This window comes from Nothobranchius furzeri, chromosome 1 (assembly GCF_043380555.1).
Source record: "Nothobranchius furzeri strain GRZ-AD chromosome 1, NfurGRZ-RIMD1, whole genome shotgun sequence".
Taxonomy (NCBI): domain Eukaryota; kingdom Metazoa; phylum Chordata; class Actinopteri; order Cyprinodontiformes; family Nothobranchiidae; genus Nothobranchius; species Nothobranchius furzeri.
This window is the reverse complement of record NC_091741.1, coordinates 62,287,941-62,360,029: the sequence shown is the minus strand read 5'-3', so window position 1 is coordinate 62,360,029 and position 72,089 is coordinate 62,287,941. Positions and strand designations below refer to the sequence as shown.

Genomic DNA, 72,089 nt, shown 5'->3' with positions numbered 1-72,089 from the left:
GTATGATTGATACAGCCTGGAACACATGTGCTGCATTCACGATGGTAATTACAACACTTTTTCAAAAGATCTGGAATTTGCTTTTGAAGTGTGTCGGCCTGCAAGCGGGTTTAAAGAAGTTTGTGAAAGACCATCTGGGACTGAAATTTGCTGGTGGGAAAAAAAGAAAAAGGAGTAAAGTGCTGGTGTCAAACTAATGTCTGCAAAAGGAACAAAACACTTTCCAAGGCAGCATGTGTTCACAGTCTGTTTTAATCTGTGAATGCAAATCTGGTACCAAAGGCTGTGATTAGTGCATAAATGGACAGCGATACTTTTTACCTTGGATCTTACAATCAACACAACAATAATATAGTTGCCTCTTTAACGCACTGTTTATAAATAATTGCTGAAAAAATATGACTTTTGTTATTCTTTGCCCAAAGTATATCTCCATTATGCTTGCATTTCAGTTTTAAGCTGAATGGTAGTTTTGTCATCATCTACTAATATTTCCATAACTTCAATTATCAGGCATTGATTTCATTCAGACACCATTTAAATACCCAGAGCCTCATTTGTGCCAAATTTTACAAAAAATAAAAACAAAACATGCACACATCTGCAGTCTCAGGCAATCAGGAGTGAACCTTTAAACCTAGACTCCGTTTTAACCTTGCGTTGATGCAGGTTGCAGGCTGTGTCTTCGTTCACATAATTGCTCCTCAACTGCACTTAGTACTGGAATGTTCCACTAGGGGGCACAAGAGAGAACCAGGCCAGATAGAGTCCTGGGTATGTGGGTTAAACCAAAACAAACATGGCATCAGTAGAAGAGATGAGATCATGACAAGGTATCGTAGATAGATAGTGTGAAATTCCTCTAAACCAGAGACTGAGTGACCATGGTGAGTGTCTCACTCGTCTACTGGTTATTTGTATATTGGAGCATGCAAACGCATTGCGTTACTTTTGGTGGACGGGCACTAGTGATACTTCAAATCAACGCAAGTTACACCAGGCAGCCATTTTAAACAAACTTTGTTAAAAAGCAAGTATATTCTAGGCCTTAGATTGTTTGTTGCTAGTGACTTTCTTTATGAACAAATGGCATTTTAGCAAAATCTTGCAGTAATCTTCAGCTTTTACTGGCGCGGTTCGCAGCCAATAGGCGAATTGGTGCTGCATCTGCAGTGACGTGGGAGTTGTACTGGTCTGTCGTGGTGAAGAGAGAGCAGAGTCAGAAGGCAAAGCTCTCCAGGCAAAGCTCTCCATTTAACAGTTGATCTACATTCCTACCCTCGTCTATGGTCACAAGCTTTGGGTAGTGACCGAAAGAACAAGATCACGGATACAAGTGGCTGAAATTTGTTTTCTCCGCAGGGTGGCTGGGCTCTCCCTTAGAGATAGGGTGAGAAGCTCAGTCACCCGAGAGGGGCTGGGAGTAGACCCGCTGCTACTCCACATCAAGAGAAGCCAGTTGAGGTGGCTCAAGCATCTGGTCAGGAGGCCTCCTGGATGCTTCCCTGGTAAGGTTTTCTGGGCAAGTCCAACTGGGAGACCAAAGGGAAGACCCAGGCTATGCTGGAGGGACTATGCCTCTTGGCTGGCCAGGGATTGCCTTTGGGATTACCCCGGAGGAGCTGGCCCAATTTAGTCTGGTGAACTAGACCAAATTCTTGCTTTGCTGGGAAGAGGAATATCTGAGTCTCTCTGCTGGTCATCTTAAGTCAGGTTTACTCCGAGGGTTAGATGTCTATCCAATGAAAACTTCTGAGAGGTTCAATAAAATACATCCAGTAGTTCATGAGTTGTGCTAACAAAAACCCTGGGAAGGTCTGAAGCAATTACGTTGTGCCATGTGTAGCAGTCAGAGAACAACTGTCAAAATTATGGGACTGCATACTTTGAAGACCACATTTAAAGGCCTATTATGGAACAGTAATGCAACAAATGGTGTTCAAATTCAAAGGCTTCACCAAATGCAGCCCGCAAATGCATCCTACTTTTCCCTGAATTCAAGGATACATTGTAAAAAACTGCAAATTTACAAGATCCATTTCCACAAGCTTCTGCTAGTGAAGCTAACATAGTTGCTAGAATGCAGGACACTGAGGTAAGGGCGGGAATAAATCTGCAGATTAAACTATCCAATTCCACTGTCGCTCACTAAATGGTAGACAAAGGTCCAGGCCTATCTGGTAGATGTAGCCCGGGTCTTTCGAAGTGTGACAGTGTGAGCGTCCTGTCACTGTATCCCAATTGATCATACGCCCTGGCTACTTGGCCAAGGGGATCTCCCTTTGGCTGACTGGTTAGCGTGCGTGCCTTTCACTCGGGAGTCCGGGGATCAAATCCCGCCCGGGCCGTCGTTTCTCCACCTTGCCACAGAAGGATGCATCCCCTGACTTCAGACACAGAGTTTATATGTATTGTGGATGACTCACTACAGTGTTATCACTTTATTAAAGTTTCATGTTACATAAGTTCATGAGTTGTATAGAGCTGCATGTCCTCCAACAAGAATAAAATTTTCACTGTTTTGCCTCAAATTTTCCAGAGCAGCACATCTAGATGGGCCCCTTAGTTGGGTGGACTGACTTGTGTGACAAGATCAATAAGCAGAAAAGGCTGATTTCACTAATTAGATAAGTTCTGTCACATGGTAAATTAACACATTCTCACACCCGAAGCGGCTAAAACTGACGATGGTTGACCAAGCGTTTGTTGGAGGCGCTGCGCGGTGCCAGAGCGTCAGTTTCCGAAGCCCGTGGAAAAACACACATTTCACCGATATTTAACCTCTAACCTCTTGCTATTTAACCTTCCCCTCACTGCCATCCTCACCTTAACCCAGTTTCTCATTCTAAACTTCCCGTTAACTGTGCTGGAGAGGGACGATACAACTAGAAACAAAGTTTTGCATGCGCAAGTGGATTAAGGTTAGGATAGGGGTGAGGGGAAGGTTAAATAGCAAGAGGGTGAAGGCCATAATTCAGAGAATTTTCTGTTTTACCATGGGCATCGGAAAACGACGCTCTGGCTCAGCATGTCGCCTCCCACGTCAACGCATCGGAAACAAACGCTTGGTCACCCATCTTCACTTTTAGCTGCTTTGGATGTCAGAATGTGTTGGGTAAATATTAATTGGCCTGCATTTGTAAAGTGTTTTTCTGAACAGAGGACTCCAAATCACTTTACACTAGTGTCAATCCTTCGGCCATTCACACTAATATGTTAATGATGATAAGCTATATCGTAGCACAGCTGTCTTATGGTATACTGTGTAACGTTCAGAAAGGGTCAGTTTTCACCTACATATTGGCCTACATAGTGACCGGTCATTTACAGATATAATTCCATTTTCTAAGCAAATTTTATATTCTATCTTCTACAACCGAGGAGACACTGCAGTGCTTGTTGACAGTCTATGAAGACTAGATTGTCAAACTTATCTCAGACTGCAGGATCCCACACTCTGAATGAAAAGTGAACTTTTACAATTCAAAAGTTAGATAATCATAAATAATCATATGGTTGAATAAACCAGATGTTGTATGAATAACAGTAATAGTGTTTGAATAATCTGTGCCTAATTCAGTGAAGTTGAAATGAATATTGTGGTGCTTACGATGATCCATTGTATGTTATCATCAGTACTGTTTGATTTAACAAATGAATCATTATCTACACTCATGTTCATTGGATGCAAATTCAGGTTAAGGTTACATCACATAAGTTTAAAGATTCTTTATCCACAGAACAAGAACAGCTTGTATCTGGAAGGTGTGGTTTTCTGAGGGGTGTTTGGTAAAAGCCTACAACATGTCAATTTCTGATTCACAGAAACAATAAACACTAAATTATTTAAACTAGAGTGACTGCCCGAGTTACTCAGTTTCCAGCTGACACTCCGAAGTGGCCAATTTGGAAACAGTCTCTTTTGATACGTTTCTTTGAAATCCAGTCAAAACCTGTTTGCACGCTGCAAGCTGACACAGTCACACAACTCCATCCATCTTAGACGCAACCAACCTTCATGCCTGTTGTGACCTGGAGACAACTCAAGACTGGTCTGGTCGTACTATGGTTTTTCTACGGACTTCGGTGCCTTGGGATCCACACGACTTCCTGACATTCCGGATCTGAACGGGGGTCTCCGATCAGGGTTTGTAGACACAACAGATTGCATCTGATGTTGTTTTATTAACAATCAACTCTCTAGTGTATAGGAGACCAAATTCTTTTACACCCAGAACTCACAATTTCTTCCAGATACAAAGGTTCTGATAAAAATCTACTTCACATTCCATCACAACACATCAAATTCCATCACATATCATTATTCATAGCTTGCCACATATTATAATTAGTCTAGAAAATAAAGTTTATTTGTAATTATATACTTGACTCTGTCTGAATTAATACGAAGTGTGTTTATGGTCCCTGAATAAGCAAAGAATCCTAAATTCTTCTGGTTAAACATTGAAAGATCAATCAGCTTGATATTCTATATTTACATAGAATCATCACATCTTATTGGTCATAATCAAATCCCCCAATCTCTCTACAACTGATAGAAACAAGGCTACCACATAGTCTGCACCACCGGTCCCTTTGACCAGCAGACAGGAAGGGTGAAGTCAACAAATATCTTACTTTAGAAAAACACTCATTGTCTCCGGGAATCCTGGAGTTGACACAATATCTGGCTGATTTTAAGAGTCATGGGCAGTTTGGTGCATGTGTTGGTGGGTGGAGTTTCACATGGGTCATATGGACCAAAGAGGTTTGAAAAGGTCAGCAGTAGCAGAAGCGCTCACTCAACTAGATATCTCATTGTTTTGCTCTCATTTCTTTCTCTGGCTTTAAAGTAATGTAACATGGTGATTTCTGTTTGAAGTCTGTATTACAGGAATAATTAAGTTCACTATCATGGAAAGTAAAGCTCGGCAGCAATTTGTCCACCTGCACGTCTGAACAGCAGACTTGGGAACAATTACTGGTGGAGGAAAGAAAACATTACAGAGTCATTACAATAATGATAGTAATTCAGAGCAGGATAGATGTTAGCCTCTGCAGGTCTTCTCTTTTTTTCCTTAAGGTCCTTTTTTGGCTGAAATCTTGACTGTCAAGCTCTTTGTTTGGCATTTCTGCCCTTTTCTAGTCTTTTGCTACGTTTTACCTCCGTTAGGAGTATCTCGGATACTCTGTAATTATAGCATCTCAGATTTTCACTTTTCATTTCATTTAACCTTTATTTAACCAGAGGTGCAGAATCTTATTCACAAGAGAGTTCTGACCAAAACATTAGGTAACCGTTGATACAATAAAAACCACAAGTCATCCTTATGATCAACACGCTGCAGTTAATGGACTTTAAATTGTCTTTGTAAACTGATACAAGTATGCAAATTGTTAAAAGACACTTTCACAAAATAAATAAATAAAAAGAAATTACAACCTGGCTGTAGATTACACTGGTAAGTACCCTTAAAAATCAAGACTTAACATAAGGCAAACCACATGTACCCTAATTAAAGGGGGCACATTATGACTGTTTTTTTCTTAAATTATAATATTTCTTTGATCAACACCAAGCATGTTCATGAAATTTCTTACACAAAATCCCTCTCACATAAAATTATTTCAACAGTTTTATTTTTGACAATTTCAATACCTCCCAGAATGAGCTGTTCCAAGGACTTGTCACCCTCAAATCTTTGTTTTTTTTCCCTTTTGTGGCCAGTCACTGCCACAATTCCTCCTAATAGGCACATTTTTCACACATGACATGTGGGTGAAGTAAGGCTTTGGTAGGGGAGTGATTGCTCTTTGAGAAAATAAGCTGAAGATGGCCACACCCACCCATCTGCTGCTCAAGCTGCTAGTAGCTGAGAAGCTCAGATTCCTCGGAGAGACCTGGAGTAGAGCCGCTGCGTCTCCAGCTGCAGCTCTCTCTTGCTTGCTGTTCTATGCTAATTTCCCCAGCACTTTGTGTCAGTTAGTTTTGTAAACAATGAATGAACGGGACAAAGTATGGAACCCTGGGGGATGCCTTTATGGATAATCTGAGCACTGAAGACCACACCATCAGTTAGAACCTTTTGGGTTCTGTTATTCAAATGGGTTCCAAACCTTTTTGACAGCCTTTGAAGACTTTCCCATAAGGTTTAAAAAAAAACACTACGTTTTAAAGTGTAACAAAATTACATGATAAAAAAACATTAATGTCACTGATCCACTAGTAGAAAAAAAGCTGCTTTCCACCACAACCTTTTGTGTATGTTAGATGAGCCCAAAACACATCAGCCTTTGCTTAGACGTCGACGGAGCCATCACACAGCGCCTGTTGCTATCCAGTCTGGAAAACATTTAAAAATTTTTGGTTGTGAAAAAGTGTACAGATATGCCCATCCTTGCGCTGTGGCTCCTTTTCCCATCTGGAGCTTGCTCAGTCGGTGTGGGAGGTTTTGTGTACATGTTCAGCACAACACAGCCGATGATAAAGAAGCTTATGAAAAAGGAAGGAAAAAAATGACTGCAGTCACTATTCTGGGTGGGCTCACAGGCGCATGACACATTTAAGACTGTGATGGATTATTTTTCTATTTCTCAGCCGTTTAATGTAAAGTTACACTGACATATGAGCCGTAAAATATCCATCTGTCTTATTGTCTTCTGGAGTAACTTTAATCAGAAATGGAAATCCCTTGATTCAACAGGTGAAAGTTACTATTTTTGGTTTTGGAATAATAGAATACAATAGAATACAATAGAATAGAATAGAATAGACTTTATTGATTCCACAGTGGGGAAATTCACTTGTTAAAGCAGCACATATACTTAGAGAAAAGGAAACAAAAATACAGGTAAATGCACAAAGGCAGTAGGCTATTATTGTAGCCTTTACATTATAAATAAATAAAAATAGAATTTTGAGTATCCAGCAAAAAGGAATCAAACATACAAATGTGCATCTGGGTATTGCACACGTGCTGCATGCAGCACTGATGTTAGCTTGCAACAATATAATGCCAGTACCAGTTAAACTGAGGAGTTACTTATTGCAGAGGGGATGAATGACCTGCGGTAGCATTCTGTTTTACATCTTGGATGTCTCATCCTGCAACTGAAAGAGCTTTCCATGGCTTCGACAGTGGGATACAGTGGGTGGGAGGGGTTTTCCAAGATGGAGGTCAGCTTCAACGACATCCTCATCAGGATTTAGTTGGCAGCCCAGAATCTAGCTAGCTTTCTTAACTAGCTCAGCTTTTACTGCTTCACGTGAATTTAATCAATAGCAGGGCTGCATGGGTGTCCTGTAATGCAATAGATGCACATAAAATCAAAACAACAGATAAAGTTAGATGGAAATCTCTCATGGATTTGGGTGTTTCACATTATTGTGGCAGACAAATAAAAACATGACTGGAACCTTCTGTTATTTAACATTAACACAAACCACTGTGACATTTTTGAGAATTGTATTTTAAAGGGGTCCGCTAACTTTCTGAGTGTTGAATGACAAAATAAATTGATTTTGAGCTAAACTAGGGCAAAACACTTCCACTCCCTCTGCATATTCTGGACAGATGTGTGCATCTCAGTTCAGTTTAGGTCTAAAGGAAAATGTGGGAAATCCCCCCACCCACCCACCTCCTACTCTCCATGCTGAGTCGCTCTTATGACTGATGTCATAATTTCTCACTAAAATCCTAACCAAACAATAAATACTCAACAGTTCAGTTCTTTTAAAAGCAGAACTGTTTGCACAACACTGCCTGCCAGAACACGCTCACAAGGCTCGATGGTTGTGATGATCTCGTCCCTTTAGGCTGTTAAACACAGAATTGGACAGAAGCATGAAGAATACAGACATACTTTCATGGAAAAAAGTAATCAGACTTGTGTGGAGAATTTTTGTATTCTGAATCAAAATGTCATGAAAACAATAAGACGGTATTTGCTGACAGTTACAAATTCCAGCTTATTTATGTAAGTACTTTAGGCAGGAATGTTCCCTTCCCCTGAAAATATATGATCAGAAATCTATAGACGCAAGTTCATGGTCGCTCTTGTTCTGGGGTGTTTCGAGACTCAATGTGGGAATGCAGGTTGCACAAACCTCATCTGGTCACACCAGGTCTCAGTGAAAAGTAGCAAGTCCAACTTAAGACAACAATCACACCTTGTCGTTAGCTCTCCGCAAAAAGTCTTCCGAAACAAGGCTTGGCACATAAAGAGTGGAAATATTTCTTCTTTTTAAAGAATGGGGCTCAATCAGTGCCGTGTCATGCCTGCCCCCATTCCTCCCTTTGCTTTTCATTTGTTTGAGCTGTCGACAGCAGGGCTTGGCCTGACATTAAAACCCCTTTAGTGTTTGTTTACTCACTGTCAGAGTTCAGCCTTTCCCATCATTTCCCAGGATGGCATCACTCGTTCCTTTTGAGTGTAGGTCTCCTGGTCACAGGGATGGCATCCAAAAGGCACAACGGTTAAAAAACAATTTAAAATCGGTTATATTTTACAAACAAAAATATTTAAAAGCAATTATTTCTTAGTGAGATTACAAAGTAAAGTAATGTTAAAATACTGAGATTCAAGGGGTCAAGCACAAATCCAGTGCTGGTTTGTTTGACCCAGGAGTGTCTGAAGTGTTGACTCTACAGGAGGTCAAAAGTCAGGTGTAGAGTAATGACAGGGGCTTTAGCTGCTAAAATTCAGGCTGATTCTTTTTTCTTTTCATGCAAAAGACTGAATACATTTAATCAATTCAAAATTATTTTTTATCATTTCTACTTGTGTCATTTAATTTGTGTTGCACATGTTTGCTTAAAGAAAGTCAGTGACGTTTTATGCAACCATTTGCTTTAACAGCCATGTGTATAAAGTGCAAAAAAAGAAGATAAGGATCAATCCATGAGCAACACAGTTTAAGCAAGAGCCCACATGTAAGATTTAGCAAGTCTTGTGTCAGAGTCACAGTGCAGAGTTGGACATGTTGCAACATTATGCTGCGTGGGAGAATAAACAGATATGTTTGCCTGTTAATTTTTCCTCCCATGATCCCCATCCCAAAGTTGTTACCAAGGCAGAAGTGTTTAGCTGAATCCTTCTGAACTCAAAACTCACCTTTAAGTGGGAATCTTAAAAATTAACAAAAAAGATGGATTTTGTTTGAGGGTTCAAAGAAAACTTTTGAGTTATTGAAGACAACCTTCAGACCAAACCATGTCCAAATCTGTTATGATTGATGACAACAAAAAAATAAATAAAATAAAAACTACTTTAAACTTTCTTAGTTTTACAGTTTTTCCATTTGACTCACAGTCTCAAACCAGAACAATCAACAAACAGTTTAGCTAGCAGCAAGCTGGTAACATGAGAGGTAAACTGGACAGATTTACAGATATGTTCCTTTTTACGTGCTGTACCCTTTTAAAATGTTGCCACAGTGTTGTTCTCCAGTGGAACCAAAATATCTATCTATCTATCTATCTATATCTATCTATCTATCTATCTATCTATCTATCTATCTATCTATCTATCTATCTATCTATCTATCTATCTGTCTGTCTATCTATCTGTCTGTCTGTCTGTCTGTCTGTCTGTCTGTCTGTCTGTCTGTCTGTCTATCATCTGTCCATCTATCTATCTATCAATCATCTTTCCATCTATCTGTCCATCTATCTGTGTGTGTGTGTGTGTGTGTGTGTGTGTGTGTGTTTTAAGCATCAAATTACAAATAGTTGTAAAAGAATAGCATAGAGTGACTAAGTTACAGGGATGCACATTTTTGATATTGACAGATGTTAGTCATTTTTAACTCATTGGTATCAGTCCAGTAAGTAAAACTGGGCTGATAGTAACAACCAATACTCAGAGAAGCGTAAATGTATGTGGTGTGTGTATAATAATTAAATATTATATTTGCACATTTAATTTTTAAAGTTTGGGGGGGATATGGGGGGTGGGGGGTGGGGGTGGGGGTTGGAAAGAATCTGGCAATATACCACGGAACAGGGGAGATTATATGTTGAGTTGTAATGCTAAAAGCCAGACAATAATTGAATTGCACCACACAAGAGAAATAAGGTAAATGTTTGAATGTAAATCCTCATTATAAAATGTATACATTGCTTGTAAACGTCTCTTCAGTATTAGAACATGAAATATCACGACATTCCATTGTACTGATCTTGTCTTATTATAACGTAATATCGGCTATCGGATATAACAGCAATATTAATATTGGATATCCAGTGGTGGATTCAGCAATTTGGGGACCCAAGGCGAACACAGACATGGGGCCCCCTTACACAAAATTTTCGACAATCTTATCTTTAACTGGATTTGCGAAACTCTTCCCTCTTCTGGCATGAGTTATTTTTACTTTTTATTAGTACTCCTCTTTTTTCCTATCTTTCCCATGCTTTGAGCGCCTTCAATATTTGCTCTGCGTTTTTCTTGTCAGTGCTCCTGTGCTTTTGCCTTTCTTTCTTTTTTCTTCTGTTTTCCATTTTGGTCTATGTTTTCCTCCCTTTAAACATTTTCCATTGTCTTTCCTTTTCTGCTTCTTTTTGATGTTTACATTGAAAAACGATGTCACTTTTGGAAGTGAAGATTAAAGCTTTTTTTAAAGCAAGCTGCTTCATTCTCTTATTGGAGCCACTAGGACAACTCCATTTCATGCTTAATGTTTTGACTACTGCTTCGAGTTTGTTACGAACGCTCCCGCCTCTCATCTTCTTTTCCTGTTTACTCTTCTTCTTCTTATTTGTGGTCTCATGGCACTTGGCAAACAACAATTTGGTACATTACTGCCACCAACTGGATTGAAGTGGAATGACTACCAATCACTTCCTGTTAGTGCATCGGCATCTTAAAGGGATAGTTAATTGTGGTATTAACAGAGGGGTGCCAGCAGTCAGGGCTAGGGTGCCCCCCAACATAAGGGGCCCCAGACGGCCGCTGACCCATGCCTAATGGTAAAACTGCCACTGTGGATATCGACATCGACCCAAATGTTCATATTGATGAATGCCTTCTAAATTATTATTGTACTTTATTTTATTGTCAGAACATTGCTTCATTTGTTTAAATGGAGGAGGCGGGGCTTGATGGGTGACGGTTTAAGCGGCATACAGATCCAGCCTTCCTCCAGAGCCCCAGAGACCATGATTCAGTGCAGTCTTAGCCATTATGGGTGCGTTTTGACAAGCATGGGGGTGTCGATTGCGCCGTCCACAGACACGCAGGCAGACTGACTGATTTAGTTCCTCAGATTTGTGTGGATTTAGTCACACTGGAGTGCTGGTTGGGGCAGCGGGGAGTTTAAAACACAGACGAAAGAGAAAGCCTGGATAGGGTGGGCTGCTTTTCTTTTTGTTTTTACGACCCCCTCAGGTTTCCACCTGTGCTGACATGGCTGAGCTTTTACAATAGCACTGAAAGAGTTACAAGCAGCCGGGTGAAAATTCCAGAGCCCCCCTCCCTTTTCTCTTTTACACCAATTTCTTTTTTCTCCTACTTTATGAGAAGGGAGGGGGCTGCAGTTATAGTGGAACATTTGTCAAGCAGCCAGTTGCAAAGGCAGGGCCAACTCTTGATTTATGGTAACATCTGCAAGATGCAAAGCGCTTGTATATGCTTTTAATCAAACAAAGAGCCTAGGCTGTATTGGTGACTGAAAAGAGCTGGTCCGATGGGGTTTTATGGAATCCATGCTGGGATTAACACTCGAGGCTGCTCATGTGAACGTGTTATACGACCGTGGGATTTCTCCAGCTCGGTGTGATGAATTCAACCTCAGCATATAAGACCAGATTTATTAAAAATAGCTCAAAGAATTTGCATTATATTTGAACTCACTTCATTAGGTATACCTGGCTAGATCTGTGTTGGACTTTCTTACAGCCTTCAGAACGACCTTAATTCTTAGTGTCAAAGATTCAACAGCCCTTGATGAATCCTGTGTTTGTAACATTCCTCAGAAGTTCTGGTCCATTTTTAAATGGTCACATAGTTGCATCCATGATGAGAATCTCATGTTCGAACCACATCCCAAAAGGTTCTGGACTGGATTGAGATCTGGTGAACTCATTATTTTAAGTGGAGCACTTGTTTAATCAAAACATTTGCAGTGATCTCTAGTAGGAATGAATGCCCTGTCAGTTGTTCTCGGGAGGTGAAAGAATATACTGGTGCACCATTTCTAGGACCTAAATGTGACCCACATCACAGCTGAGCTTCAGACAGCAGGTTTTGAAGTCTTATATCTTGATATTTGGACTTCTTGTCCCAGATTGGAAAACAGCAATGTAACTCTGCCACTGACTTGCAATGTTAATGTTTTATCTTCACAAGTAACTCAAGCTTGGAGGACCTTCTGCTGTTTGGTGGAATTGCCAATGCTAACAGTTGGCTTTGGGGCAGCAGTAGCTCAACAGGTTGTCCAGTAATCGGAAGGTTGCAGGTTCGATCCCGGCTCCGGACAGAGAATTCTGCTGGGCAAGACACTTAACCCACCTTGCCTGCTGGTGGTGGTCGGAGGGACCGGTGGCGCCTGTGCTCAGCAGCCTCGCCTTTGTCACTATGCCCCATGGCAGCTGTGGCTACATCGTAGCTCATCACCATCAGTGTGTGAATGTGTGTGTGAATGGATGAATGATACACTGTAGTGTAAAGCGCTTTGGAGTCCTTACTCTGAGAGGCGCTATACAAGTGCGGGTCATTTATCATTTATCACTTCTACCAGCCGAGATGTCCTCTGATGTTTCCCAGATGACAACAACAGCCTTTACTGTCGCAAGTCAAGATGGGTGAGTCCAAGGAGGGAAGGACTGGCCATATGACATAACTGGCATCGTCCCGGTGGGTCACTTACACAATGTGGGCGGTCAACCCCTGGTCTGACGGCCTGTGAGATGGACAAATTGTTGCAAGGCAAGCCAACATCACCTGCCCTCCCGATGGCCAGTGGGATGGAGTAGTTTCTGTGAAAGAAAAAAAAACCTTTCCCCTGCATTTTATTGCTGTCAATAAAGGACCTGCTGAAATCAATTCAGTGATTGTCTTGTTAACTCAGGAGAGAATGTTGATGAGCACAAGGCTGGAGAACATTATGTCAGGCTGATAGGGTTAGATTGGCAGACTTGGCATGTTAAAAGGAGGGTGATGCTTTAAATCATTGTTCTTCCAATGTTAACCATGGTGGCCTGCAAAGAAACACGTGCAGCCATCATTGTGTTGCATAAAATTGACTTCACAGACAAGGATATTGTGGCTACTAAGATTGCACCTAAATCAACAGTTTATAGGATCATCAAGAACTTCGAAGAAAGAGGTTCGATTCTTGTTAAGAAGGCTTCAGGGTGTCCAAAAAAGTCCAGCAAGCACCAGGATCATCTCCTGGCGAGGATTCAGCTGCAGGATCAGAGTGCCAACAGTGAAGAGCTTTGCTCAGGAATGGCAGCCGGCAGGTGTGAGCACATTTGCACGCACAGTGAGGTGGACTTCTGGAAGATGGCCTGGTGTCAAGAACATCAGCAAAGAAGCCACTTATCTCCAAAAAAAACCATCAGGGACAGATTGATTTTCTGCCAAATGTATGGCAAATGGACTGCTGAGGACTGGGGCAAAGTCATATTCTCCGATGAAGCCCCTTTCTGATTGTTTGGGGCATCTGGAAAAAGGCTTGTCCGGAGAAGAAAAGGTGAGCGCTACCATCAGTCCTGTGTCACGCCAACAGTAAAGCATCCTGAGACCATTCATGTGTGGGGTTGCTTCTCATCCAAGGAGTGGGTTCACTCACAACTTTGCCCAAAAACACAGCCATGAATAAAGAATGGTACCAAAACACCCTCCAACAGCAACTTCTTCCAACAATCCAAGAACAGTTTGATGAAGAACAATGCTTTTTCCAGCATGATGGAGCACCGTGCCACAAGGCAAAAGTGATAACTCAGTGGCCCGGGAACCAAAATGTTGAAATTTTGGGTTCATGGCCTGGAAACTCCCCAGATCTTAATCCCATTGAGAACTTGTCAATCCTCAAGAGGCGGGTGAACAAACAAAAACCCACTAATTCTGACACACTCCAAGAAGAGATTATGAAAGAATAGGCGGCTATCAGTCAGGATTTGGCCCAAAAGTTGATTGAGAGCATGCCCAGTCGAATTGCAGAGGTCCTATCCAGAAACAGAAGGGCCAACACTGCAAATACTGACACTTGGCATAAATGGCATGCAATTGTTGATAAAAGCCTTTGAAACGTATGAAGTGCTTGTAATCAAATTTCAATACATCACAGAAACAACTGAAACAAAGATGTAAAAGCTGTTTAGCAGCAAACTTGGTGAAAACTAATATTTGTGTCATTCTCAAAACTTTTGGCCACAACTGTAAAACTCAGAGTGACCTATTGTAATCAGAAATAATCATTGACCACAAAGCAGTTTGAGATAATCTGAGGTCCATGACATGATGCATTTTCCCGCTAGATCAGAAGACAGGCCCACTGTGGTCATATATGGATGGAAGTGTCAGGCCAGCCAAGAAGCATGCTGGGGCCCGGGACAAGATGCTGGTCATTATCACCATGTTGTGGTTCAGAGATGTAATTCAGTTGTGTTTTGGTTGGAACCAGTCATTACTTGAGCTGCTGTTGTCTTTCTTTCATCTCCACCCAATTCTCTTTTGGCACCAACCAGACATTTTCATCCACATAACTGCCGTTCACTGGATATTTTCTCTTGTTCTCATTGCTCTCTGTAAATTCTAGAGATCATTTTGGGTTAACTCCCAGTAGATCAGACCAGCATGTCTTGAAACAACAACCATGCCATATTTAAAGTCCTGAAATGATCCCTTCTTCTCTGTTTTGGTTCTCAGTTTGAACCTGCTGTTCATAACAATTATGGACAGGATTTCTAGGCACAGCCGTGGTGTTGAGTGTGGAGTTTGGTGGCAGGAGAATCTCATCTGTGCTTTATGCGGATGATGTGGTCCTCCTAGCTTCATCAGGCTCTGATCTACAGCTCTTGATGTGGAGGGTCACAGCCAAGTGTGAAGCGACTGGGATGAGGATCAGCATCTCAAGTCTGAGACCATGGTTCTCGACCGGAAAATGGTGGCTTGCCAACTCCAGGTTGGGAGAGAGGTCCTGCCTCAAGTGGAGGAGTTCAAGTATCTCGAGGTCTTGTTAACGAGTGAGGGACGAAGGGAGCGGGAGATCGACAGGCGGATTGGGGCAGTGTCTGCAGTGATGCGAAGCTGAACTGGAAAGCAAGGCTCTCAATTTACCAGTCAATCTACTGCGCAGTCCTCACCTATGGCCATGAGCTTAGGGTAATGACTAAAAGAACGAGACCGTGGATACGAGCAGCCAAACTGATTTTTCTCTGCGGGCTCAGCCTTAGGGATAGGGTGAGGAGCTCGGACATTCGGGAGCGACTCTGAGTAGAGCCGCTGCTCCTCCATATCGAGGGGAGTCAGTTGAGGTGGTTTGGTCATCTTGTTAGGATGCCTCCTGGACACCTCCTCAAGGAGGTGTTTCAGACACGTCCTGCCGGCAGGAGGTCCCCTGGTCGACCCAGGACATGTTGGAGAAAGTATATCTCCGATCTGGCCCAGAAACGCCTTGGGGTCCTACTGGAGGAGCTGGTGGAAGTGGCCAGGGAGAGGACAGTCTGGAACTCCCTAGTTGGGATGCTGACCACGCGACCTGGACCCGGATAGGCGGAAAAAGATGAAACGAGTTTGAACCTGTCCTCATCATGTCAAAATGCCTAAATGCATTAAGCCACTTTAGTATGATTGGCTGGCTAATGAGATATTTGTGTGATTTGATATTTGAAAGAGTGTTGGGTGTACATACAGCATGCAAACAATAGAATAGAATAGAATAGAATAGAATAGAATAGAATAGACTTTATTACAGGTAAATACACTACATCTATTATATGGATGTGAAATCTAAATCAAGGCCAAAAATAATTAAAAGCTCACTTTTAATTATTTTGCCTACATTTAGGATTTAATCAAACTCATTCATCATAAAGTCCAGACCCCAGTACCCCAGCAGATTTCCTCAGCTTCTTAACAGAAGAATAATCATTTCTATGAGCTGCCCATGGCTGTTTAATATAATAAACATCTGTCTTGCATGTCACCACATCTGGTAATAATGAAAACAAATTAGCTACAAAATTCAGAGTGTCTGGCAGTGAGATAAGGCTGGGGCATGTTAAAATCATTTCACTCACGACGACCTGAGGAGCTGACCTCAGATCTGTGTCTGAGTGCAAAACTGAACACAGCAGGTTCAGTAAATGGAGCTCAGGCTGATCCAAGATCAGGTTGAGTCATGTGTCTGCCTGTCGCTGGTGGTCTGCAGGAACAGTTAACTTCCTGTCTCATTTTGCTGGATTCAAAGGGGAAATTATTCCACAATCTGGTCCCTTTTTAGTGCCCCCGGGGCAGAAATGCAGAGTTTTTCGCTGAGTGCAGACTCAACTCAGCAAGAGACTCTTGGATCAGACTATCTTATAGAAGTGGAAACCCTGAGCACCACAATCGCTTGTTCAAGCCACAAATTGTTTTTTAGTTGCAGCAATTTCAGAGACTTTCCTAAAGGAGTAAATAAACCATTGTAAGGGGAATTACACACATTCGCTTAATTATAACACACATAGTTCAGTGAAGTGTAAAACCTCGCCTTTCAGGACGGGATGACACGTAGATTACAACAAGGTTTGAATCAACCAGAACAGAGCAAAAGGGACATTTTTCCCCACACTTACTACTAAATGACCTAAAGCAGTTAGCAGCTCCCACAACATTCTCCTTCTCTCTCAACAGTCTACTTTAGCTTTTTAAGTTTTGGCTTGCTTTAAGCACCCTCTAGTGTGTGTTTAGTAGAACCAAAAGTGAAACGTATCTCCTCGCTGTGGGTTTGTGTTGTGACACCTTAATCTAACTTCTGAAATGCTTCCCCAGCTTTCATTAGTTTCTACAGCAGCAGTTGAATTTAAAGTTCAGGTCCCATTAGTCATCATCACACACTGGTAAAATTACATCTCTGCATTTGACCCATCCCAGTGGGGAGCAGTGAGCTGCAGACACAGCTATGCTTGGAAACTATTTGGTGGTTTAACCCCCCAATTCATCCATCCCCTTAAAGCTGAGGGTCAAGCAGGGAGGAATTGGGCACCTTTTTGAAGTTCTTTGGTACCACCCAACCAGGATTTGAACCCTGATCTCCAGAGGTGTGGACTCGAGTCACATGACTTGGACATGAGTCAGACTTGAGTCATTATTTTAATGACTTCTGACTTGACTTGTCCATGAAGACTTACAACTTGACTCGGACTTGAACGCCAATGACTTGTGACTTGAATCAACTTGCATCTGTTGACTTGATGATGACTTGAGCATATTTGATGTTGTAGCACAAAAGTGGCACGACATGGACAAAAATCATGAATCATTCTTCGTTCTGGGTGGGTGTGATCTTGTTCTGTTAACTGCAGCAGCACTTTGTTCACAATCACTTTCAGTTGCACTTTCTGGTTGTTTGAGCAAATAAATTAAGCTTTAAGAAGCTTTATTTCTGGAATTTATTTTTTATCATCGTCATTAAATTGAAGTTGGACAGATTACTTGATAATGACTTGAAAATTCAAAGTTAAGGACTTCCACGCCATTGACTTTGGACTCGACTTGGACTTGGTTGTCTTTGACTTGGACTTGACTCGAGACTTGAATGGAACGACTTGTGATTTACTTGTGACTTGCAAAGCAGTGCCTTGGTCACACCTCTGCTGATCTCCCAGTCCCTGGGCAGACACTCTACCACTACGCCACTGAGAAGGTTCACCACTAAATTAAACACATCAGCTGTTTTCATGATGTAAAACATGCAGGAAATGTGCTGGAAGCAGACTGCAGCGCCAGGTATGTCAGTCCACAGGTGGCAGGGTGCCAGTCTGAAGTTGCAAGTGCGATATTCTGGCCACAGTGGGCGATAGGGGCTGGGTGGCTTTTCATTACCCTGTAAAGGGTCATTTAAGCACATACTGACTGAAGAAAATGATTTTAAAATATGAATAATTTGCATAATATCCCTTTAACACAATCTTTACTTTTTAATCAGCCACAGAGCTTTTGTTGAACAAAAAAAAACTTTATTTAAAAGTTTACATTCATTATATTATGCTGAAGTCATTCAAATAGCAGTATTTATTTGTTTTCATTAGAAAATGATCAGCAAACAGATGTTTGTAGGCAAGTACATCATGCAATGCACATTTCCAACAGTAAACAGCAAAAAAATCAGGTTATACGGGTGTAAAATTTGGCAGAAACGCAGCCACAGTAATTAATTCAAAACAAACCTAATAAACTCCCACTCAACGTTTCTTCTATGGTGTATTCCCAAATCGATCATGTTTTCCAACAAGACCACAGAGTCATTGGCTGAATTTGCTCTGTCTTGTGCTGGTGGTCCTTCTGAGAGTAATTCACATTTGTCCAAACATAGCTATGTCTGGCTCCAAAACACAAAGAAGCTGATGAATGTACGTCAACGCTAATCAACATTAGCTAACACATAAACGTATACAACCTGGTCAATTTTACAAATGGTGGGTTAAAATGTTGGGTGTTGGCAGCTGAGCACCATTTCACACACCATTTAACACAAACTTTAATTAGCACATGATTGCATTAAATCTCTGTTGGAATAGAATAGAATAGAATAGAATAGAATAGAATAGAATAGAATAGAATAGAATAGAATAGCGGTCTGCGCCGCCCTCTAGCGGGGTGTGTGTGAAGCAGCAAAGAAGAGTCGACATTTGGCAGACATAGAACACTTTAATAGCCGGATGGCTCCCCTTTTCATCCCCCCACACATACAGTTCGTACTTTGAACTGAAACAAACAACATTAACATAACTCCAAACAAATTGACCCTAAGAACACCACAAACTGAATAAACAACCCCAATTTACTGTCCCCCCAGAATGCAATGTGGCCATGCCGGCCTATCAGTGGCAGGGCCGCCACATAGCCCCCCCCCCCCCCCCCCCCCCCCCCCCCCCAAGAGGGTTAAGTGTCCCACAACCCTCAGTCTCACATTTCAAATTCCTGGAACCGTACCGGCCGGCGCCGAGCGCGCACCGGCCTCCCTGGTCTCACCGTTCTCCTCCCAAATCCATCCACAGCCCCATCAGCAGCCGGTTGACCCCCGTTCCGTGGCCGGTATGGCGCCAAACGGTCCTTGTGGAGGACCACCCGCCTACCTCTTCCTGGCAGGCGAACCCGGAAGACCACCGCAGAGATCTGGTGCACAATTTCTGCGGGTCCTTGCCAGTGGCTCATCAGTTTGGGGGACAGGCCCTTCTTCCGGGTTGGGCAGTAGACCCAAACCTTGTCTCCCAAAGCCAATGAGGGTCCATGAGCTCTGGAGTCATACGCCCTCTTCTGGCGAACTCCAGCCACTAGCATGGTGGTCTGAGCCAGCTGGTGGACTTCTTCCATCCGCTCCTTTAGGCATTGCACATAATCCAGTTTAGGCACCCCCACAATCTCTGGTTCCGGAACCGGCCCAAACACCAGATTCACTGGCGTCCGGAGCTCCCTCCCGAACATCAGTTCTGCAGGAGTGCTCTGGCTGGACTCTCGCACTGCAGTGCGGTACGCCCACAACACCATCGGCAAATGTAAATCCCAGTCTCTCTGATGTTTGCTGGTGAGGATCGCCAGCTGAGTCGCCAGAGTGCGGTTAAACCGTTCCACCAGCCACTCCACTCTGGGGATGCAACGGAGTGGTTCTAGTCTTTGTCCATCCCAACTGCTGGCACACCTCACCGAACAGCTGGCTCTCAAAGTTTCTCCCCTGATCGCTGTGCAGCTCCTCAGGTACTCCAAAACGAGAGAACTTCTCATCCACCAACCGCTGAGCTGTAGATGCAGCACTTTGATCCGGCATCGCGTACGCTTCTGGCCACTTGGTGAAGTATTCCACGGCCATCAGAACATAGTGATTTCCAGCCTCTGTGGTGGGAAAGGGCCCGAGGATGTCCACCCCGACCCGTTCCATCGGTGCTCCAACCAGGTACTGTTGTAGCGGCCCCCGGGAGCGCTGAGTAGGCCCTTTTTGGCTGGTGCAGATATCGCAGCAGTGAACGTGGTGTTCCACGGCCTGATGGCAGCCCGGCCAGTAGAACCTCCGCCAGAGCCGTCACACCGTTTTGCTGTTACCAAAGTGTCCCGTCCCCGCTGCCCCATGAACCCAGTAGAGGACCTTGCTCGAAGGTTTCGTGGCACCAGAAGCTGCAAGCGGTCCATCCCTCCTCCCGGTGCTTGCCAGCGCCGATACAGCACATCTCCATGCAGCTCCAAGCTGCTGAACTGTGAGTGCAGGTTCTTTTATTCAGCCCCATGCGAGGATACGGCGGGCCATTCTGGTCTCTGGGCATTCCGAACCCAGGTCCTCACCTCTGCCAGAGTCGGATCAGCCTCCTGCTGATCCTTTAGTTCTTCCATGGAGAACAACTCCCTCTCTAGTTCCTCTGTAGCTTCCGCCGCTGCAGCCGATGGTTCCTGGTGCTGCTCTCTCGCTGCTGCTGGAACAGTTTCTGGTTCTCGCTCTTCCTGGTGGAGACAGTAATGTCACTCAGTCACTAAACATGGGCGTCGGGACAGCGCATCAGCGTTAGCATGCTGGCGACTGGGGCGGTGCTGGATCTCAAAGTCATACTCCTGCAGAATCTCCAGCCACCTAGCCACCTGTCCCTCAATCAATGAATCAATCAATCAGTACTTTATTATTCCCAGAGGGAAATTAGAGTTTCAGTACACACAATTCAGAGATCAGACATACATGGGCAAGACACATGACAAGAATTGGTGACTGTGGTCATTCGCAACCCGAGTCGCGCTACCTTAATAGAGATAAGAAGGTAACATGAGGAAATGATTCGGGAGGAGGGGAAAAAAAGGTACTTCACAGCTGCCCTCCCACCAGGAGGGCAGCTTTGCTCTGCAAAAATACACCTCAACAGATATGCAACAGACTTCAGACAACACAGGCTGGGATCCTGTTTCCTCCAGGGAGAGCAGCCATCTATGGCGCTCAGCCACTGTAGCCACAGGTGGGAGGGAGATCTTGGGAGAAGCGCAGAGCACATTGACTCCTGCAGGTTGATGACCTCGCCAGGCTGAAGACCACCAATCCGAAGGTGGGGGTGGGGGTGGGGGGGTGGGGGGGTCAGGTTTTCACAGCATCTGTCTGCATTCCTTCGTGGGGGTTTGTAGCCACTCAAGGCTGCCATGGCGTCAGATTCAGATAACAAGACTTTGTTTGGGTCAGGCTGAGATAATTTTCCTCTCTGCCTTCAGTCTTTAAACTGATCATTCCAGTCCTTCAGTGAAGCCAATTTTGGGTTTTTAAACTTGTCCATACTGTCCGGTGACCCTCTCTGAGATGACATCCATTTTGCGCACTAATACCGGTATCGCAGCAAGAACATTGTCCAGCTTACGATTCACCTCGAGTAACGTCCCAGTCTGTGAAGTCTCCAGATGGACGGTGCTTTCCGTGGGTCCGGTTCGCCCTCCAATCGCTCCCGTCTTCCCAAATTTCCAGAAAACCAGATATCCTCCCACTCCAATCAGGAGAAATCCAGTGATCATCAGGTTGAATATCCACACGTCTTCGACATCCTCAATGGACAGCTGGGAGAGGCATATGATCTTCCATTTCCTTCCAGGAATCCAGCATATATCCCACCGGGTGTGTCCCCTGTGGACATGTGGGAGCCCCCTGCTCCGTTCTCATTGTTGAAAAAATCTTATCAATCGCATTGAATGACCAATTTATCAAATCCATGGTTAAAAATAGGGTTTTTCAGAAGAAATGCAGAGAAGAAGAAGAAGAAGAAGAAGAAGAAGAAGAAGAAGAAGAAAATATCATTTCTATAGCGCCTCTCAAGATAAAAATCACAAGGTGCTTCACAAAAACAAAAAAAAAAGTAAAAATATAAAAAAGCATTTAGAAAATGTTTAAAAATATATTTAAAATGAGCAAAAATAGGCAATTGGGATTTAAATAAAAAATGTTAAGAAAGAGAGAGAGTGAATAGGAAAGAGGGAAATCAGTGGATCACTGCGCTCTGTGGGCAGACAGGACAAAGAGCCTGGGAAAAAAAAAGATCAATAGCCAGGTGAGGCTAGCATGATCAGTCCAAAGCTTGAACTTGGTACCCAACAGGTACGGCCGGAAGTGTCTCACAGCCAAAACCACTGCTAGCAGCTCTCGCCTGGTGACGCAGTAGTTCCTCTCGCTCTGATTGAGACTGCAGCTGTAATAAGACACAACTCTTTCTCCATCTTCTCCTGTTTGGGAGAGCACGGCTCCCACTCCCACGTTGCTAGCATCCATATCAACAACAAATGGTTGGCCGGGGTCCGGATACGCCAGAACCGGTGCGTCATCCAACGCCGTCTGGAGCTGGTGGAAAGCTGCAGTGCACTCCTCACTCCATTTGAACCGCCTGCCCTTCTCGAATAACCGATGCAGGGGGCTAGCCACAGTAGCAAATCCTTTCACAAAGTGGCAGTAGTAGGAGGCCAAACCCAGGAAGCTCCGCAGGTGCGAGACGCTTCTTGGCACAGGCCATTCCTGTACAGCAACAACCTTAGCAGGGTCTGTTGTTACCCCCTTCCCGCTGACGACATGGCCGAGGAAATGGGTCTGGTGAGTGAGCAGCATGCACTTAGCAGGATTTAATCGCAGCCCAGCCTGGTGAATGGCAACAAAAACCTCCCTCAGGTTGCGAACAGCGTGCTCAAAGTCTTTAGCATGCACGAGCAAATCATCCAGATAAACCACACAGCAGCTGCTACAGATAAACCACACAGCGGCTGCGAGGAATCTTCTGCAGAACTTGCTCCATTAGTCTTTCAAAAGTAGCCGGGGCGTTGCATAACCCAAATGGCATCACCCAAAACTGCCACAGTCCCTGTCCAATCGAGAACGCCGTTTTGGGTTTAGCCTTCGGCGCCAGCTCCACCTGCCAATATCCACTGCGTAGATCCAAGGAGCTGAACCAGCACAATCCAGCTAGATGATCTAATGCATCGTCAATGCGGGGCAGAGGGTATGAGTCTTTGCGTGTCAAAGCATTAAGCCTCCGGTCGCCATCCACCCCCTTCTTCTTCACCATGACAACGGGCGCAGCCCAGGGGCTCTCTGATGGCCCAGTGACCCTGTTAGCTGCCATGTCTCTCTGATTAGTTCTTCTGCTGCTTGGCGTTTGGCTAATGGCAGGCGATTAGGGCGGAGCTGTACAGGAGCGGCGTCTCCTGTGTAGATGCGGTGTTGGACCAGGCTAGTCCGGGTGCAATCCTCTTCTCGAGCAGCAAAGATGTCCCCAAACTCTCGCAATAATTGGCCCAACTGCTCTCGTTGCTCTGAGCTGAGGTGTTCCCCGCTGCGTTGTTCCAACGCCTCCATAGCAAGCATGGCCTCAGGTGACGGGGCCACAGTAGCAGGAACCGGCTTCTGTCCAACCTCCAGGCTTTCGCAGTTGTCTTCGAGCGACTGGGCGGCTCTGGCTCCTCGTCGCTTCTCATGAGGGTCCCTCCCCTCCTGGAGAGGAATCCTCTCGGCATCTAGGCACAAAGCAGTTCCTCGGACATCAACACATGCGCCCCAGCGCGTTAATAAATCCAGCCCGATGATGCAATCATCTCGAATGGCAGCAATCCAGAACTCCTGCTCAGCTCGATGAGTTCCAACCACCACCGATAACAGTCCCTTTCCTGTCATTGGGCTCGCAGCGGCTGACGGATGGCAGAATAACTCCAAGGGGTGACATTGCGCGAGGTGGGAGTCCCCTTACTGTCCCACCCTGCTGGCGTTTCCCGTAGCTTGCGGCCTCCGTGGCCCGGACCTGGACCGAGGACTTAGGGCTGGGCAATCTCTGGCTAGATGTCCCGGTTCCCCAAAGCAGTAGCAGAGGCCGGTGGCTGGACACTGTCTCGGGGTTTGCTCAGGCCCGGCCTGGTTGACTTCTCTCCTCTCGTCCAGCGCCTCCTCTTGTTCAGCCGGTCTTGCCAGCGGCGATTGCCCACACTGTCCAACAGATATCACCTCCTCCGCTTGTTCAGCTCTCCTAAGTGCTTCAGTCAAGGTGATGGGGAAGGACAATCTGACGGGTTGACATAATGGTTCTGGTGTTAGCCCTTGTAGGAATGCGTGCAGGCTTAACTCCTCTTTGGCAGCAGCTGGGAAATCAGGACAGCCCCACCGAGCATATAGTTGTAGATCAGCTGCATAAGCTCCCAAGCTTTCTCCGTGGCCACGTCGTCTGCCGCTCAGTTGTTCTCTGCTTTGCTCTCCTGGGGCTTGCATCCCAAAGCGTCTGTTCAGTGCAGCCGTGATAGCTTGCCAATCGCGTCGCTCTTCCGATGCTAGGTCCACCAGGACCTGAAGTGCTCCTCCTTCCAAGGCCAGTGCCACCTGAACCGCTGTCTCCTGTTGGCTCCATCCTTCATGTAAAGCCGCCAGCTCTACTTGAGCGAGTAAGGGTGCAAGGGATGTGGCGCTGCTGAATCTTGGGAGATTTACTGGCGTTCGATTGGCGCTGTCTCTCAGCGCCGTTGGTGCCGGGATTGTGGGCGCTTCCGCTGAGCGCATCTCTCGTGGGTGCCGGGCTAACCGCAGATCGCTGGTTCCATCCGGCTGGCGCGGTGTCCTTGCTCTAGTGCCAAGCCGTAGTTGTTCTTCCAGCTTGCGGTTCTCTCTGTCAAGTCACTCAATCTCCTCGACGAGTTGCTGCATCTTTTCTGTCTCTCTTGACAGCTCTAATCCCACTTCTGACACAAATTTAGCGGTCTGCGCCGCCCTCTAGCGGGGTGTGTGTGAAGCAGCAAAGAAGAGTTGACATGTGGCAGACATAGAACACTTTAATAGCTGGATGGCTCCCCTTTTCATCCCCCCACACATACAGTTAACTCACGGTGCCAACAGGCACCGGATAAGAACAACACAACATGAACTTTGAACTGAAACAAACAACACTAACATAACCCCAAACAAATTAACCCTAAGAACACCACAAACTGAATAAACAACTGCAATTTACAGTCCCCGCAGAATGCAATGCGGCCTTGCCGGCCTATCAGTGGCAGGGCCGCCACAATAGAATAGAATAGAATAGAATTGAATTGAATTGAGTAGAATAGAGTAGAATAGAATAGAATTCATTAATCCCACAGTGGGAAAATTCACTTGCTACAACAGTACAAACACTTAGAGAAAAGGGAAGAAGAAAATAACAATAATAGCAAGGTTACAGGTGAACAAACATAGGCAATAAGTTATTACTGTAAGCTTCAACCGCTGAAAACCGCAAACAAAAAGGAAACTTGTGTTTCCAGAACTATGTAGCATAAGGGACACACACAGTAATGTACATCTGGCATTACACAAGTATTGAACGTATATTGAGTATTGCATTGATGTTATTATGTAGCAGGATAATGCCAGTACCAGTTAAAATGAGAAGTTATACACTCTAACTGCAGAAGGGATCACTGATCTACGGTCATTACAAACTTTGCCGTTATAGGAATCATTTGCCAATCATGTCAACGTTAAATATCTCGATAAACATAGGATGGATTTTATTGACAGTTATCATTGAGTGAACACCAATTCACTTTTTAGGATCAATCAAATGCATGTACAGCAAATTCTGCATAATACAAAAAATATGCAGGGATGTTTCTCATTTTGTTTAATGAAGTAAAATTTCCTAACCCTAACCCTCGCACTGAGGTCTAAGAAGGCACCTATTTATCGACTCTGGCTCATAAAAACACAAAAGAGTTCCGTTTTTTTATAAATGGCTCAGAGATGGTGAACAGGCGATAGACCATGTTTTTCAACTCACTCATTCACAGAGCAGCAAACCTTGTCTCTGTATTTAAAATTGGTAGTCCCGCCCCCCAGAAAATCTGACCAATCAGCAAACACAAAATTTTCACCTAACTTATTGTGAAACATTGGGTTTTATTTATTATTCTGTGTGAAAAAAAATCAAACCACACAAAAACTGTAAGCTAACAATACTATGAACTATCCGAGGAAATTAACTACCGATGTGAACAAGCCCGAAAACGTACCCAAGCACAGACTGTGTTCAAATACAGGAGCTGCTTCCTTCAAAGCCAGAATATGGCAAAGCAATGTGAGGAAGGCTCCTATAAATGGAGCCCACAGACACATCCTTTTATCCAAAAGGAAGAGTTTGGATCTTGTAATATAGGTGGACGAAGCGGGATAGGATGACAGTTTTAAAAGTATGTTCAAATTTGGTGTTAGAAAAGTTAAAAGCTGCAAGTGAGTGTGTTGCTTTACTGGAATGTTGCTGTTAATTTATTTGGTTTTCAAACTGGAATTCCTAAATCCTAAAATACATTCTCAGTTAGTCATCTCTTAAAAGAAAAAAATATTTAAAATGTGTTTTGCTGCACTTATTTTATTTCTCCAAACCTCTCAGTCCCTAGCTCGTGTTCCTCTGGTCTGACATCTGCTTTAATTTACAACAATCTAATGTGTCAGAAGTGTAACTATCAGCATCCTGCATGCAACAAGAAGTGTAATCAAAATCTTTTTGGTTTATCATTCATCATCCTGAAACCCCTACTTCACTGTTTGGGTTTTGGTGTGTTGCAACTGCCTTCTGCTCTGAGATAAGTCAAATATGGACCGGACCTTGAATGTTGCTTCAGCAGCAGCAGAGCAGCTGTTTCCCAGGTGTTTGTACGTGTGTGGCTCAACCATCTTGTCTTAATCGCAGCCTCCTCGAAGAACTGGCAAGACTTCCAAAGAAAACCCCTCATTCCATGTATAAAACAGGGCAAAGACACACAAACCACGTAGCCAACAGCACACCGAGAAGGTGTTCTTAAACATTAGTCAGCCAAAAGGACCAGGGGAAAAAAAGACATCATGTGAAAGCAAAAACTCAGGAACATTTCCATACACAAACTGAATGAGAATTTCAGCCCAAAGGTCCACTGAGAGGATCAGTTTGTTTCTCTTAAAGGCAAACTGAAGCAACTAGTCCTGAATAGAGGATCTGATTAAATCCCCTTTGAACTGCTGGCACCACCATCGTGAATCTGCCGTTTCATAAACACAGCCCCACTGTGGCAGCCACAGTGCCGCAAGACAAGTTCCAAGTGCAAGTTTCAACAGCTAGCACGACACACAAGCACACCTTTTTCCCCTCCTGCTGGAGAGGAGAGGCCTGAAACAACAAACCACCAGGCGAGAGGGGCTGGGGGAGAGGGGGGAGGGGATCAGGGAGAGGAGTGAGTCATTTTGCAAACAGAGAGAGCCAAGTTTGGGCTGAAGGTACATTGTAGCATTTCAGCTCCCAACGGCAATTTGTGGGCTTAAAGTAAATGGCATGTAATCACCTTAAGTTGTATTTAATTACAGGCATCAATATTAATATAATTATTAATGATAGTGGTCTAAAGTCTAATGTTTTTAATTGTTGGTTGGCATCTTCCTGCTTTTTATTTGCCATTGGATAGTTTTCACATTAGGCTGTGGAGAGAGAGCAAAAAAGCTCAGAAATGTGCTCTAATAATAAGTAGTTCTGCATCACAGTTACAGGATTGGCTGTGTCACCATTACGAACAGGGTCAATGGTGCTATACGTCATTGGGCAACCAGCTGAACCAGTCCATCACAGGACCACACAGAGACAACCACCTGCACTCACACTATCATGGTGTTTTTTTGGCATCCAATAATTAATTACAGCTGGAAAAATAATCATTCAAGTATGTAGCAGCAAATTAGGAGTGACAACAGAAGTTTGTACCTGGAAAAGTGAACGTGTCCCAGGATCTGAGGCAGAGGAGGGAAAACCTTTACTGCAGACAGCCATTAGGAGGATATTTTCTTTGATTTCTGGTTTTACTTATGTTTACTTTGTGCTGAGAACACACATCTCTGAAGGTCCAGGTAACCAAACGTGTGCATTTTGGTCTGTTGTGGAAAACCATATCATCTTGAGAAACCCCATTTATGGAAGGGGAAACTGAGACTCCACACAGAAAGATCCCAGTCGGGTGTTGAAGTTTTCAAATATAAGGTGCAAGCTTTTGATTGTGATGAGACAGTGCTACCAGTCGCACCAACGCGGAGTCCAATTTCAGAATATTTTATGATTGTAAATAATTCACCTAAATCTAAAAGGGGCAGCAGTAGCTCAGGAGGTAGAGCGGGGGGGGGGGGGGGGGGGGGGGGGGGGGGGTCTGGTAATTGAAGGTTGTAGGTCAGAAGATGCTGCTGTTGTGTCCTTGGGCAAGACACTTATCCCACCTTGCCTGTTGGTGGTGGTCGTCAGGACCGGTGCTGCCAGTTCTCGCCTCTGTCAATGTGCCTCAGGGCAGCTGTGGCTACACTGTAGCTCGTCATCACCAGCATGTGAATGTGTGAATGGGTGGATGACTGATTGCGTTGTGAAGCACCTTGGGGGGTTGCAGATCCCTAAGAAGGTGTTATAGGAAGCCTAAGTCACGCCCACTCCATACCATGGGTCCCCGGAAGAACGAACAAATGAACGCAAGTCAGTGGGGCTAATTCCATTGGTTACGTGCCATGGATTTCCCATATGATGTCTGTAAATTTTAAAGACACATTTTGATACCAAGAAAGCGCTTATTTTCGAACAGGGGGACACACTATTTTAGGTTTTGTGTAAAAAGAAGTCCAGGACTACAGCTGCACTTCAAGAAATGAACCATTGAACCAGACACGGAGAAAAACAGGGGGAATGGCTGTAAGTTCAGTGAATTTGAAATCCTTCCTTCAGGAGGAAAGAAACACCATAAACCTGGTCATGTGGTAAGTAGCAGCTATGGTAGGGGAGAAGGGATTCTGTGGTGACATCATATATGTGACGTGTCTATGTAGTCATGGTAACTACGAACTTTTACAAGCTGATAAATCTCAAAGTACATGACTGGTGTGGTCGAACACCCATCATTAGTTTTCATTTAAATCGCAGTACAACATGTGCGATACGGGGCATAAGGCAAAGCGGATTAGAAAATAACTCTTTTAGCTCCATTGAGTTGCATTCATTTTTCGTTCTTCCGGGGACCCATGAGCCAACTAGAAAGGGAGGAGTTAGGATCCCCATACAAATACAAAGGGCCATTTACTATTTAAAAATAGATACTACAGGGGTCTGCAGCTCCAGTCCTCCAGGGTTACCATTCTGCATGTTTTACACTTTCTGCTCCACCTCAACAAAAAATTCACCTCCTTACTAATTTGAGCTCTGCAAAAACCTGTTAAACACTCATGTATTCTAAATCAGATCTGCTGGAGCAGGAAACTGCTACAGTTTGAAGAACTATACCCTGAGTGACTAGAGTTGGTGACCCCTGCCCTACCCCCTATGTGCTGCACAAATGAAACATCATTTTGTTTGCTTGCCCAAAAGAGTAAAAGGTCTCAGCCAGGCCAACACTAAAACCACTTTCATGCTCTGCCACTGCTGGGAGATGGCATCTAGCACCTTTCAACTATCAAAGCATTTTTCTTCTAATTTGTCTTTTTCATTGTTTTTAGGATCTTGGAAAAAATCTCGTTTGCAGTACCTTCAATCTGCTCGAAATTTTCAAGATAAATGCAGGAAATGCATAACGGATAATGTTGGTTTTCTGTTTTTTAGTTATAAAAATAAATTTTTCTTGCATATCCAACCAAAAGGTAGGTGATAAAAAGTCAGACAAGTTGGTGTTGTAAGAGTTAGCACAAGTACATTTTATATGAGGTGCTTAAAACTTCAGTATGAACCTTTAATGTCAAATCTATGTGCTAGCAAAATATCTCTTAATGGATTTATTTAAATAAACTCCGAGAAACGATGCTCAGCTACACCTTTTGAAGTAAATCCAATTCAACGTGACCACCATGGATATCTTAGGAAACCTTTGGGAAAATAGCTATAAATCAGTCAGTTCATCCTACAGTCTCACGTAACATCGGGGTCGTCCCCATGACAGTACAAAAATATAGCAGCACACATTTAGGTGTTTTTATTGTTTACATATGTGCAAAACAATGCCTTACTCAGAGCTAAAATAAATGAATTGGCAGGACTGCAAATATCATTACAAAAAAGTAGGCAAAAATAATGATCTGTTGATAAACAATTTACAAAATATAATATACTTTATAAAAAATGCATATATTCATCTCTTTTTTCAACTGAATCATTTTTAATTCTACTTTCAGTTTCTGCTGGAACAATTTGTTGTCTTTTACATTCACTCGTTGCACATTACAGGAGTCCTTTATTGCAAAAGTCCAGTGAGGTAGAACTGTTGTGTTTTTGGTTGTCTTCTTTAAAAAGTCACTCGGCTAAGTGCTCATCCTGCGCTGTGTGATGGGATCAGTCCTACAACTGTCAAAAGGCTGCTTGTAGATGCTGTCACTCTGCTCTGATGAGTCTCTGGTAAAGCGATCTTCAAGGATTAAATCAATGTCTGGAGCCGCATACAGATTCTCGTGTAGCGTTCCATTATATGTAACCGATGGAGGGTTGCATCCTGTGTAAAAATCCTTTTGGGGCTTCCAAGGAGCTTTGCCGAATGTTCCTGAGCAAGGAATGAAAGAAAATATGAGATCAAAGCAAAGGCAGCATCGGTGAAGTTCCAAAAATGAATGGGATCAGAGACCTACCCAGGAAGGTGTTGTATGGACTGCTATTCTCATGAGGTCTCCCATAGTTGACCGTTTCTCCCTTTTCAAAGGATGGGCTGAAATCACATTGCTGGTGGGAAAGCTCCTGGTTCTTACTGGTGTTGGGTAGCTGCATCAGGACAGTAGAAGGGCATAGGTCAAAGTACTCGGACAGCAAGAACTCCTTCCTTTTGGTTAGACTGTCGCTGTAGGAGTCAACTGGCCTTTGGTCGAAGGAACCTAAAGGTGGAAGTCAGAGATTCTTAAACTACTTTCTCTAAAGGCTAAGATTGTTTATGTTTTCATCAAAGTCAAGACTTCTACTGACCCGCGTAAACCTCAGGTGGCTCATTGAGATACATGTTATCTCTGTAAATTAGCGAGCCAATTGGACCTTGGTATTGGTAGTGCAAAGGATCGATCGCTGCCTCCATGTCTGCTTCACTTCCTGTATCCAGCTGGCAGAAACCTGTCAGGGTAAAGAGTTGGACTCAGGTCAGATTTCAAGTCACAATGTTGATGATTTTAATTACTTAACCAAATCCTTATAGACAATAATTACTACTGTGTTCATTGAACACAGCCAGTATAATGTTCAGTCTACTTGAGAGAGAGGTATCTCTTTATATATTGCTCTGCCTGAACAATATTGTGACCTCTGATTAACAAAATTCAATTAATTAAATTGCAAATAATGACCAATTACTTGTTTTAGGACTCAAAATTCAAATTTAAGGCTTAGATTTGACATGACTTGCATGTCTTGACTTTAGTTGATTCTGGACCTGCTAAAAAGTACACAACCTTTATCAAAGTTCTACATTCAAGTTAAACAAGAAAGTGCAGGAGGTCGTACCAATCGTGTCTTTAGGCTGAAGGTAGAAACCACTAATGGATGACGCCATGTACTGATGGCTGCTGCCGCTCTCGGATGGCATGTAGGCATCCTGCCGGTCGGCCAGTGTACCCTGGGAAGACAGGTAGCTGGGGATATCTGCGGGGAGGTTGGTCTCATCTGCAGAACAATAATATTTAACAATTAATAGGAAGAAGGGAATCAACTGGAATTGTTTGATTACCAGCAAAATGACAAATATTTCCACCAACCAGTGTTGGTGACACTGCAGTCCTCAGTTCGACGACGGGTGTGGTAGATGATGACCACCCAGATCAGGGATGTCCCAACTACACAGCACACCACAGCTATTATGACAATGCCCACAACTGTCCACTCATCCTCGACTGATCCTGGTCCACTCATTGCATTAATCCCCCCGCTGCCTTGTACCCCAGAATCACAGTTGGGATTTGGAAGAACCCCAAGATGAATGTTGCCCCTCTCCGTACCAAGAGCATTGGACATCTCACAAGTGTACTTTCCTGCGTCTGCTTCTGCAGCATCAACGATGATGAGGAGCTGGTTGGCTGCTGCAAAGAAGTGGCGCTCAGTCACCACCAAAGGGCTGTCATCTTTTGTCCAGTTCAGTCTTGGAGGTGGGCTGCCACCAGCGATGCACTGGAGGACAGCAGTCTCTCCCTTGGCCACAGTACGATCAATGAGGGGGCGCAAGAAATGGGGTGTCTCTGCAAGAGACAAGGCAGTAGTAAGACATTACCGGGTGAAAAGGTAAAGAACCGTCAACACAAACAGGCTGAATGATTACCAACTAGCTGAGAAGAAAAAAAGTGGAGCATCTCACCTAGAACGGTTAACGTAGCATTTGCTGAAATAGCTCCTGCGATGTTCTGAGCTGTGCAGCTATAGACGCCAATGTCTTCTGTCTTGACATCTGCGATGAAAAAGACATCATCCTCTGGCATGACGTGCATGCGACGTTCACGGGCAGCAGGAAAGTCGGTCCCTCCGTCTTTCTGCCAAGCAATCTGAGGGGACGGGTGCCCAACGGCGGCACATTCCAGCCGAGCCATCGCTCCAACCCGGATACTCAAGTCCATCGGCATCTTTGTAAAAGACGGAAGCACTGGGAAGAGTATAAAATTAAGTTCTTGAGCGTTACCCATTGAACATACTAGCATGCATTTATGGTTGATGTTTTACTAAACTTACTATGAACAGTGAGTCTGGCCTTGGTGGAATAGGAAGATCCAAAGTGGTTGGAGATGATGCACTGGTACTTCCCCTCACTGGAGAACTCTACGTTACGAAGCTGCAACGTGGTTGTATACTCTGTCACCTCTGTCTCACCTCCTGCACCTTCTTGCACCCGTAGGTGGGCCTGATTGTGGATCTCTGCATCATTCAGAACCTCATTATCTTTCTTCCAGGCAAAGGTCATGGGTGAGTCACTGGAGCTTGCGGCAGAGCACACAAATGTTACGTTGGAGTTTTTGAGGGCCGACTGGGTCTCGGGCTGCAGGGTGATCTGAGGCTTAGGGAAGTCATCTGGGTGTTTAACAAAAAGGAAAAACGTAGTGACTTTTACATTTCCAACGTGCTTTGTCGTCAGTCTTGGAAAAAAAAAACTAAATTTGGGTCAGTTTGTAAATGGAAAGCATGCCTTGGTGAAACAACTGACATTATAGCATGAGTGTCAAGGCGAATGCATCACTCACCGCACACAAACTCCTCCTGGCTGACAGAAAAGACACTCCTGCCCTTCAGCATCTGCGGGTGGGCGCAGCTGGCATTGACGCAGGGAAGGAAGGTTTGCTCTGCCACCCAGATGGGAAGCCACTTCAGCTGGCAGTCACACAAGAGGCTGGAGGTGTTCAGACGCCTGCCAGGGGGGAGAAAACAGAAAACCTTGTTTCCTCACACAGTTCAAGAAAGTAAAACTGCAGCCTCAGATACATACTTTCATTTCAAGATTTAAGCAAAATGTTCCAATCATGGAAAAGGCCAGGGAAACCCTGAACTCTTTATTAGCAATGAGGTGAGCCCTTTCCCAGTACACCATAATGACTTTCACCTGGTGAGTTTCTGCCTAAACATGGCCACACTTACAGCTCCTCTAGGTTCTTTATCTGAGAGAAGGCGTTTGCCTGGATGGACATGATGGCGTTGTTGCTCAGATCCCTGTGGAAAGACAGAAAAGGGCATCAGAAAAGACAGGGTCTTTGCAGAAGGAGTTCTGTAGACATCCAGTGTTTGAAGTAAGGACTTCAATCACGAGAACAAAAAGGTTTGGGCTCCACAACAATAAAACTCTGAGCTACAGATTGCTGAGTTAATCAAAAGAAGCCTTTGAGGTCTACTTGGAATCAAATGTAGTTGTTGCAGTCAAACACGCACATTCACACGCAGTTGTCGCCACTTGCCTTGATCGATATGGTTTGGCTCACACATAAAGATAATAATGACTACATTTTTTTTTCTGTGCTCCACATTAAAGAGGGGAATACAGTTTGGATGTCTAGCTCCAACAAACAAACCCTCATGTCTCACAATGATTCAGCCTGCTAGGTTTACAGTTTGGACTTCAGAAAACAAGCAATGAAATACGAGGCCGACTCACAGGTGCTGCAACGCGTCCAGGCCTGAGAAAGACTTCTTGGTCACAGAGCGGATCTGGTTACCCTGCAGGAACCTGGGAAGCAGAAACCCCTGTTTTAGACCTTGATTTTATTTTGTTCATGTGTTCCATCTGGACTAACGTTCCATCTAAACACTCACAATGTTTTCATTTTGTCCAGAGCAGAGAAAGGTCCGTTCATGTCTTCAATGGTCCAGGAGATTTCATTATCCTGGAGATCCCTTTTACAGGAAACAAAGACCAGATTAAAAAAAAAAAAAAAAAAACATCACCACCTAGTAAACAACTGCATTTGTAAAAATTTTGTTTGAAAGACAAAAACTTCAGAGGCAAAAAAATCTGTTATAGCAAATCTACACACCAGCTAAGTTTTGAATGCAAACATGGTAACGAACACTCGGCCCTCCTCTTGGGTATCTTCCCATGAGATGCTGTTGCCAAAACCGGAAACCCACATTGCCACAGTAATAGAGAGAGCACTGAACACCAATCACCGTTTTCTACATTCAAGCATCTTTGTTGTCCGTGACTTCAAATGGTGTTTTTCTTTTGGGGACTCTGGAAGTTTGTCCTAAAGTTGAAGTGGTAGCAGCCGGCTGTTTCTCCTTCTCTGATATTGAGCATAGAACCTATCACACCAGTGGTGTTCTGTTGCTTTATGAGTGCGTTACGAATGGGGGACCCAGAAATGTTCGGCAGTTCGGCGAGACAAGCAATAGGATTCTCCCATGGTTGCTTTCGGTCTAAAATGTGTTATTGGCGGAGGCTTTTAAACAAATGCAAGAAAACCACTTTTGTAAATTTTTCAGGTTTTAAGCTGCGATGGAGCCACAGCTGCCCTGGGGCGCACTGACAGAGGTGAGGCTGCCGAACACTGGCACCACCAGTCCCTCCGACCACCACCGGCAGGCAAGGTGGGTTAAGTGTCTTGCCCAAGGGCACAATGACAGCGACACTGAGCCGGGCTCGAACCTGCAACCTTCCGATAACGGGGCGAGCACTTAACTCCTGTGCCACCGCCATATATTACACCGATTTGCTGGCATGGTGTATCTTGTAAAAAAGGGCTTTTTCCATCCTAGGAAGTTACTTTCTGGTCTGTGGTCATGATGGAACACGCAGACAGTGTCATGTTAGTGGATTAGTGTTACCAAACGCATTATTGCTGAAGTGATTGGGGAGGGGTTGAATGCATTGGTAACACTTTACAAAATGGGGCCCTTAGTTATTTAGTGCATAATTAAGCATTAATAAACTATTAAATTAAGTATTAACAACAGCTCAAACATGGTCATTTCGTAAATCTACTGTTCGTTTAGTGAATGGGTTCCCTGGAAATACCAAGCAAACTTCCCATATTAAAATTTTGTTTTGCCATTTTTCCTAATAAACAAAACTTTTTCCACTAAGAAAGAAGAAAAAGAACGATTTTTTTCTCTTTTTTTTTTGCACGGCACCTTTTTAGATAACAATCACAAGGTGCTTCACAAGCACAATGAAAATGTCCAAAAAGATAAAACAAAAAGTCAAACATTTTAAAAGATAGAATAAAAATTAAGATAAAAAACCCAAAAGTTAAAATAAATACTACTTCAAAATATCCAGCACACAACCAAAACACTGTTTTGTATTTGAAACAACCAAAGGAACAGAAATGAGACCGAAAAAAAGTGCCACCATTTATCCTGCTGTTTCACTGAGATCACAGAAAGCCAAGAATTTCCCAGAGAAATTGTCTCCTTTGATGTTTTAGCTGATTTAATTCTTCTAAACTGTTATTTTCCTCCTCAGAGTGTTAGCGTATGGCTGATTGAAATCACTAAAGGGAGTTTAAGTGTGTTTGTAGAGCAAGAGCTGTGTGTGTGTGTGTGTGTGTGTGTGTGTGTGTGTGTGTGTGTGTGTGTGTGTGTGTGTGTGTGTGTGTGTGTGTGTGTGTGTGTGTGTGTGTGTGTGTGTGTGTGTGTGTGTGTGAGGGGGGTGTCAGGTTTGTAGCCCTGGAGCAATCCCAGTCCACCTCGGTGCACACCTGCCCCAGTGACCTCAACCAGCAAAGCCCACATTTGGTTCCAGTTTGTCCCAACCACGGGAAATGTTCCTGAGATTTTCTGTGGGAAGAGGGAGGATGGGGGGAAATGGTGTGTGGGAGACCAGTTTGGTATGGAATGGGGGGGGGGGGATTTTTAATGCCTGTGTTTGCAGACACCTCAACACAATGATCCATAAACACTCTCAAAACAAATCAGGCAGGATATTTCCACTCAAGGCGTTTACAATTGGTAGGTTCAGTGGGCAAACTGAGCAGCCAAAGCTTGTAGGTACAAAATACCCCCATCACCAACCTTTTCATTCTTAAACTTCATACACGCTGATGTTTTCCACTTTTAACAAATTAGGAATCTCTAATATTTTCACGATTAGAAAAAAACACAGCATGACTTTTGACTCCCCCAAAAGTTCGTCAAGTCTTCTAGTAGGATGTTGCACGAAACTTACAGCATCTGCAGGTTGTAGAGGCCGTGGAAAGCCCTGTCTGCAATGAAGCTCACATGGTTGTTTCCTATGTGGAGTTCATCCAGCAGGCTCAGACCAACAAAACTGGATTCCTCCAGTCTGGACAGATGATTTGAGGACAAGTTGCTGCAAGAAAGGGACAAAGAAATCAACAATGTACACAAGTTACACAATCAGGGAGTTTATATAAATACAAATAATAATTGGTTTTTGATTGATAACAATGATCAGCCTTAAGGAGATAACCTTGAGGTTTGTAAAACATTGCTGAAACACAAACTAAGGGACTGAAAAAGTAAACTAAGATGAGAACAAATCAGATTGTTGGGCCCATTCATGGCCCACTGGCAGTTTGTTTACTCCCAGGTTAACATGATAAGGCAGAAAAAAAAACACTCATCAAAAAGCCCAGTCTTTCTTTGAAAAACACACCACACGCCGTAAACACTGAGCTGTACACAGCCACAACAAAGGAAACTTAATCCGCATTCAAAGACAAAGTATGATGGAATGAGGGGGATCTATGGAGTTAGTGAAAAGTTGAAAACTGTAGAAGCTCTGTCTAAAGCCAGCATTTCACCAGGCTGAGACCTTAGGAGGTAAATTGTGAATGGTGTTGGTGAAGGAGTTTATAAAATGAGATGTCAGTAAAACGAATTAAGCTTATCATAGACAATCCATGCCACCCCACTCAAGACACTATACTGAGACGCAGTGTGTTTACATGCACACCTAGGTTGAACTAGGTCAAACTAAGGTAATAAACTGGGAGCCTTTATCCTAGTTTACATGTAAGTTAGAAAACCTAACTCTCAAGTTCGTTCTACTCCGGTACAGTAGGTGGCGACATGCACCCTTTTGTGTTGGCATTCTTACGGTTAGCTTATAGCAACACAAATAGTAAACGAACGTTGGCAGGAGTGAAGCAGACAGCAGGATATGCACAATGGCCAAAGAAATGGACAACAACAATGCTGCAGCACAGCTGCAGGAGCTTGAAAGCCAAGAAAATTAAAAGAATAGAAGCTTGGACTCACAGATTGCTGAGTTTCTGGCAGCAATCCCAGGCATCAGCTTGGATTCTGTTGATGGAGTTGTGTCCAAGGTGGAGCTGCTGTAGACTCTGGAGGCCGTACAGCCATCCCTTACTCACCTCCGTCAGGTTGTTATAGTCCAGCTGCCTGCAGAGAACACAAATACCAATGCTTTAACACTATAGCTGGGAATCAGACTGGCGTTTTCTGTGAACATAGTGAGCCTTACAGGACTTCTAAGTTGCCGAGGCCATAAAAAGCTCCGTCCATCAGGCGTTTCAGACCGTTTCTCTGCATCTTTAGGAGACGAAGAGCTGGCAGGTATTGAAACGTCAGACCCTCCACACGGCGAATCCGGTTTCTGCTCAGTTCTCTGAAACATCCGGTTTACAGCATTGTTGAAGTTAGAAAAATACAGACCCTTTTTACTTAGAACAAAATAATAATTAAAAAAACAACACAAAAGTAGAGCATACAGATGTTGAAGGTTAGGCAGCTGGAAGATCTTGGCTGAAATAGAGGAGAGGCGGTTGCGGTTGAGCCAAAGAACCTGCAGGGTGCTGGACAGGTTGGTGGACCAGCCATTCTCTAGTGAGGAGATTCGATTGTTGCTGAGGAACCTGAGTGATTTCAAAGGAGAAGAGTTTGTTTGAATGTGATATTTCTTCTGGCACCTGAACTACAAAAGCAAAAACCCGATTCTCACATGCTCCTCAGAGGCAGAGCGGGGAAGGAGCTGGCTTTTACGTCCACAATCTTGTTGTTGCTGAGGTCCAGCGTTTCCAGGGCGAAGAAGGGTCTGAGCTGCTCCTCGGAGATCCTGGTGATCCTGTTGTTTGCTCTGAAAACACAGACACCGTCGCTCCAATAAATTGCAAAAACACCAGATATTTGACTGGTGGCGCACAACAGTTTCATGTTCCCAGATACACAGACGGCAGAGTCCCTAAATTAGGCTGCGGCATGAAAAAAAAAGACAAACTCTCACGCGCTTGTAAAGCTAAAACTCACCACCCAACGAGAACTCACTTTTTTCCCTTCGTCTTGCTGTTGCTGCATGAATATTTCATAAACGCCAACAAATTGTTGGATATGAATATTGTCACTGCTTGTCACATCAGAAAACCAGCAGGTTTAGGGATGTGTTATTTTGTTTATAAGGTAATTACCAACAAGGTATTTAAAAAAGTAACCCACCAATTACTTGGCTGATGAATACCATTCCCTCAGTGAAAGCATGTCTCGGCAGAGGCCAGCAATTTCCTGAGCTGCACGCCTCCTAAATTGCAGTGCAGGGACTGCTCAGTTATAAACAGAGTCTTACAGTGCCCTCTTTGTGTACAGGGATCTAGCAGCAGAGAGAGTGCATGGGAGAGAGGGGGGTTTCCTTCAACACACCCGACTACAGGCCCCGTTTTCAGGATTCATTACATCGGTTACTCCTCCTCCTGATACACCTGACCGACCAGGGATTTTAGTTTAGTGGTACAACAGAAGAGTGTGTAGCCCTGTTGAAACTGGAGTTGTAGTAGTTAGTGCTCAGTTGTTGAAAGCTGTTCATCCTGATGAGCATTATGGGCCATTTTATAACATTTATGAACATAACTAAGAAAATCTTAAAAGCCCAGTTTGCTCAGATTTTAAATACACATGCATGAGTCTCTAGTATGAATGCCTTATAAGTTATTCTATGGGGGGGGGGGGGGGGGGGGGGTGTTCCAGTGCGCCTGTTTGATGGCGTAGAAGACAGCTGGAGGAGAAAGTGGCAGAATACGGCAGGATTTTGAGTATTATTTCCTGATATTTGTACATCTTGCTGCTGATTGGGTAGCAGCAATGCAACTGACTCGGTTTGCTTTGCATTGTTGACGCTTCATCTCCGCAAATAGCACAAGCCTGGAGGAGTTCTGCTGTGTGGTGGAGTTGCTAATGCTAACGGTTAGCATGTATTAGCTGAGACGTTCTCTGCTGTTTTCTGGACTCTAAACCAACAACAGCCTTCCCCGGTCGTGAGTCAAGATGGGTGAGTCCATGAATGTTCAGTGACAGTGTGACGTAGATCTGTCTGGATTTTCAGATCCTAGAGTTTCACTGTCTGTTTTCTATCAGAAGCTAATGCAGGAGATTGGTGTAGGAGACTATTTTCACATTCAGCCTGTCTGAAAAACTCACAGTAACCAATCATTTTCCAAATTATTAAGTAAAAAATTGGTTTCTTGGTTAACTTGCTCTTTAAATTAAAAAATAAAATGGAACTGGGATTATTTTGTTTCTTGATGTTTCACCTCTCAACCAAGAGATTTCTTTCCTTCTGAATAACGGGGGGAATTAGCTAATAACACAAATCAGACCAGGTATAGTTACAGCTAGCTTCCACATCTACATTCTGCAGGTGTTTGGTTATGGAAAGGATCAGAATTTTCTGGTCAATATGGAGCCCAAGTCTCCTCCCCTTACGGTTGGCTCACGGGTGCCCTGAACTTGAATGTAAATGAATGGGACTATAACGGTAATTTTGCCTTTTGCCCTGAATCACACATCTGTTGTACTTCAATTTAAATGAAAAGTAATGATGTGTGTTTCCACCATGACTTTCATGATCCCATTTACCTTACCCCAGAACCTTATTAAATCCAGTTTGTCTTCAGAAAAGTTTATTTTTTCTGCTTTTATTTTTCCAGAATTCTAAATGATAAAAGCAGAAAAACATATGTAAAAAGAGTTAATAGGGTTCTTTAATCCATTTTTCTTCTTCCGGCTCTTGGAGAGTACATACGCTTTTTTCTCCTCTCCCTCCCTCCTCATCCCAAGGCTCTTTGTCATGTCTTTGTGTGCACGGCGCTTTCGGCATTTTTTTCTGGAAACTGGAAATTATTAAAAATGGATCTGGTCAGTTGATCTCTCAATGCGATTGACAACATTTTTTCAACGATGAGAATGGGAGAAGGGGCTCCCGGATGCCCCTCTGGGACAGAGCCAGCTGGGTATATCATGGACTCCTGGAAACAGTGGAACCTGATATGCCTCTCTCAACTGTCTGTCGAGGATTCTGAAGATGTTTGGATATTCGTCGTTTTGGTGTCAGGATTCCTGCTGTTTGGCCTGAGCAGTTACCTGGCTTAACGGAAAATTAACGATCTTTGAGGAATATTGGCTCAATCCCGGAGCTCAGGGATGGAATGCATCGTGCTGTGAATGCACAAACCCATATAATTGTCGAAATGAGTCGTAAGCTTGGAACTTTGGCTGAGATTCAGGCTCTGGCACAGAAGGTGGATTCCATCAAGGAGCAAGTTGACGGATCAGCACGGATTGGGATAGATTAATTACGCCATTATTGGATCTAGAGGGGTTGACGACCAACAGAACACCAAGGCAGAGAGGAAATTATCTCTGTCTGTCCCCAAATAATTCTTATCTGAATCTGGTGCCCTTGGAGCCTGTGAGGCTGAAGTGTAAACTCCCCTCAAAAGAAATGTGGAATGCTGCCGTCAATATGGAAACTCTTTCACCCTATCGCAGCCTGGGTGAGACTGCGACCGGTGAAGGCCGTGGAACGACTGTATCTAGGAGTCAATGTGCCCTCTAACCCATTATCTCCCTCCCCTGTCCAAACGGAGGCGATGAGCGCTGCTCCATGCGGCTGCACGCACTGAAGTGAGGAGAGTCCCAACCCTACCTCCCCACCTAGTGGACACTTATGTTGTGTAATGTCTGAAGTCTGTGTGTATATCTGTCTGAGGTGTTTTTTTTTTTTTTTTTTTTTTTTTTTGCATAGCAAAGCTACCCTCTCTGTTGAGGGTAACTCTGAAGTACCTTTTTTTCTCTCCCCGACTCTATCCTTATATTAACCCTCTTGATCTATTAAGGTAGGGCGACTCGGGTTGCGAATGACCACAGTCACCAATTCTTGTCATGTGTCTATGTATGTATGTATGTATGTCTGATCTCAGAATTGTGTGTACTGAAACTCTAATTTCCCTCTGGGATTAATTAAGTATTTTAGAATTGAATTGAATTTCCTTAGTCTGATCTGACCTTTCACCTGTTGGAACTGTGTGCACACACCAACCTTTTTATCACACAGCCTTAATGTGTGTGCCTAGGTTTCCATAGAAACAACCACTGACATCCAGTAGGCATGTGTAAATAAAGAAGATTACAGTAAGCCTGGACTAACTTGGATAACTTTATCTGCCTCAGACGTAGACATGCTTTTGGGCATCACCTTTGGTAGGGCTGCAACAACGAATCGATGAATTCGATGAAAATCGATTACTAAAAGCGTTGGCAACGAATTGCGTCATCGATTCGTTGTGTCGCACAACTCTTCCAAAAGCGCCCCCCCCTTCCTGCCCACCGTTGCGCGCAGACCAGAGCAAGTCAGATCAGCGCGAGGGAGAGCCGCAGATCAGCGCGAGGGAGAGCCGGTACAGGCAGATCAGCGCGAGGGAGAGCCGGCAGACTTGCGCTGCTGAGAACCGGTTCCGCATTGTTGCACAGCGATCCAGGCAGCTGCTTCCAGCGCACGGTCCATTCTCAAAGTGGCGCAACCAAAAAACTATAATTAGCACACGATCGTTCTTGTCTGCACATGTTCTCTATTTTCTGTCTTATTTGTGCCTGAAGCGCTCTGCTGCGGAGCTCATCACCTGTGCTGTGGTGATTTCACCTCACGCAGCATCGAAAACGCGCTCTCCGCTTTGCGGTCAGGAGATCTCTTTGATCTGCTCAAAAGTAACTGATGAGGTGAAAAAGTAAGAATCCAGGCAACAGATTTTCTGGAGAATTATGAGGAGATGCAGGAAGATGAGAGACAGACAGGACAGGAAAATAGTTAAATAAAAACAAGAAAACAAAGTAAAATGTAGGTAGATTTATCTCCACTACACGTTTTTACCAGTAAAAAACAATAAGTTATACACATGTCATAGTTATACATCTGATACAATTCAGATCACCTTCAAAACTCAGTCACACACCCAGGGCCGTTTCAAGACATTTTGGGGGCCAAGGCAAAATGTCTTTCCCCCCCCCCATAACTGGGCTCCCCAGAAGCCTCTGTGTAATTCATACCCTCTCCAGTAGTGTTAGTTATATGGTGTTTGTAAAAGCCCCTCAGACATTACTGACATGTTCTAATATATCAGATGAAAAACTAAATTATCAGACATGCTGTCTCATCAGCTTCTTTTCTAAACTTGCAAAAAGTAACAAAACCATTTGAAAGCCACTATTTGTGGATTCTCTGAAAGTTTCCATGGAGTGTGTGACAACTTATTTTATCATTGATCCTATCGTCTAATCTCACAGCTGAAACAAGCATCCTTAATAATCTGTGCACAGGAAGCTTACCGATGCTGTAGTAAAACAAAAGGTATAATAATTTATTATTAATAAAACCTTGTTGCAGCACTAAAGCATAAAAATGAGATTTTGCATTAAATATGCAAACTATTTACATATGAATTGTTTTAGAGCCCTTTTATTGGCAGAATCTGATATTAATTTAGTTCTTACAAAAAATGGGTCCCAACATGGTTTGTGTGGTGTTGCCATAGTGTGACGTCATAGGCACAGATCCCCTGTCCTCTTGTTTGGAAATGGAAATATGGTCACCCTATATTAAACAAACTGTCCACCCGGGCTTTTGCGCTGCACAGAGACGCTTTGCTGCCTATGACTTCGAATGTCAGTTGAGAGTCAGTCTCATGCAGACTGACCAATGAAGAGAGGGCCTCAAGTTAAGACCCTCTCCTCATTGGTCAGTCCACACGAGGTGGGTCAAAGGTTACTCTGGGCGGGTTACGTGTTGTCAGGCATTCAAGTATTGAGTATATTTACTGCATATTACAGTAAAATATTCTGTATGTGACCACATTATGGTGATCCTCGGGTCGTGATGATGGAGCCCTTGAATATTGTTGCCCAGGGTACAACAAAGTGTTAATCTGGCCCTGGTTCCGCCGTCACATTCCCGCAGAAACTGGTTGATCACACCGGGGCCAGACTACTAGCATGTGGTTTTACAACCACAATGTCCTCGGAAGCAAAAACGCTTTTAAAAGGGAGGGAGGAGTCCTAACTGTTGCTGCAGGCGTGTTGTGTGAGAGTGCAGTTATATACTGGTTAATATATTTTTGGGTTCAGTTGCTTTCATGTGGCCTAATGTGAGTCTATTTGGGATCATTGGAATGATCAGCAGCATTTCTTGATGTGACTTTATGGCAGTTGCCCAGGGCATCATTGCAAGGAGAATGGCATTCATTTACTTTTGTTTTATTTGGTATTTTTTCAGTCATTTTTGGAAATAGTGACCAATTTTGATTAATTCACAGCCTATGTTTAATTACATTTAAAATAAATGTCAACAGATGAGATCAAACAAAACAGATGAGAATTGCCCTTAAGCTGTTTAACTTGGACCAAGCATTTTAGGTCACAGATAGATGTAGCTTAGGGTCTCTGTCTATACACCTTATAAGACAATTTAGGTGATGGCATGTTGTTTTTCTGCTATTGAACTGTTTTCTAATAATGTTGTGTTAAATAAAGTGAAGGAAGGAGAGAAATAACGTTTCCCTAGCAGTTTTTAAAAATTTCCCCATGTAATCCGATTAATCGATTAATCGTGTCGAGACCCCATCCGATTAATCGATTATCCAAATAATCGTTTGTTGCAGCCCTAACCTTTGGCTTACATCATTTAAGTAAAATAGGTCTACACTTGCTTTTAGCTAATCTTCAGACTAAAAAATGGTGCAGGCAGCCCTTTGTGTTTAGAAATGTATAGAGGCATCTCTGCACCACCACCTTTAGTCCCAAACAAAAGTGCTGACACCACTTTTATCTCAGTTTCATGTTCCCCTTTGGAGAAGGCAGAACCAGTCGGACTCGTTTTATTCAAGGGAGAAATAAAATCACAGAAGAAGAGGCTCTCTTCATGATGAAGGCATCCATCTGCATTAATTTTAACAACAAACTCTCTAGTACGAAAGTAAATATTCCTGGTGTATAATTACCAGGACATTATGGGCTTTTCTATGGGTTTTTGTTCACAGTGTAAATATGTGGTTCCTTGCCTCGTGAATACTACAGTACTATGTTGTCAAACTTTCAAACCCTTGGAAATATCAAACTTAAATTCAGCGTTTTATAAATAATTACATATATTTAAATATTTAGGTCCACTGAAGAAAATGAGCTTAGTTTCATTCACTGATGGCTGACGACTTTGCATAAAGCTCCACTGAAGCTACAGAGTCATGATGTCATCAAGCACAGCAGCTCTTACAACCAAGAAAAGGAAAAATGCTCATTCTCAAAAATGTAACAAGAGATTAAAAAAAATGAAGCTGACATGCCTGGCGCTGCAGTCTGCTTCCAGCAAGTTTCCTGCATGTTTTAGATCACGAACACAGCTAATGTGTTTAATGTAGTGGTGAATCACTCCTGTAGACAGTAAGGAAGGCTGGGAGATGTTTCAACTGTTAGATTAAGGTGTTAAAAGATGAATGCACAGCGAGGAGATGTGGTTTTGGTTTTAAAAGCCCAAGTTTAAATAGTCCAAAGTTGATGCCAAAGCCATTTCAAACAAGCTGTTGTCATCTTAGTTTCGCTTGGCTGCAGTAACATCCTGCCCCCCCACCAAACGCTGTGATTGGCCCACCAAACTGACAGAACGCTGTGATTGGCCCACCAAACTGACAGAGTGCTGTGACTGGCCCACCAAACTGACAGAGTGCTGTGATTGGCCCACCAAACTGACAGAGTGCTGTGATTGGCCCACCAAACTGACAGAGTGCTGTGATTGGCCAGTCACCAGGCTGGCCGGGCCTGCATTGGGTCCAGTGGAGTGTGGCTGTACCCGACATGCAGAGCAAAATAATTTTGGTTCCACTTCCATCTAATTTTAAATTAATTGGGGTGCATTGCTATATACTTGCAATATAAATTTGAGAAAAAGTTGCCTTGCCTTAGCCACACACACATTTGATTATTCTAAAATGGTTTATTAACCTGAAATTTCCGAATTCACCGATCCGGACTGAAGCCATTTTAGTGAGAGGTGGGAGTAACGACAGAAGAAGTTCAGTGGTCCTATATTTTCCTTTTCCTATATCCACCGTGAACAAACATCTGCACCAACATAGAGGTTGTAGTGGAATGTTGTTATATTAGTTTATGAGCACAGATCCGACACTTTTGTTTCCAGTCTGAATCTCCCACTCCTACAGCTACATCTCAAGAAGAAATGGGATGCCCTTTCTTCTTGGTGTGAACAAACCAAAGGCTGAAGTATCCAAACATCAGCCCTGGCGCTTCACACACAAACAAAAGAACCTTCTACTGCACACACTTTAAATGAGTTTAAGATGAGCAACAAGATAAGCGTAGGTCAAGGTGAACTATTATCCAACACCAGTTTTTGGTGTGCTAATGCAGGTGCGAGCACATATGCTGGCTTGTTTTTCCTACGAGTACCTCTCAGAAGCTTCCACCAGCATGAATAGTTTCACACAACCTGGTACCTGCCAGCTCCCTCGCCATAACTCCAGATTATTAGTATTAAAATTGTCAAAGTGTGTAAAATTCTAAAAGTCTTCACACATTTTCAGCAGAATCATGTCCACCGACCGGCAAATTTTATTAGAGCAAAATCCTCGAATAAAATGTAGTTTTTTTCTTCTCTAGAACTGTCTCACTTTCAGTGTGTGTGTGTGTGTGTGTGTGTGTGTGTGGGCAGTATTTTCTACTGGAAAAAGGACAGAGTAGTTAGATGTAATCTGAATACTCTCTCTTCTGTGGCGCCTGTAATGAAAAACAGCATTGCACTTTTTGTTGTTTTTTTCTGGTCAGACGCCAAAATAAAACCTAACACATATCTTTGCACATGAGGCTCATCATGTCGACGCTTTTGCCGCCAACATTCTACCCCAACATGTAAAAAAACATTCAGCAGACTAAATCCTAAATGGTCAGAGTTGGTAAATAAACCGATGACTGCAAATTTGGGGTTCGCACCACCTTCACAGGAAGTAAAACTGAACATCTGAAAGCAACCAAACTTGATCAAACTAATGTTCTGGTGGAAGACTCCATGTTGCATGCATTTACAACGTAGATGCAACAGCAACTCCTGCCGAAGTTTCTGTTTCTGCGGTAATCCCAGCTCCTCCTTTTACCTAATCAAACCTGGGATCTCCATGGTCATTTGTTAAGCCCTGGAACACAGGCGGGGGGGATTAAGTGGTGGAAGGGTTTACCCCCTCCATAAATTCCTGGGAAATTGTTCAATTAATTAAGATGATCACGACTCAATTACTACCAGCTGCAGGGTTATTGCCATTTGTTTTTACTCTGAGCTGCGAGGTCAAAGAAGTCGAGGAGAGCTGCCGCTATGTCTGACTGGCTGTTTGAATAAGTGGCATTTGATACCCGGAGGGCCTTTTTTTCTTTACAATCCTCCAAACTTGGAGAAACTGAAGAAGGGAGAGAAATTCTGGAAAAATGTTCCACTGTAGGAAAAAATACGGCACAGCCTGATGTGTGTGTGTGTGTGTGTGTGTGTGTGTGTGTGTGTGTGTGTGTGTGTGTGTGTGTGTGTGTGTGTGTGTGTGTGTGCGCGCGGGGCGGAGAGAGAACCAAAGATAGATGTTGACTTTTGACAGATTTGAGAATCTTGTAGTTTAAAAATAGGATTTTAAAACAAAAGTAAAAGGACAATTCAGCTACTTTCACATGATGACTCCAGTGTTATGAAAAAGCATTGTTTGTATTATGGAGAATGTTGGTGATTGCTGTGCATTTATTATGATACTTAATATTAAATAGCCTAACCAGGGTGTCCCAGAATACGCTGTTAATGGGAGGATTTATCAACCTTCATCACCACAGCACAGCCGATGCAGCTCAGAGCTGGGACCACAAGGAAGTAAAACCCAAAACACATCTGGACAGAGGTCGTTCCAGACAGGACCAGAACAAAACACGGAGCTCACTCCTAAATGACCGGCAGCATCACAGAAGTTACTAAAGACCAAGTTCACTCACTCTTTCCAGACATTTGCTGTATTCTCTAGTATTAATGAATGCCTTATCAGTCAATCTTTGTGGGGAAAAAAGCTCTCATGCTCTGGCTTCAACAAATAGAAGTTAGCCGGAGGAGAGGGCAACAGACAACAGCAGAATTAGGAGTCTTACTCATTATTATTTCCTGATATTTGGACATCTCTCCTCTGATTGGCTAACAGCAACACAACTTGACCACTGACTATGTTTGCTCTGCAACGTTGATGTTTTATCTCCACAAATAACATAAGCTTGAAGGAGTTCTGCCGAGTTGTGGAGTTGCTAATGCTAATGATTAGCTTCTGCTAGCTGAGATGTGCTCTGCTCTCTCCTAGATGCTAAAACAACAACACCCAAGAGTCGCTGAATGCTATTTTTCAGCGTGACGTCTGTCAGGCTTTTCTTATTCTAGAGTTTCACTATTTTCTATGAGAAGCTAATGCAAGGAATGGGGTAGATGTTCAGCTTGCATGTTAAACTCAGAATGACTGATTGTATTTAAAAAAATAAAGACGGTTTCTCAGTGAACTTATTTAATGCCCAGATTTAAATAGATCCAGTCTGGGTCTCTCTTAGCTATACGTGTCTTTTCTATACTTTCAAATGAACAAGAGACTGGATTTTGCAGCAGCAATATAGACGTGTAATCTTAAAAGGTGTAAAAAATGAAGTCACATTGACCTGTTTTATGATACACAACGTAATACATGTGACAGCCCCTTCTAGTGGACAACTTTTGTTTCTGCGCATACCTGTAGCTATCGTCCATTCATCGTTATCGAGGTGAAATCCTCAATATATCGTGATACAAATTTTAGGCCATATCACCCAGCCCTATCCTGTAGCATTTGGCATAGCTAAAGGACTCAATTTGAAAGATAAAATCCAGGAACCTGGTGGGCCTTGGAGGACAGGAACACACGATAACAAACTACTCTGCTGACATATGTAACACAAGCATTCATCAGCTTTAAAGGTGCGCTTAACCAAAAAGCCTTTTTTAATGATTATTTCTGATTTTAATCAGTCACTCTGAGTTTTTATGCAGGCTGAACATAGAAAATAGTGAAACCCTAGGATGTGAAAAGCCTGACAGATCTATGACACACACATTAACATTCATGGACTCACCCATCTTGGCATGTGACGTGGAAGATAGGGCTATGCAATCTGACGATATAAGATCATTAGGATTATAATGTGATGACGATCTAGCAAAGCTCGGAGATCGTAGAACGTCTATTTGCATGCAATCACCCGTCTATGCTATTATTTCTGGACGCGTCTACTGGCACACAACATTTGTTGTTTTTCTCTCAGCCAAGTCACACCATTTGCTAGTCTTCTTCTGTTGGCAAGTCAGACACACCGATGAACTAATCAGAACAGGACTTAGGCAGCATGTTGCTTTTTTAACTGGGGTGCTCAGTAAAGCTGAAGAAAATGATATAATAAACGATACATTAAGATGCGGACATAAATGAATATGAACCGTTGATGAAGCCCACCATAATCGATTAGCGCTAGCAGCTAGCTGCTAACTTGCTCCGTCCCTAAGCGGTCGTTTAGTGTATTCTCAAGTGTCTGCTAAATCAGGAAACCTCTGGGTCATTGTTCTGCAGTAAACTTTGTATTTGGCTTCACGGTTTTTATCATTTGGGACGTTCATTTGTGTTTGGGCGAGCATTTTCACCTTGGCTGCTGACCGGAGTTCTGTTTATCTCTGTGTGGATAGACGGGCCAAACCCCTCTTCCATGTAGTCAGGAAACAAAACAGAGAGCGGTAAGGCCCAAATAGCAGGAGTGTAATCCTCTGAGTAGAGTATGCAAATTACATCATGAATTTAGCTTAACATGATAAAAAAAAATTCTCTGGACAAGAAATCATTACTGGTAATTTTATGAATGATAGGATACCCCTAGGGGAAGGCTTTGTTGGTTAAGCGTCCAAGAAACAGCAGAACGCGTCTTAACAAATAGAAGCTAATCATTAGCATTAGCAACTCCACCACACAGCAGAACTCCTACAGGCTTATGTTATTTGTAGAGATAAACCATCAACACTGCAAAGCAACAGATTAAGTGTTAGAGTCACGTTGCTGTTAGCCAGTTAGCTGCGATATGTCCAATAATCAGAAAATAAGACTCCGAACTCTGCCGTCTGAAGCTCAACCCAAGTACGACTTACAAGGCATTCACTCATACTATAGACCACAGCGTGAGTAAAGTATTACTTTAAAACCTCTCCTCGACTCCCAACATTGCTGTGCTATATTTCCTGAGTTCTACAGCCTTACAGATAAATGAGTTTTTAATAGTTAAGTTTCATCGAGGGATTGGATAGCTCCACACAATAAAACACAGGGATGAAAAATGTTATCAAATCCATCCTAAGAAAAAAGGGAATCTAGTCTTTTACAGGGATAGGAGCAAATCAAATTCAGGTTATGCATTTAGAGCCAAATCACAACAAGAGTCGTCTCAAGACACTTCACAAAGTAAACATTCCAATTGAGTTGAGTTCATTATACCAATGAGTTCAAAGTTTCCTATGTAAGGAGACCCAGCAGACTGCATCGAGTCACTGACTTGTGTCAGAAACTTAATAGCAATCCTCATATTGAGCAAGCATGCAGCGGGGGTGGAGAGGAAAACTCCCTTTTAACAGAAACCTGGCTCAGTATAAGCAGCCATCCTGCTCGTGTTGCCCTACTAATAAGAATTGTAATGCTAGAGGTGACACTTTTTCCTAAAGCTCCTAACAAATTGTTGATTGACTGAGGAGTGCGCACCCCGCGGCTCTCACTGACACTCGTGTCGAGGCTTGATGAAGAATACGCCCATCTGGCCGAGAGTCAGGCACATTCTTCCACAGCAACTTCACACTGGGTAGTTTTCAGAGATGTGCCGCAGACCAAATAAAAATAGTTGAGGTTTAACACACTAATATTTGGTGTTGGTCAGAAAGCACGTCTTGCAAAACAAGATTCCAGGAGATAATTAGCTCAGAGTCTGCAAGGGATGAAGGTTTTCTTCTTGAGTTTTTGATGAGAGACGAAAACGTTCCTTTTCATGCTTCAGCATTAATATCAGCTTATGTCAAGACTGACCAATAGAACCGTAAGGAACAAATGGCTTGACATACTGCCCACCAGAGATGGGAACATAAAATAATCTAATCCTACATTTTCAGTCTCAAACCACTACTTCCAGTTGAAAAACACTGCAACAGCACCATCAGCACCAAATAAGACCTTCCCATTTCTGTTGATGAGTTCCAACACTTGACTAGTGGTTAAAGGATCAGCCTCCGGTCTAGGCTGAGATAATAAGTGTGAGGAAAGTGAGTACTTACAGAAAGAGTGCTGTGATGTTTGAAGCACTGGGACTCAGATCCGGTATCATCTCCAGTTCATTGTGATTTAAATTTCTTTACAAGAAACAGAAATCAATACAACAATAATCAGTTCCGTGCAAAACAACACTGAATGAACCATGAAAAAAGCACACTTACATTTCTCTCAGATGATGTAGCTGATGAAACAAATTCTTATCAAGTGTCTGCAATTTGTTGAGACTCAGGTCTCTGTGAAAGTAAGGAAAAGTTACGTGTTGCATTCTTCTAAAATACTTCCATCTTTAATTTGATTTGAGAAGTTCTTCCTGTGAAGACTTGAAGTAGATCAAGGACACAATAATCACTGTGTGGGTAGGAGGAATGTTTCAGAACGTACGGTCAGGAAACAACACCGTTGGTGAAACGGAGAGAAGTCACAAGGAAGGAATGTTGAGATTGAAGTAGAAATGTGAATGAGACAGTTCCACACAAAAAAGTCTAATATGGGCTTTTTTGATGATTAGTTGGATGAAGAGACCTCCATTATCCTCCAGAACCTGATCCCAGAGGGCGCTGTCAACATTAGAACTCAAAAAACTTTCTTCAATCCTTCAGAATAAAAGTCTCTAACATACACCTGAACCTCTAAGCACCCGAAGCCTATTAAACTGAGCTCTACAGAAATGCAATGAATAATACATGCTTTTCATAAGCTTTAGATATTTTGAAGTATGCTATTAAAGGTGTGGTTGACTGAATTCGGAATATAATCTGTCAAGTTTTTTCATGCAGGCTAAACATGAAAATCTACACCTATCTCCTGCATTAGGTTCTGATAGAAAGTAAACGGTGAAAATCTAGGATTCTGACAGATCTACGTCACATTATGAATTGCCATTCATGGACTCACTAATCTTGACACACAATGGGAAAGGCTGTTGTTGTTTAAACGTCTGGTAACCAGCAGACGTCTAGGCTAGTTTAAGCTAACCTTTAGCATCAGCAACTTCACCTCATTAAAAAAGTCCTTCATGCTTGTGTTCTTTGTGGAGATAAAACATCCACGTTGCAAGGCAATGGTAGTGTCGTGTTGCTGTTATCCAATCTGGGGCGAGATGTTCAAATATCAGCAAATAAGGCACAAAATCTGCAGCCTGAAGCTCAGCTGTGATGTCGCAGACTTGTACCTGCTGAGCCAGGGGTGTAGGCCTTTTTGTGCCCTGAGTACTGTCTGCAAGGCATTCATTCCTACTAATGACCACTGCAAATGTATTCATTAAACAAGTAATCCACACTTTTAAGTGTGTGTTGGAAACGTTTATCTCTGATCAGTCATTCTGTCTTGCCCAAGATGCCAAAAAGGGGTTAAAGCCCGGGCCACACAGTGTGTTCTTTAGCCATCCTAGACAAATCTTTCATCAAGAACAGAATCATGACAAAAACTGGTGAACGTGAGGGTGATTTGCAAGTCGGTGGCAAGCACCGATCTGCCCCCTCACTATCCTCTGTGTGGCTGCTTTGCATTTCTGAAGCAAAGTAATTTAATGACCCAAAATTAATTCACTTGCACAAATCTTTCAGTAATAAAATACAACTGAACTCTTTCAGTAACGATAGAGAATCAAAATACTGCAGACAAAAAACAAAACCCTAAATGAATGAATTAATGGAAAAGACAGGTCTGTACCAGAGGAAGTGATGTCGTTAAAGGGTAGAAATGAACTTTTATTCTAAAGAAGAATCTTTAATCTCTTGTTTTTATTTAATTTATTGATTATTTAACATTTTGCATTCAATAGAGTCCAGTTAAGTTACAGTTTGGCTCCAAACATCATCAAAGCTAGTACCGAGGGACAGACAGCTTGTTTAGGTCGTTAAGGATTAAAATCTGTTTATTACACAAGTCCAAACTCACTCAGACAAAACAAAGTTATAGGAAACAACTATAAAAAATGAACAGAAATCAGCTGCTGCTGTAATCTTTTACAGACTAATTTATGTGAGCTATGACTGGATTCGTCCAACTAAAAGCAGCAGAGAGGAGAGAGTGAGTTACACACGGAGAGACACCAACACAGGCAGGAGAAACTTTTTGACACAACACCGGGCTAACTTGTGCACTATTTCATGTGCTTATTACACACATATAGAAATTGCATCTATGTGCTACTCATAAATGGTCCAGGTTCTGCATCTCTTTCTGTCAGGTCCCACCTTTTATTTTCCTCATTACTATGTTTTAATCCTTCATAAAATAGATTTGGAACTTTTTTTAATTGATCCAGAGTTGTCTTTGCATCACGATGCATACAAAACAACATAACCCTGATCACTAGATGCATATGTGCTTCTTTATTGTTTGAATATTGCTCAGTCAGTTCTGCTCTGGCTTTGGTATTGTCTCAGCCCCACTTTGGATCTTGGCTTAACCTGACAGATCCAGCTCGCTGGGTTGTTTTACACAGAGTTGGCTGCAGCTTACAGTGTGTGTGTGTGTGTGTGTGTGTGTGTGTGTGTGTGTGTGTGTGTGTGTGTGTGTGTGTGTGTGTGTGTGTGTGTGTGTGTGTGTGTGTGTGTGTGTGCTTGTGGACTTGTGTTGGCTGCCTGTTTTTGAAAATGAGCCTGAAACCCTGCTCAAGCAAGAGGTCTGGCACGCGGAGCCTCATGCACCATAAAGCATCGGAGTTACTGACGCTGCTGTGCACGATCAGCGCTGTGGTGCCAGACACTTTTTTCTTTTACACCTCCCCCTCCTTCTTACCTCCCTCATCTGGAATCCATCAAAGAACTCAGAAATGGGGTGTGTGTGTGTGTGTGGGGGGGGGGGGGGGGATGCGCGACTAACAACTAGTAATGTATTCACAATTACGGGAAAAAAGCAAGAGAGGAGCCTTTCAAACATCTGAGACACCCCTGCAGAATTTCTTTTCCCCGTTTTTGTTCTTTAGCAGAAACTTTCAGGAACTCATCAACCAGCCTTTTTCTTGCTTCTTGCTCTTTATTCTGTTTTTCTGTAGTGATGAGAGGTTTAACTGGAGTGTTGGGAGCTATGTGGGAAAGGTGTCCTATCAGACTCCTGAGATAAACTTTGAGTAGACCCTACACTTCCATTTCCTTCACAAAGCAGCCTCTGAGAGGAGCAAGATAACACATAGTGCTGTGTGCAGGCTGCGACCTGCATCTGCTGCTTTGGTGAAAACACACCACACAGTTCTCTTATCAGGCACTAAAAAGTGAATGAATAAGCCACTCCTAAAGCCAGGAGAGCTGTCAGTAACGTTCACACTAAAACACAGGAGATTTATTAAAATATGTCAGTAAAACTAAACTAACTGTCCAAAGGAATTAAAAAAAAAACTTCTGTAGGTATGACCAAAAGTGTGGTACTGTCATGCTTTACTATTATGATTTAATAACAACATGCATTTTAGAGGGTTGAAATGATCATTTAAGCTTTTTTAGCTCTGGCGTTAGCTTGAGTGGCTAATTAAAACTGTAGCTAAAGTTAACTAGATATTGGGGCGACGGTGGCACAGGAGTTAAGTGCTCGCCCCGTAATAGGAAGGTTGCAGGTTCGAGTCCCGCTCAGTCTGTCGCTGTCGTTGTGTCCTTGGGCAAGACACTTAACCCACGTTGCCTGCTGGTGGTGGTCGGAGGGACCGGTGGCGCCAGTGCTCGGCAGCCTCGCCTCTGTCAGTGTGCCCCAGGGCAGCTGTTGCTACATCGTAGCTCATCCCCACCAGTGTGTGAATGTGTGTGTGAATGGGTGAATGACTGATTGTGTTGTAAAGCGCCTTGGGGGGTTCCAGGACTCTAGAAGGCGCTATATCAAATACAGGCCATTTACCATTTTACCATTGCAAATAAATAAGTAACTTTTCATATATTTATCATTTATCGTATCTTTTTGGCAAAACTTAATATATTTGTGAATATTTACATAAATAAACTAAGTCAGCTATGTGACCTCAGGTCAGATATTTCAGCTGTTAGACTAATGGGCCATTCCCATCTGTACCGGGTCGGCCCGGGCCGGGTAGCACATATCTGGGTGGCCTGGTATTTTTCCGGGCCAACCAAGGCTCATTCTCAGCCCTCTTCTCGAGGGGGTCTGCTTCAGGCCGACCAGGGCCAACACACCCACTGCTGACAGCAAATTCACACCTTCCATTAGAGCAAGCCTCTGATTGGTGGGTAGAATCAGCCCACATGGGCTTAAGGCAAGGATGTGTGGAATCAACCGGGCCAGGCTGGGGCCGACTGGGGCTACCTGGCCCGGGCCGACCCGGTACAGATGGGAATGGCCCATAAGGTGTTACAAAGACAAATGCACAGCGAGGTTTTGGTTCTACAAATGGACACTAGAGGGTGCTAAAAGCAATCCAAAACTGCCTAGTTCACCTTTAATTACATTTTGGTTCAAATTAAAATATAATTATGTTAACTAAGTCAGCGGTGTCCAAAGTTTTCAAGGCATTGGCTAACATCGCCAAGTTAAAGAGACAATGTGTAATTTTTACCATTAATCTCAGGAAATGTCCATCAAAATGTTGTTAAAAATGAATGAAATGATTCCCAGTTGTTGAAAATTATTGGCGGCTTTCTAACATATAACCATAAAAATCAGGTCTAAAATACATGGGAGTGGGTCTAAGTCTCTGGGCGACGCCATGTTTCTACGGGAACCTGTGAGGACAAAATGCAAAACTTTCACCATTAATAAATGCTATTGTTTATTTTATTTTTCCTCTCCGCTCGTTGCCAGTGATGAAAGGGAGTGTGATATGCTTGTCATTTTGATGGAGGTTGTGCTCCCAGGGATTTTTGACCCTAATGGCCATCCGTTGGTAAGGTCTTACTCAAACACAAAAATATTGCTAGCTTGCAATGATTTAGGTAAGTACTGCCCCCTTTTAACAGGAAAAACACACACTGTCACTTTAAATGCACTCATGGGTCAAACTTTTAAAAATTTAAATGGCAAAATGTAAAACATTGTTACTGTGACATGTCTTCCTGTGTAACACTCATTGTTATTGTATGAATATTTGGGTTTTTGATCAAAAATATCTGTAAATATGGGAGTTAAAAAGGATCTAGTATTTTTTTAAAGCACCACATTTTCTGGATTATGGGTCAGTTTTTTTCTATCCTTTTGGTCTTTTGAGATCATTTTCAGCAACAGGAAAAGGTTCTTGGTTTCTATAAGTAGTCAGGGTTGAAATGACGGATATTTATTTTTCTGTTGCTGACACTGATTCCGACATGTACGAGAAATGGCCAGTTGATGGCCGATATGTACTTCCGGTTTTTATGGGCTGATTTTCATGTCTGATATCCAGACATTTTCCACCTTATTTTCATTCTAAAATGTGACTAATTCCAGTTGATGGACAAAATTTCTGAAGCAGAATCAGTTTTTGAACTCTGAATTTAACCAACTGTTAACTCTTGATTGTGCACGGCTCCGTCAGACACCTAAATAAAGTTAATTTAGAGCATTTATTGTGTAGATGTTATTAGTGAATAGAGGCCGATATATTCCATTTTTCTATATAGGCAATCAGTCGAAATTATTTTTTAAATCAGATAGAAAAAAATCAGGCACCTGTGTGGCCAACTGCTGCCACTACTAGACTGAAGAAAGGACCCAAAGGACCCCAACACACTTTGTGTTGAAATAAACAGTAAAATGTGTTTCCTCATCTTTACATGAAAGAACATGCAATGTTGATTTAGCCTTTAAAACATATTTATCAAACTCGTCACGTAACCCGTTTAGCATTCTACTAGGCTTGAAACATGTTGGCTTCAGATGCTAGTTAGTTTAGCACGCTGTTCAGCCTCAAAGGCAAGCGCCAGAGTGATTACATTTACTGGGGTTTGTTAGTAAAATCTAGTCAGTTGGTAGAAGGCATAAACGGAACATTGAAGATTGCAAAACATTAGAGGGGATTAGGGTTGGGCATCGAGCATCGGTTGGAACTGGGACCAACTGTCAGTTTTCCCCAGAAACGTCCAAAGATTTAAGTTTCGATTCCTAGCTTCGATGCCCAGTCCGCCAACCGGAAGAAGAATCTGCAGAATAAATGTCAGTTAAAAAAACGTGATCTGCAAATTCTGATCAACGCCTCTCAGAGTCGGTCAAACCAGCTGTCCGTCGCTGCTACTGTGGAGCCTAGAGATACCCTATATGCAGCATCGCATCGCCCCCTTCCTTCCTTTCCCTCAGACTGTAGGTGTGCAGCGGCAAAAATGTAAACAAACATATCTGCCTAACTTTAACTCCATGAGACTGTTGTTAAGTTTGTATCCTGCAACAAAAATACGGCACGGAGGAAGCTCTTTAAAATGTGTGAAGACAGTAGATTTAATACGAGTTTTAAAGAAGAAACTCTGGGTGGAGCGAGGCGAGTTTGTAAGGCTTGCTGCAGAAATAAAAATACGGAGCAACCAACGATCGTCTGTAACCGATAAAATAATAAAGAGCAACATGCATCATCAGCAGCTTGTGATGACACTTGGTTCTGCTCACTAGGAGCTGCGACAGGTATTAAGTAAATAAATATAATAATAATGATACTCATATAAATTTCAAAACACAGAGTTGAGATGATAGTTTTTCCTTTCGAACTATTTTGTCTCTTGAGAGTTTAAATGTTTTAAATCTGTTACATTGTTACTGACAGCAGCTACATTTAAGTTTCAGTTTTGACCTGGTTGCTGTAGAAATGGTTAGGTGTAGATTAAGAGGAAATTAAGAAATGTAATGACTTATTTAATTTATATTGCACGCAGTGAGTGTTCAGTTGTCTTTCACAATCAATGTGCTGCTAAAACGTATATATCAGCCTTAATAATCGGCTTTAGACATGGGCCATCGGCAACAAAATTCTTTAAAAATCGGTATCGGCCTTACAAAAACCACATCGGTTGGCCTCAATTAGTGAACATAAAACTTCATTTAAATTCAATTCTGCAACAGTACCTGGCTGCCTGAATATGTGCCTGATACTAATTCTGCTTTACTAAAGACAAATATCGGCCAACGTCGATGTACAAAAAACCTTAGATATCGGCCCGGTCTACCCCTAGTCAGTGTCGGGGTTAGTCAACGAGGATTTTAGTTTTGTTGACCAGGAAGTTTAACTAAAAGCCATAAACTGGTATAGGAGACTACCATATACTGTAATGAACATTCTTCATTAAAAAAAAACATTTAATTTATGCAAATTTCTTTTAATGCTTCATTGGATGCCAACTGAAACTTTTACAAAAGTGTTGATCTATGTTAGCCTGCTGGTGGGACACAGTTCTAGTTGAGGGCCACAGACCACACTTTGGACCCCTCTGATCTAAATTAACAAAAAGCAAATTCAGCACAGCTTAATACAGTGTATTTATTTATTTGTTTTGTTTTGTTTTTTCGGGGGAGACAAATCAGAGTACAGCTCTAAACTTTAGCCCATTTCTCCTGAACCACGTCTCAGATATGTGACCTAATGTGATTTTCCTTTTTCATCCCCCTTTTCCTTCGGTGAGTTTGCAAACTAGTCCTGCACACTCATCCTTAATCAGAACCATAGCTGGCTCTGGTGTTGCTAATTCAGCAGAAATAATGGGGTGCTGGAAAACAAAGGGTCGGGCGGTTTAAGGGGTTAAAGGTGTGCTAGAGAACCACTCGTAAATTAGCATGCCAGAGTGAAAAGAATTTTTCCCCCTGTGTGGAACTTTTATTTATTTATTTATTTTTTTTGTAAGAGCAGGCTTTGGTTATGAGGCTCAGGCTGGGTCTGTTTTCTCTGGCAGCTCCAAGTTTCCAGAGCCAGCACATTTTAGAAGAAAAACTGAATTCATTTTCAACCAGGCACAGAATCAAGTGCTGTAGCCTAAATATCAAGTGGTCCAGACGAAGGCAGAGCCGTAAAAATCCATCAGGAAACATTATCGGCTCAGTGGAATGGTTTTTAAAAGGCCTTGGAGTGAAACACACTGATCACTACTCATAAAAATGGGATTTAACCATTTAACCACACCGTAAACCAGCAAAAACACAACAGATATATTTGCAGCAATTATTTCTGACAGGAGAACAAAAACTACACAGATTAACAGACTTATTGTTATTACTGCAGCTGGTGGCAACATCTATGGGTCCCCCCAAAAAATCTAATCACAAAACAAATGCTTTCAACCAGCTGGAGGATCGTTTGATGTTAAACTATAATCTAAGTATAATGGTTGAGTTGGATGAGCAGAGAGGCTGGGTGAATTAGTAAGGTACTTTCTTCATTTTCAATATCAAAAATACCAAAACAAGAAATGTGAAAAATTAAAAGAAATAATAATGTTTAGTATATTTCTGATTTTAAAAGTTGTTGCTAATGTTTAACATAAAATTGTATTTTTGTGTGGAAAAAGCTCATTATTTGTGACATGCTTTAAGTATTTTATCAAATCAAATTTAAAAAGACAAAGCAAACGTTTAAGCCAGATTTATAAACCAGGTTCAGATAATGAACCTGGTTTATAAACGTTCTGCCTCCTCCATCCACTCAGTGCATGCAGCAGCAGCGGTACTAAGGGGACTGACTCACAGCTGGACCGTCCACTCCGGGATTGGCTCTGGAATTCGGCCCCTTTTCAGCCGACTGCAGTCCACACGGTCCCCGGAGCAGGCGCAGGGAGGGGGGCACGTCCCTGTGCTGGCCCCGCATCCACGCTCCAGTCCCAGAAAAAGCAGGAAAAGCAGCGAAAACCTCACTAAGCTGCGAGGCAGCGTGAGTGGACGCATTGTCTCCAGATACACGACCCGATACCTTCAGATGAAAAGCAAATCAATCCCAAGAAAAACAACCTAAAGATTCCCTAAATGGTGTTTTATCCACGCGCTCTGATTTTATATCCAATCCCTCGTTGCTCTGTGGACAGGCGTAACAGAAAAGCGCTCATCTCTAACTTTCCCATTGAAGTGTGAAAACTTTTCTCCGAGCAGATCACTGTGCTGTTGGGGCACTTGTGCTGAGCAGGAGCCCCACAGCGGAGCGCGAGCACAAACCAGAGGTATGCAGGGGGCGGGGCCACGGGTGCATGGGAAATGTAGTCCGTGGATTCTGATGCGGCTCTAACAGGTAGAGATTTATGATGAGCCCCTCTGATTCCCGACCTATCATAACTATATTACCTTTTTAAATCCCAGCCCCACTTGCTTCATTGTGTTTATCACTACAGACTAACCTTACAGCTTGTCTTCTACAAATATTTTATAATTACTGTCGATTCCTTGAACGATAAAAGGCCCGCACTTGTATGGCACCTGTCTGAATCAGGGGACTCCAAAGTGCTTTACACTACAATGTATCATTCATCCATTCACTCACACATTCACACACTGATGATGATGAGCTACAATGTAGCCACAGCTTCCCTGGGGCGCCAAATACCCCTGACTGCAGTTTGCAGATCGGGGAGGGGCGCAACGTGGGCGCCATATAGACAAAACCCATGTAGAGGCCGGCGCTATTTTAGATAGATCTCCTTCGCCCCCCAGTGCATTCATTTCTACAGAGGAGTGTGCTTACACAACTAAAAAACACATTTTATCAATGTTTTTCACAAAATCAGATATTGTATGGCATGATAATTAATACATAAATATAATTAAACTAAACAAATTAAAATGTAAAATCAGTTGCTCATTCTGCATTGACTTTGGAGAGTGAGGAGACCCATCCGATATGGCGGCGATGCTCTCCAGCGCCCAATCGTCTATGAATTCATGTCTATGATGTCAGCACAACAATGATAATCAAATAACCTGTTCGGTGGATTTCAATAAAATATATAGAAAGCGCAGATGATTAAGTTAGATGAAATAGGTGCCATTTTTGACTCAAATCTGTTCTGATGATCTTATTATTCTTTATTCTACTCTTTTGTTTGGTATTTATAGTATGTCTTAACTATTTTGGTACCATTATTTATTATTGCACCTGACACCAAGACAAGTTCCTCGTGCTGTAAACTGACCTTTACTGCTATTGACAATATGAACAGTTCTGACTCTGACATGCTACACCTAAGCTTATAATTAAATAAAAAGCTTTTGTATTGGGAACCATTCATTATTATTTATATCATGATCAGGTCTGGTGCCAAAATGTGTTTATGTAAATACCACCAAATACTAAGGTTATATAATATTCTATATACATTCTTGTTAATAAAACAGTAATAAAACGATGGTAATACATTTACATGAGCACTCACAACCTTTTACTGAAGTTCAGCTCCCACTGAACTAAAAACTTATTACCTAGTCCACCTGAACAGGAACAGTGAAGTGAAACTGACATTTAATATTGGGCTTCTAACTATATTAATGCAGAAATAGCTATGAAAAAGGTTCGTGCATTTGATACTTAAGCATTCTTATTTATAACGTGTCAAAAGTCTTCTTTTTAACTGTAAGTCCATTATTTTATCCATGCTGCCATTATTTTATTAATTTTTTAATATTAATTTTACAAGTGAGCGTGAAAACAGTACATAGACACGAGTACAATTTTTTGTGCACTCAGTTATGTCAGCTACATTAAGCGGGACAGAGACTGAATTGTGCTATTGACACTTATTAAAACATGCCAGGGTTTGAGGTGGTGAGACAGTGGACCCAAGGATGCAGACTTAATGTTTAAAAAAGGTAAATTTAATAACGCAAACAAAAGCCAACAGTAGAAAAATCCACAAAAAAAAACTTACTGAGGAAACTGAACACAAAAATTATTACAATAACACTCAGACACAAACACTCTAAACACATTTCTGCAGGGAAAAAGATTTTATGGGGTGTCAAATCCTGCAAACACCTGCATCTTCCTCTTGTCACAAAGTTCAACACAGAACTCCTCGTAGTCTTCCTGCAAACTAAAAGTGAGCAGGGATGGTTCCCTCACATCTTTAAGCTTCTCAACAATGTCATCCAGGCCATCACACATGTGTAACATCTGTACTGCCCTCAAGGAAGATTCCTTGTCCATGGTGATGACCTGGGGAAGGGAAAGTTTTCCTTTGAAGGATCTGGTGCCACACCACCTTGCTGCCTCAAAGGTGTCCTTCAGTAGAGAATTCTCCTAATCAAAAGTAAACACAATAAATATTAAAATACAAGTTGGAGAAGGCAGAAACAGTGAAATTAGAAAAGCTCACAACAGGTAACATACTCGGTTCCCTGTTCCCCGCTCTGGCCTGTTCTCAGCCTCCGCCAGAAAAGAAACAGATTGTGCTTCTTAAAGGCATATTAACAATACAAAATGTAAAAAAGATCACTAGCTTATTTTTACCCTCCCACTGTCTTTATGGGTAACCCCACGAGGAAGGTGTTCCATTGAGCAGGGTTGATGGTTTGTCCCTTGTGTCCATGTGGCAGGGGTGAGGAGTGAGCAACACCTCACCCCTGCCATGTGGACCTCAAGGGATAAACCATCAATCCTGCTCATTGCTCAACTTTCCTCACGGGGCCACCCTTAAAGACAGTGGGAGGGTTATGCACACTGGTTTAATGTAAATGGAGTAATGACAGCAAAACTCGCTTTGTCACGTCCTATTTCTACAACCTTGGGGGTTGTGTGTAATAATACTGGTTTGAACAATACCTGATGCTTCACAGACAGATTCTGAAAGCCTGAACCTTTTAGGAGGGACCACTTCCAGATCCTGAAATAAGTGAAGGGATTATGCTTTAGTCTGCAAGCAATAGTTTGACTACCAGTGACGACCAACATCAATTTACTGCACATTACTCAAATGCTGGCCATCAGAATTTGTAATGGTACCTTTTCAAGTCTGGTTAAATCACACAATTTCCTAATTAGTTGCTAACTAGTTAATTTGGTTTTACTTTATTCTTACTTTATTCTAACTTTATTCTTTATTCTTACTTTATTCTACTCCTCCTTGAACCGTCACCTTATCGTGGTGGAGGAGTTTGAGTGCCCTAATGATCCTAGGAGCTATGTTGTCTGGGGCACTTTTTACCCCTGGTAGGGTCTCCCATGACAAATTGGTCTTAGGTGAAGGTTGAGACAAAGAACGGTTCACAGGATCTTTCATGGAGGTAAAGTCAAAGAGTCGGAGTACCCGGCCCGGAGGGTTACCGGGGTCCCACCCTGGAGCCAGGCCTGGGGTTGGGGCCCGTGAGCGAGTGCCTAGTGGCGGGGCTTTCGCCCATGGGGCCCGGCCAGGCCCAGCCCGAACCGGATACATGGGCTCATCCAACTGTGGACCCACCACCCGCAGGAGGAACATGAAGGGTCTGGTGCAATGTGGATCGGGTGGCAGACCAAGGCGGGGGCCTTGGCGGTCAGATCCCCGGACAAGAGAACTGGTTTTTGGGACATGGAATGTCACCTCGCTGGCGGAGAAGGAGCAGGAGCTTGTGGCAGAGGTTGAGCGGTACCGGCTAGATATAGTCGGACTCACCTCGACACATAGCATTGGCTCTGGAACCCAAGTCCTTGAGAGGGGCTGGGCACTCTCCTTTGCTGGAGTTGCTCCGGGTGAGAGGCAGAGGGCTGGGGTTGGCTTTTTGTTAGCCCCAAGACTCTCTGCCTGTGTGTTGGGGTTTACCCCGGGGGACGAGAGGGTAGCTTCCCTGCACCTTCGGGTTGGGGAACTGGTCCTGACTGTTGTTTGTGCTTATGGGCCAAATATCAGTTCAGATTACTCACCCTTTTTGGAGTCCCTGGGACGAGTGCTAGATAGTGCTCCATCAGGGGACTCCATTGTCCTGCTGGGGGACTTCAATGCTCACGTGGGCAATCGGGAGATCGACAGGCGGATTGTTTCAGCATCTGCAGTGATGCGGATGCTGAGTCGATCTGTCGTGGTGGAGGGAGCTGAGCCAGAAAGCCAGGCTCTCGATTTACCGGTCGATCTACGTCCCAATCCTCACCTATGGTCATGAGCTTTGGGTAATGATCGAAAAAACGAGATCGCGGATACAAGCGGCCGAAATTAGTTTCCTCCGTAGGGTGGCCGGGCTCAGCCGTAGAGATAGGGTGAGGAGCTCGGACATTCGGGAGGTGACTTGGAGTAGAACCACTGCTCCTCCGGATCGAAAGGAGTCAGTTGAGGTGGTTTGGGCATCTTGTCAGGATGCCTCCTGGACGCCTCCCCGGGGAGGTGTTTCAGGCATGCCCTGCCGGCAGGAGGCCCCCCGGGTCAACCCAGGACACGTTGAAGAGGTTACATCTCCAATCTGGTCCGGGAATGCCTTGGGGTCCTGCTGGAGGAGCTGGTGGAGAAGGCCGGGGAGAGGACGGTCTGGAGCTCCCTAGTTGGGATGCTGCCACCGCGACCCGGACCCGGATAATTGGAGGAAGATGACGACGACTTACTTTATTCTATATTTAGCATGTAACAACGATAAAAATCGAACGTATTTTCCCCACGTAAAGTATAATTTTTCCTCCCAAAAGTGATCACATAACATTTTTCCCCAAAGCTATATTTCTTAACAGTAGGTCGTGCCAGATATTAAATTAATCCAGGACTCAGAATAAGACTTTTAAAGTTTATCTTTATAATGTACAGCTGAGAAAAATACTTTTTAAGTCAAGTTAATACCATTACATGACCAAAACTCAGAAAAATACTTTTTAAGTACAGGTTAATAACATTTTCGCCACAACATTATTACTAATATCGTTAAAACTGAATGAAAATCCATGCCTTCCTCCATTCTGCGCGCTACTTCTCTCTCTGTCACAGTCACACACACCCTCCTCAGCGGTATCTGTCTATGATTTCAGTGAGCGGGGTCAAACATTTAACTCCTAACTTAAATTCTAACCGATAGATTTTTATATTTAATTTTATTTTGTTTAATTATATTTATACTTTAATTATCATGCCATTCCACATATGATTTTGTGAAAAAGCTTAATAAAATGTGTTTTTAGTTAGCACATTCCTCTGTAGAAATGACTACACTGGGGGCGAAGGAGACTTATCTAAAATGGAGGCTACATGGGTTTTTTCAACATGGCACCCGCACGCCACGTTGTGCCATGCCCCGATCTGCATCCTGCAGTCAGGGGATACTCTGGGGCACAGGCGAAGTGCCACATTTCCTTCCAACCACCACCAGACAATATTTATTTATTAGGAAATAATGTATTTGTAATTACGGTACATGTACATCTGATATTTGACATTGCTTTTTAAATCATCATAAAATGAGTACTACATATGTTAATGACATTTTTCAATTTTTTTTTCTTTTTGGGTATTAAATGTATAATAGAGACATCAGGAAACATTTAACATCTACTAAAACATGTCCTTATAGTTTGAACATTCATGCTGAATAAGAACAACTTCACAATGAGAAGCCTCCTTTGGAAAACAATGCCTCCAATTAGCCACAGCGCTGAGCCTGCATCAGGAAGCCCTAGGTTGTTTATAAGTGGTCAGATTGTGGCGGTAACGTGGCACAATCATGTCCTTTTTACAAAAGACTATGCAATGGCAGTATTAAAAGCGTATGAGGCGGTATCTGCGCTGCAGCAAAGTTCCGTTAATCTTGGCCATAACTTGCTTTTTACTGCGATCAAAGCATCGCTTATCACGTTTTTTCACAAGCTGCTCCTAAAGGTGTCTGTCATCCACAGTCACAGACCCCAAACAGTCAGGTGATTTCATCTCCAGCTCCAATGGAGATAAGCTCCCGAAGCTCTGCATTGCTCCAGTTTGCTATCTCAGGTGATTCTGTTTAAAAAGCAAAACTTATTGCCATGTTTACTTTTATTTTCAAAATGGTTTCCTGCCAGAACATGACAGTAATTCCCCACATGATCATGATGCCACCCTCTGTTGCGCCAAGGCGTGATATGCATTAACAAGTCTGGCATTGCTGCAATATTACTACCAAGTATGGCAGCGGTGCCAGGTTGTGAGGATGTTTAGCACCCAAATATGCAGATACCCAGATGACAAGAGGCAGAAGGAGATTCAAAGTAAAAATCCTTTTATTTGTAGGATAAAGAACAAAAAGTAATCCAAGGCAGCGAGCCAAAGTCCAAATAGTCCTGGGGAACAGGAACACCCAAAACTCTTCTTAGAGCACAAAAAACCTGGAGACAAAAGCTCAACAAAGAGCACGAAGACCTGAAGGCAAAAGCTCACACAGAGCACGAGCAACGCTGATAGCATACAACAATGAACCGACACCAGACACAGACAAGACAGAGCTTATATACACAGGGAGAAGTGATTAGGGAAAATGGCGGCAGGTGTGTGAAGTGAGAGCTGGAGGGAATACAAGTGAACCTAATAATCAAAATGGGAAAACAGAATCTGAGGAGCGCCAAATAAACCTAAAAAACTCTAAAACACAAAACTAAACCTAAAGGCTGCGGGAAGGACTAACACACACACACACCATCACTGTGACGTGCACCGTCTACTTTTGGCCACAAGAGGCCCTCGGTCTGCTGCCTGCACGGCTGCAGGCTGTTAGGTAAATTGAGCTTCCCTGTTAAAAGGGAGCTCTTGAAGGTATTCTGGGAGAGATGTGCAGATGGGTGTTGGCACGGAGGTGTTTGCTCTCCTCTCTAGCTCTCCTCGCTTACAGACGTTAAAGTCTTCGTTCGTTCGTGGTATTTCTTCGTTCGCTACCTGAGTGGTATTTTCGTTTGTTCTGAAACCTTAGTGGTAATTTTGTGTTTGATAATATTAATAGTAGTTTGTGTGTCCTCGTTATAGAGAGACTTTGCTCACCCTTTTGGTGCAGTTTTGCGTTTACCGTTTAGCCTTATTCCTAGCCTTATTCCAGCCTATGTGCTGCGCTTTTAGTTTATTATTAGATACCGTTTTTCTTTATTGGGAAATTCCTTCGTTTATTAATACCCAGTTTTGGATGACCCTTTTGTTCCCTTTTCAGCCTAGAGCTTCGTTTTTGTTTAATAAATATCTTATAGAGAACTGTAAAAGTGTTTGTTTCATTACAGTACAAAATCTTCTTTACTCCCTTAACCACATCGTGCTCCTAGCGAAGCCGAGGGACGTAAAAGAGTGGGGGCTCGTCCGGGATTTTTTGTTATTTATAACATTTTTACCCGAAATTTTAATTTGTACTGTGCTTGAAACTAACCTTTTATTTTTTCTCTTAGAGGCGAAGCAGGAATCATGTCTACCTTTGACGTACAGGCATTTGTGGAGGCTCCATCGCGCCGGCTGCTGGAGAATTGCAGAAAATCCGATCTGCAGCAGGTTGCCGCCCACTTCAGTCTGCTCGTCCCCAAGCAGCTAACGAAAGACGCCCTACGTCAGTTCGTCTTGGATTTCCTGGTTGCACAAGAGATTCTTCCGCCTGTGTCACGCCCTCCGTCACCACCGGTGACTAACGAAGAGGAGAGGATGGAGAAGCCTGAACCAGCCTGCTCCTCGGAGTCCGCTTCACCTCAGCAGAGCCCTTCGTCGTCTCCGTTAACCGGAGCTCGCCTGAAACTCCGACTGGCTCGTTTGCACATTGAGGCCGAGGAACGCGCTCTGGAAAGAAAGCTTCGACATGAGATTGAACTTAAAAGACTGGACGCGGATATTCGGCTGAGAGAACTTGAGCTCACATTACAGAGCAGGAAGCGTGATCCTGCCACGTTTCGGACTGTTCAACCAGCCGAGGACTCAGACGCCGCCATTTCGCCTCCCCTTGGGGATGTCCGACCGCCATCTGAGACTCCGCTTACTCCTACGTCTTCTACGACACCATTCGACATCAGCAAATGCCTCACGCTCCTGCCTCCCTTCCGAGAGACTGAAGTGGATGGGTACTTCCTTGCTTTCGAGAGGATGGCTGCGATACTCCGGTGGCCTCGCGATGTCTGGCCTTTGCTTTTGACCTGTAAGTTGACAGGTAAGGCTCTTCAGGTGGTGTCTGCTTTGTCTCTAACAGACAGTGCTAATTATGATACGGTTAAGTCTACTGTTTTGCACGCTTACGAACTCGTACCGGAAGCCTACAGGCAACGGTTCCGCTCTGAAACGCCGCGAGACAATCAGTCTTTTGTCGAGTACGCTCATAACAAATCGGTTTTGTTTGAAAAATGGTGTGTTGCTTCTCATGTCACTTCGCTAGCTGAGCTCAAAGAGCTAATCCTATTAGAGGAATTTAAGAGACATGTCCCCGAAAGAATTGTGCACTACTTATATGAACAGAAGGTTACTTCCTTCTCCGAAGCCGCCTTACTCGCTGACCAGTTTTCTCTCACACATCGAGTCAAAGAAACTCGTTCAGAGCCCGTACGAGGAGTCAAATCTCCTCCTAAACTTCGCCCTGCTACTGAGAGTTCTGAGTGTTTTTACTGCCACAAGCGTGGCCATGTCATCAGAGACTGTTATGCTCTAAAGCAGAAAAACAGACGAAACGGCGACTCGCCCAGAAAAACCCGACCGGAAGTGGCTCTTTGTTCATTGAAACTCTGTGCTGGGATGAACGTAACCAAGCCCAACTCCTGCTACAAACCATTTTTGTCAGAGGGGCGTGTATCACTTCCGGGTTCTGCAACAGATGAAAAAGTGGTGATATTAAGAGACACCGGAGCTTCACAAACGCTAATTAAAAAGAACGTTTTGCCTTTTTCCGAAATGAGCCGAGCTGGCTACTCTGTGATTTTACAAGGCATTGAAATGAGAACAGTTACTGTTGAAGTGCATCAGATTAATCTGTCTTGTCCTTTAGTTTCTGGTATTTTCGCTGTGGCTGTAGTGGACGATCTGCCAACGAAAGGGGTGGATCTTATCCTGGGAAATGATGCCGCAGGTGGTTTGGTTGTGCCTGTTCCTGAGCTCATCACAGAACCAGCGTGTGTGTTAACTCGAGCTCAAGCAAAGAGGGATCCAGATATAACCCTCCAAGATTCCGTTCTGAGCAAGCTTTTCTCAGATTCTGTTCTTACAGCTCCTGACCTTTCTCGACCTTTCAAGCTTGAGGTCGATGCCTCTGATGCCGGAGCCGGGGCGCTGCTTCTCCAGGAAGATGCTGGTGGACTTGATCACCCCATCTGCTACTTCTCAAGGAAGTTTAACATAGCACAAAGTCACTATTCCACAATAGAGAAGGAGACCCTAGCCCTTATATGGGCCCTGCAACATTTTTCTGTTTATGTTGGCAACAGTGCATTCACCACCATTGTTTTCACAGATCATAATCCGCTGATTTTCCTCCACCGAATGTACAACCACAATCAGCGCTTGATGAGATGGGCCCTCCTCCTCCAGGAATTCAGCTTGGACATCCGCCACAAGAAAGGGACGGAAAACCTCATGGCTGACGCCCTTTCCCGCAGTTTTTCGATTGAGACTCCCTTGTAGGTTTTAGATTGTTCGATCTCTGATAAGGCTAGTGTTGTCTGTTCATTCAGACATCTCGGGAACACTCCGCGGCGCTGGGGATCAGCGCCGTGAGATATTTTGTGTTTAATCTGCCCACCTTTGAGATCTAGGGGTTAGTTAGTTCGTTTTTTTTTTGTGTGTAGATAGCGGGAGTTCTCTTTAGTTCGTTCGGTTACAACAACTGTGGTCATTTTTATTTCCTTTTTAGTTGTTGTTTTGAGGGGGGGAGTGTGACGTGCACCGTCTACTTTTGGCCACAAGAGGCCCTCGGTCTGCTGCCTGCACGGCTGCAGGCTGTTAGGTAAATTGAGCTTCCCTGTTAAAAGGGAGCTCTTGAAGGTATTCTGGGAGAGATGTGCAGATGGGTGTTGGCACGGAGGTGTTTGCTCTCCTCTCTAGCTCTCCTCGCTTACAGACGTTAAAGTCTTCGTTCGTTCGTGGTATTTCTTCGTTCGCTACCTGAGTGGTATTTTCGTTTGTTCTGAAACCTTAGTGGTAATTTTGTGTTTGATAATATTAATAGTAGTTTGTGTGTCCTCGTTATAGAGAGACTTTGCTCACCCTTTTGGTGCAGTTTTGCGTTTACCGTTTAGCCTTATTCCTAGCCTTATTCCAGCCTATGTGCTGCGCTTTTAGTTTATTATTAGATACCGTTTTTCTTTATTGGGAAATTCCTTCGTTTATTAATACCCAGTTTTGGATGACCCTTTTGTTCCCTTTTCAGCCTAGAGCTTCGTTTTTGTTTAATAAATATCTTATAGAGAACTGTAAAAGTGTTTGTTTCATTACAGTACAAAATCTTCTTTACTCCCTTAACCACATCGTGCTCCTAGCAAAGCCGAGGGACGTAAAAATCACACACGCAAATGCACTAATATAAACAGGAATAGGGAATGGACACACACACACACACACACACACACACACACACACACACACTGAGCAGGGGACTGACACACACGTTGAGCTGGGGACAAAGAAGCTGGGGACTACAAGGACACATAATGTAAATGAGACCTGGAGGGCCTGGGGATGAATGAGATGACACAAGACCTGGGAGGAATAGATTTAAAGGACCACCAACATAAGACACATAATGGATGCAGACAAAGGACGCATGAGGGCGCTATGAGACACAAAAGGGGAATCTAAAGAGGGATGGAGGACATAAGGAGACACATGGGGAAGACACAGACGCAAACCATGACAAGCGGACGCTGCAAAATTCTTGCATCGCCATGCTGCAAAGCATTCATAAGACACATCGTGGCGCCAGTATTATGCTGATTTGCTGACATGATGTGTCTTCTAAAAGGGCTAATGTCTTTGAATATCTTTTGTATGTCCGTTCTGTAGTGCTCTGAGGAGGGCTACAACGTTAGCCGAAGGTTGTCAACAAAAAAAGCTTAAAACAAATCTGAATGCTTTGTTTAGAAATCAATTAAAACAACGGAAGGGCTAATGTCTGCTTTAAAAATTCTATCCAACTACCATGTAGTAAATTACCTTACCACGTTTTCAGCAGCGGGATGTAGTATAAACTCCACCGTTTCACTGCCTCGCAGTTTCCATTGCTTGAATGATCATTGTTTGTTTTTCCTGGTTTTAAATGTTTGTATTGTTTATGTTGTTTATGGCTTATGGCTGTTATTCAATTGTGAGAAATTGTGTGTTATGGATTTGTGTAGGGGTGCAAGAGTAATATTGTTTATGTGTGTTCCAGAGGATTCCTAGCCTGGCCTGCCAGACCCGCCTGTTTAATTCTGCACAGAGAAAGAGTCTGGTAACTCACAGGAATAGAGGCACTTGAGGGACGGGACTAGGCAGCTCAAAAATAACCAATCAGAAAAAAGACGGAAATGCCGACTGAACCACGCGATGCTGCAGTTTTGTAGCTGTAGTCAAAATGGCGTATGGCAACAACGCAAACATTTTTCTTTAGAAGAAAGGCTTTCAGCGCTTCTACTTGTTGTGGTTTTAAAGACATTCAAGTCATTTAGGACAGAGGAAAGAGTCGCAGCGAACTCTGCCACTGTCTTCGCTGTTTATGAGAAATTGAGCGTTGCTGTGTGTGACGTCCGCGACGCTGTAGTTTATTAGCTATAGTCAAAAATGGCGTCTGGCAACAGCGCACACATCTTTCGTCAGCAAAAAGGCTTTTAGCACTTCTACTTGTTGTTTTAAAGATGTGTCCAAGTCATTTAGAACAGAGGAAAGAGCCACAGCAAACTCCGCTTCAGTCGCCATGTTTATGACAAACTCGCCATTGTGGTGTGCGACGTACGCTACTCAGCACTGATTGGCTTGGTTAGAATTCTCATGGGGTGGGGTTATTTGAATAGGAGAATTCCCAGACTCTTTCTCTGTGCAGAATTAAACAGAGGAGGAGTATGGCAGGCCAGTCTAGAGGATTCCCACTTCTCAGCATTTCTTTGAAAGGGTGTTTCTGGGGCAGGGAGACCAAAACCTTAGGGGAAGCT

The 72,089-nt window shown here is 43.2% G+C and overlaps 1 protein-coding gene across 1 annotated transcript; it reads right to left on the bottom strand.

Moving 5' to 3' along the window:
- Nucleotides 1-30,108: 30,108 nt before the first annotated feature.
- lrig3 (leucine-rich repeats and immunoglobulin-like domains 3) lies at nucleotides 30,109-60,220 on the bottom strand. Its single transcript, XM_015953692.3, has 19 exons — nucleotides 59,814-60,220; nucleotides 51,394-51,465; nucleotides 51,235-51,309; nucleotides 38,515-38,649; nucleotides 38,285-38,428; nucleotides 38,038-38,181; nucleotides 37,812-37,955; nucleotides 36,757-36,900; nucleotides 34,404-34,484; nucleotides 34,246-34,317; nucleotides 33,735-33,806; nucleotides 33,344-33,507; nucleotides 32,838-33,173; nucleotides 32,470-32,751; nucleotides 31,877-32,353; nucleotides 31,626-31,784; nucleotides 31,098-31,238; nucleotides 30,770-31,009; nucleotides 30,109-30,684 (listed from the first exon to the last, which is right to left on the bottom strand). The coding sequence occupies exons 1-19, from the start codon at nucleotides 60,008-60,010 to the stop codon at nucleotides 30,449-30,451; spliced, it is 3,315 nt and encodes a 1,104-aa protein (XP_015809178.3). The 5' UTR covers nucleotides 60,011-60,220; the 3' UTR covers nucleotides 30,109-30,448.
- Between the last annotated feature and the right edge of the window lie 11,869 nt (nucleotides 60,221-72,089).

What these genes read in the sequence shown, in the direction of transcription:
- lrig3 (XM_015953692.3), bottom strand. Translation starts at nt 60,010, where the DNA reads ATGCGTCCACTCACGCTGCCTCGCAGCTTAGTGAGGTTTTCGCTGCTT. An exon ending in GCTCTGCCTCTGAGGAGCAT is followed by an intron (nt 38,429 to 38,514) that starts GTGAGAATCGGG and finishes GAAATCACTCAG; the next exon opens with GTTCCTCAGCAACAATCGAA. An exon ending in TCAGCCTAAAGACACGATTG is followed by an intron (nt 31,239 to 31,625) that starts GTACGACCTCCT and finishes TTACCCTGACAG; the next exon opens with GTTTCTGCCAGCTGGATACA.